This window comes from Malania oleifera, chromosome 6 (assembly GCF_029873635.1).
Source record: "Malania oleifera isolate guangnan ecotype guangnan chromosome 6, ASM2987363v1, whole genome shotgun sequence".
Taxonomy (NCBI): Eukaryota; Viridiplantae; Streptophyta; class Magnoliopsida; order Santalales; family Ximeniaceae; genus Malania; species Malania oleifera.
Window position 1 is genome coordinate 57,666,746 of NC_080422.1, and position 72,089 is coordinate 57,738,834.

Sequence of the window (72,089 nt, forward strand, 5' to 3'; positions counted from 1 at the left end):
GGATAGCTTCCCAAGAGAGGGGGGTGAATTGGAATTTTAAAATTATTTCAAGTTTAATTCTTTGTTTTATATCAACAATCACAACAAGTAAATACAAAAACAATTCAACCACAACCAATCAACAAGATAATCAAACACTCGATCTTTGTATCAATAGCTCTATAATAAATTGTAAAGCATGCTGAATTTATGTAAGCCCTATGTTTATTCCAAACTCACAATTCTTCTTTGTATTTAGCTTTTAAACAAACTTTCAGATTAATAAGTTTAGGACGATCAACCAACGTAGTCCCTTTCGATTTCCGCAATCAATGCGATCAAGCAAAAACAAATTATCCTCCGGTCTATTTAACAACCACACACTCAAAATTACCAATTTAAAGTGTACACGCATGTTGTAAATATTGCTGAAAAATAAAGAGTAAGGAAAAAGAGAGACACAATTAGCAAACATATTCACAAAACCACTCTCTGAAGAGCGGTTCATATTCATTAGAAGAGAATTAGGAATGATGCATATATGAGAAGAAAACTAAACAAGCTCTCTGCTTGGCAGGTGACTGCCACCTAGGTGCTAGGCGACTACCATGCTACTGACTTTATATTTTTCTTGTTTGACAGGCGCCTGCCTTCTCCTAGCAGGCGACTGCCTCGCGATGAGTAGGGTTTAAAGCACTGTTATATGTCTTTTTAACTTCCCTCAGGCGCCTACCATTTCTCCTCTCTCTCCGAAAATCCTCATTCCTGCTCTTTTCAAACAAATTCCTTTTCCAAATCAACCCGAAACCGTGAATCAAACCTAACCTCCACACCAATTCGTATAAAAACCTAAGGTCTGTCAACTTCCCTCTTCAAAACAAACATGCCATAGATAAAATCGGTTGGTAACAAGGGTTCCTCCTCCTCCACAAGGATCAACAATGATGAAGTAGAGAAGTGGTTAGTAACTCCTCATGCTAAGAATCTCTATAGGAATCACATCGCTTCAGCTGAACCAATCCCAGGTAAAATACTTGATGTTACATTCTTCAATTCTGATTTTCCTGAAATCATGGAACTGATTAAGGAAATTGGGTGGGAATGGTTTATTACATATCAAGCAAAAGGGTACTATCCAAACGTGGTTCGGATTTTCTATGCTAACATGGAGAAGTTTGAAAATGGGATCAAAACAAATCTTCTAGGGCCAAATATTCATCTTACTCCTATATCTTTGCAAAAAATTCTTCGAGTCAAGCCAAGAGATTTTGAGGTTCACATTGCTGAGAAACAATGGATAATGACCCAAGGATTTACTCTAGAGGAATTTTTACCCCTAGTCATAACTGATACACCTATCTCCTTTGGGCATCCACCTCTTTACAAATAGCTCAATCTCCAAGCTTTAATCCTGCACAAACTTATTACAAATAATATCCTACCACGTTCCGGTTCTCATGATCATATTTCCTTCTTAGATTGTTTTCTTATGTGGTGTATTTTCAATGGAAAAAAGCTGGATCTTCCAAGTTTACTTCTCAAATGGATCAATATGAAAGTTGATGCCCCTCTTGTCATTCTACCATATGTTAGGATGTTAAATATGGTATTTGCTCATTTCAATGTTCTCACATCATCATTTAACTTCACTAGAAAAACCCATTATGATATCTTTTCTAATACTATTCTTAAGCATATGGGATATAAGCAAACTCCTCAAGGGTGGTTTCACAAGGGATATTGTCACATCTCATCTACATCACCTCTTCAGCCTTCCATGCCAAACCCTTCAGTACAACTTGACCTAGAAACTCCCTCTTGGTTCGTTCCATTTTACAATCACTATATGACCTTCAGTGATGGAATGCAATCTGGACTTGGTACACTTTGGGAGAAGGTTTCCACTGTGGAAACTCATTGTTCAAGCCTTGTTCATCATGTTGACAAGATTTAGAAACATTTGGCTAGCTCTTCCAAAGGCAAATCTCATATGGATATCAGCTCTGCTCCATCTAGTGATGATGAATCTGCTAAACAATCTGAACAAGAGGAAGAGAAAGATGAAAGTGGGTCTATGGAAGCCTCTGATTAATGTATTTCATCTATATGATATTTAACACTATTTGCCTATGTATTAGTATTTCTGAGTACTTCACCGGATAGCATTTTCTTTGTGTTTGTAAGATCTACAAGTCCTATGTATTACAGCTCTTCACTATGTTTTTTTTGTTTTTTTTATCATTCTTGTTTCCTTTTTGATTGATGTTCAAAAGGGGGAGAGTGTTTGAGAGAAAGCAGTGCAAAAAGAAATATGCTATGGGCTTGTAAGAATGTGAATGCATATGTAAAGGAATGCTTGTTGTAAGAATGCATATGTAATGGAATGCTTGTTGTATGAAAGTATTACTTCTTATTGACATGAGGTATATGCAATATATTTGGTATATGCTTGTTGAAAGGGGGAGCCATGAGCATTATTTCTTATTTTTTGCTCTAGATTTGTTATCATCAAAAAGGGGGAGATTTTTGGCCTAACAAGGCTTACAATTCTCATTTTGATGATAACAAATCATGATGTGTTTAATATGGTTTGTTTGAAGTGAGAGTTTTTGAGAAGGAAGGCAAAGCTTAAAGATAGTGGCAAAGTTTAGAGAGAGTTCAAAGCTCAAAAGGATGATAAAGTTTATGATGAAAGTACTATTCAAAAAGATCAAGAAAGGAGGATGATCAGAAGCTCAAAGATGATAGAAGAACAAGGACTTACTTAAAGATCAAAAGAATATGTTTTTAAGGATGTTTGTATGTATGTACTTCAAGTAAACTTCAAATATAAACTGAATTGAAGCTCTCATAAAATCAAAAGAAACTTAGAAATAATTTTTTTAGTAAAACCCTAAAGTATGTTTTTCAAATCAAAGAAAAGAAGGGTTTAAAGAAGAAAAGTTTTTTTTAAAATAAAAGGGCCAAGCGACTGCCCAAATTAAATAAGGAATTTTCAAAGAGGTAGTAGGGTGCCAGGCGACTACTTGAGCACAACCAGGCACCTGGGTGGTCAAGCCAGGTGACTGCCTAGGTTCTGGCAGGTGACTGCCAGTGTTCTATGTTTTGAAATTCTTCTATGGTAGGCGACTGCTAGGTCATGGCAGGCGACTGCCACTTGAACGTTTGTTTAAAATACTCCAACGGGAAGATATTTTAAACGGATTTCTTAGGTACTACTTTTTGAAAAAGTCAGGGATTAATCCAAGTAAACTTTGGGGGCAAGGAATTACTTATAACCATCTATAAATAGCCTTAAACTTCAAAAATTTTGACACCAAGAAATTTTCCAGAAATCAAAATTCCCAAAAAGCTCTCAAACTCTCTTGTGTTCATTCTACTTCAATTACTGAGTTACTGCTGATACAAATTCCGAAATAAAGCCTTCAAAGTCTGAATCTTTCAATACTTGGAAGATATTTGGTGTTCTAAATTCAGTATTGAGTTTCAATCCTTTTATATTTGATTTACTTTGAAGTATACTTGTGTTGAATCTTGTACTAATCTACTCTGCTGTGAGAGTGTCTTTTGTACACAAACTTTTCTCTATCTTGGTTCTTGTTTATAGATGGTTCAAGGTTGTAGAATCATTGGACTAAACGAGGGAATATCGTTTGGAGAGGTGAGCTCTAGCCTAAAGGAAGGAGTGGTTGTAATCAGTATTGTTTCACCCGTCAACGGAACTGAACTAGTGAATCCTTTGGTGGTTTGCCAAAGGCGAGGATGTAGGCTGGGTATAAGCCGAACCTCATAAAAACTTGTGTCTCTCTTCTTCCTTACTCTTTACTTTTCATCAAAACTTACAACTTGCGTGTATGCTTTAAATTGTTAAATTCTGAGTGTATGGTTGTTAAATAGACGAGAGGATAATTCTTTTTGGCTTGATCAGCATTGATTGCGGAAACCAAAAGGGACTACGTTGGTTGATCATCCTAAACTTATTAATCTAAAAGTTTGTTTAATAATTAAACACAAAGAAGAAGTGTATTTGTGAAATAACACTGGGCTCATATAAATTTTGCATGTTTTACATTTTGATACAGGGCTATTGACATAAAGATCAAAGTTTTGATTATCTTATTGATTGGTTGTGGTTGAATTGATTTTGTGATTGCTTCTTGTGATTGTTGATATAAAACAAAGTATTAAAAAGGAAAGAATTTTTAAATTCCCAATTCACTCCCCTCTATGGAAGCTATCCTAATTTCATGATGGTTTGAGTCGGGATTGAAGTTTTGCTCAAAGCTTTAGTCATTTTTGTTGTCAATTTGGCTAGGATAGAAGAAGATGAAGATTCATTAATATGAGAGTCTGTATCAACTTTTAAGGGAGCTAGGGTGTGCATTGTTGAAAAAATGTGGGTAAGGGAGTAGGAAAAAAAAACATAAAGCAAAAGGGGTATAAATCTAGCACTGTGGATGGTGTGCTTTTCCTTTCTTTTATTTTTATTTTAATTTTTTAAAATTGAATTATTGAGGTTATAGATGGCAACAATCTCCATTTATTAATTCCTCATTCCCACTTCTCAAAAATCCTTCAAAAAATAATTATACTACCCAATTCATACATGCCGGTGAACGATGCGTCCTCCGGCCTTTTGAAGATAGCCTACTCCCCTAAGGTGCAATTGTAGCGGGAATGATTTTGAAAACTATCTTTGCCTTCAAGTCTGCGATTTTTGATTTTCGAAGAGAACGTAGTTCAAGAGAGATTTTAGTTGCATATTGGTTCGGTGCGAGTATGATTGCAACTAACCGACATGAAGTTGATTGTGGATGATCGCACCTGGTTGGGCAAGGATGATCGCAGCTAGGGAAAGCATCGTTGTTGTCGTCTGGAGAGTACTCCTTGCTATTGCTACTATTAAAAATTGATTATGGTACATCTTTGCAATGAGGTAAGCCTTGACCTTGTTGTCGAGCAGGTCAGTAATGAATGGGTGTGTCCGGGCTTGTAAAAAATTTTAATCAGCAAAGATTTTACGACCTTACTATGATATCATGACAAAATATAGGAAAAAAATCAGTATATTTTTTCAATCTTCTTTATACAAGGGTGAATGGGTATATATAATAGATAATCTTTCCTACAATTAATCCATAAATCAAACCTTAATTAGCAATTGTCCCTATAATTCAGGCTTGACTTTCCCTCCTATAATCATGCCATAATTGAGACTCGATTTTCCTCCTACAATCACACCAACAAGTAAGAAATTTATAAAATATTAAAAGATATTTTTTCAACTTTTGTGTATACATTTGGAAAAGTAAAAAGTACGGTTGTATTTGGTAATTATTTAAAATAAAATTATTTTCACATGAAAATAGTATTAAAATATTTATTCTATTTATTTTTTTTATACAGATATTATAAAAATTAAAATTTTAATTAAATATTTAACAATTTTTTAAAAATAAAATAAAAAATAAAAAATCTTATCCATAACTAACTAAGGACCCATAATTTTCCTTGCTTAGGTCAAAGGACGAGGTCGACACCATGCCATAGTGCACGATATAATAAATCTAATAAAGAAATTTGATTGGCTCACATGTAACTTCTTGGGAAAGATTCATGTGGAAAAGGTAAATCTTTTGACTTCTCGCAGCCATTCAGCAAACTTTAAAGCATAGAATTGTGTGCATTCTGAAAAATATATATATATATTTATTTTTTTTTCAACTTGTTGGATTCTTGCATAAATGGAAAAGTGAGAGTTACAGCGACTGGGATAAATGGTCTAGAAAAAATTAGAACAATCAATGACACAGATGCTACGAAAAATTTTTACGATCTCTGTGTAAGGGAATGACTTGGAGCGCGGCATACTATTCTTATGCAGAATGAGAAGAGAGAAAGCTTTATATGATTGCTTAATACCCCCTACTATCAAACCCACTATGACTATCAATAACATTTCTACGTACAACATAAGTAAAACATAAGAGTGAGGATGCAATGTTAAGGAGCAAACTCAAACAAGACCATTGCAACATCCAATGCAAGAAGGGAAAACTATTTTTATTTTTCATTTTCAGTTTTATAAAATAATAAAAACTCTAGCTTGCTTTTTTTTTTTTCAAGATTTTTTATTAGAAATTTTAAAGGTTTGTTTATTTATGTAAAATAATATTTCTGTTGATTTTAAAAAAAAAATTACGATGAGGAAAACTTGTTTGTCAATTTTTTTAAAAGAATATATAAAATAGTATCTAGGAACTTAAGGCTTGGGATTGGATTAGGGTTGGTATGGTTTTGAAAGAAATTGAATAAAACTTTTAAATATATTTTATTTAAATATATACAAATCCAAATCAAATATTCAAGTTGCTTGATACATAGGATAAAAAGTGAAAATATAGAGAATATTAAAAGAAAAGTTTCCAACTTTCATATATAAACTTACAAAATTAATATATATATATATATATATATATATATATATATATATATATATATGGTTGACATTTTTTTAATCATTTAAAAATTTGAAAGGATAAACTATTCTTATAAGAAAACAGTCCCAAAGTATTTTATTGTTTTTCATTTTCTTTTCTACGAATGTTCTATAACTGAAAAATTAAATATTTTTTTTCGTATTTCTTTGAAAAATATATAAGAAATATTAAAATGCGTTTTTTACTAAACAGTTCTTACCCTAGTTTTGGAGAAACTTTGGATTTACAGTTGTATTAGATTTGGATAAGATTATGTATAAAGTTGTATTGAAATTTGTCAAAATTTCAATTTTAAATCCAAGACTCAAAATTCATGCTAGCAAACACTGCCTGAATGTATTCTCATATAGCAAATAACAACACTTTTTCATCAAGCGAATCCAATCGCAATGAGAATTTCAAATTGAAAAACTAATCTTGACTCTCACACCATATGTAACCTAATGATATATATGTAGTACATCTTAGTTTGAATACACAAATATTAGAATATTATCTCCTCACATATTGTAGGAGTTTACATTGTTATATATATAATGTAAATAGAGTTTGTTACAAGAGATTGTAACTAGATACATTAGATTACAGCAGAATATTTAAATACAAAAGATTGTTAAGATATCTTTATTATTTGAATTTAAAAAGTTGTTGAGATATCTTCATTATTTGAATTTAAGTTTTTATTGTGATTAGTTCCGAGATCCTTGAAGATAGTTTTTATGAATCCTTAACACCCCCCTTCAAGTGCAATGGAGAGGCACGTACGTTGAGCTTGGAGCAGAGTATTTGAAATCGCGAAAATACTATTGGTTTGGTTAGAACATTGGTCAACTAGTCCTGGGTGGAGACAAACGAAACTGTCAAATCCTTAGCAGCAACTTTATCATGAACAAAGTGAAAATCTATCTCAACATGTTTAGTGCGAGCATGAAATACCTAATTGGCTGACATGTAAGTTGCGCCTATGTTGTCACACCAAAGAGTTGGAGCACGTGGAAATGTAACTCGCAGATCATGAAGAAGGTATTGGATCCATTGTAATTCGGCAGCAATGTTGGCGAGAGCCTTGTATTATGCCTCGATGCTCGAGCGAGACACTGTTGGATGTTTGGGAGAACTCCAGGAAATTAAGTTCTTGCCAAAAAAAAAAAGAATACGCACTTGTGGAACGATGACCATCGGGGCAACCTACCCAATGCGCATCATAAAATGCTTCAAGTTGTTGAGTGGATGACTTAGTGATAAGAAGTCCATGAGGTAATGTATGCTTGAGATATCAGAGTATGCACTTCATGGCCTGTGCGTGTAGCTTAGTTGGACGATGCATAAATTGGCACACACGGTTAACAGCAAATGCCAAGTCGCGACGAGTGAGCAATAAATATTGTAGTGACCCAACAGTGCTTCGAAAAGGAGTTGTATCAGGAAAAGGATCATTGTCATGTGCCAATAGGGAGTGAGTTGATGCCATAGGGGATGAGATCGGCTTAGCTTCAAGCATTTTCGTGGCCTTTAGTAAATCAAGGATATACCGTTGTTGAGATAAAAAAAGGCCCTCTAGTAGCCATTGCACCTCAACACCGAGAAAGAAGTTGAGATCACCTAGATCTAGATCTTTAACAGCAAAATCTTTCTTCAACAGTGCAAGAAGCTCATCAATGGCAGATGGAACTGAAGAGGTGATGATGATATCATCAACATAAATGAGAATAAAAATGTTTGTGGATCCAACATGAAAAATAAATAAGGAGGAGTCAGCTTTGGATGCATGAAAACCAACTTGAATCAAACAAGAGCTCAATTGTGAAAACCAAGCCCTCGAGGCTTGTTTGAGGCCATAAATCGCTTTGTTGAGGCGACAAACATGAGATGGATATAATGGATGTGAGAAACCAGGTGGCTGAGTCATATATACCTCCTCAGAGAGTGTCCAATGGAGAAATGCATTTTGAATATCAATTTGGCACATAGCCCAACCCACATAGTTAGCCAATGAGAGAATAGTCCGTATAGTGGTTGGCTTAACCACAGGACTGTATGTTTCTCCCTAATCAAAGCTAGCTAATTAATGAAATCCTTTAGCCACTAACTACACTTTGTAGCACTCAAGAGATCCATCAGATTTCCTTTTTGGTTTGAACACCCATTTGCATCCTACTACATTCTTAGCGTCATGAGATGGAACAAGGGACTAGGTATTGTTACGAAGCAGAGCATTAAATTCTTCCCACATTGCAACTCGCCACTTTGGTATTTTGACTACATTAGTGAAGTAGGTTGGTTCAATTGTCGCAGCCCTTTCAGCAAGTAACGCTCAAGGAATGGGGTACCAAATTGTGCCATCTGTGTGTTGCCGAGGTCTGAACATGTTGGCTTGAGACTGAGTGACCATTGAGTGCGTTCATGTAGGCGCTGGTGCTGGAGGTATCTTAGTGATAGGAATCAGGGGACAAAGTTGTAGGTGATTGAGGTGATGCGATTGTAGGTGATGAAGCAGCTTGTGAATTAATCACATCTAAGCCTTTTGGTGAAGCAATTAATGGTAATGGCAAAATGGCATGAGTTAGTGATGAAGGTTGAGATGTGGACCTGCAAATGGGAGAAGAAAATGAAAAAGAGGATTCATCAAATATAACATCATGAGAGATGTAAATTCGATTGGTGTTAGGATTTAAACATTTGTAACCCTTATGATGCATGCTACATCCGATAAATACACATGGAGAGGAACGAGGCTGCAATTTATTGCTGTTGTAAGGGCAAAGATGTGGATAGCATGCACACCCAAAAATTTTGAGAAGATTATAATCTAGACTGCACTTGTATAATTTTTCATAAGGTGATATATTATTGAGCACAGCAGTAGGCATGCGATTGATAAGAAAACATGCGGTTTGACAAGCTTCATCCCAAAATTGTCATGGTAAGGAGCTATTAGTGAGAAAAACAAGTGATGTTTCGATTACATGTCTATGTTTTCACTCAGCACATCCATTTTGGGCATGAGTATGTGGGCATGACAAACGGTGATGAATGCCTTGAGTTTGGAGATGAGTATGGAAAGACCGAAACTCACCACTCAGTCGGACTAGAGGCACTTTATTTTAGTATCAAATTTTATTTCAACAAGTGCTTGAAATTTTAGAAATGTGGGATAAACATCATATTTGCATTGAATCGGATATAGCCAAGTAAATCGAGAAAATGCATCAATAAAAGAAACATAATATTTATTTCCAAGATGTTAGACTAAATATTAACTCTAAAGGAGATGAAGAGACATGCGTAGAAGAAGAAAATGGTAACTGGTGGCTTTTATCTTGCAAACACACAGAGCATGGAGCACTAGTTTTATTGGAAAAGATCGGAAGTTGAAATTTGGAGATGGCACGCCAAACAGTTTGAAAAGCTAGATGCCCCAAGCAATGATACCAGTTGACATTTGTTGTGCGTTCACCGACAAGTACTTGTTTTATTGGACTGGAAGGAAGCTGAGAGAGATCATTCTTAAGATGCCCTTGAAGGATTATTTTATTTGTGCTACAATCCTTAATGACAAAGTGAGGTGCATGAAATTAAAAAAATACGGAATTATCACGAGAAAATTTGTTGACTAAAAGAATATTTTTTGTAATGTGAGGTATATGAAGGAGATGTTTTAAAACAAATGAGCGAGTGATATTGCAAAGAAGAGAGGAGCCGATGTGATCAATAGACAAACTTGAGCCATCACCAACATTCATCTGATCAGGGTCATTGTAAGGTTCTGCAGACAAGTTGAGATTGGAGAGATCACTGGTCAGATGATGGGTTGCGTCAGTATTAGGGTACCAATTCTCATCAGGTACATTTGGTTGAGAAGTATAATATGCTTCATGGGACTGAGATGGAACTTGTTGAACAACATGATCAAATCTATAGTGACACTTAAGAGCAATGTGACCTATCTTGATGCAGACTTGGCATGTAGGGCGATGGCTATTGGAAAAGGTACCCGGTGATGGGGAATGACGACCCCTACCTCAACCACATTGACCACGTCCACCATAGTTATGTCAGCCACCAGAGTTGTTATGGATGGGCCGCTGATTCTTGCCTTGATTTGGATGATTGCGAGAGGCCATATATGCAGAGGACATGGCAAGATCGGTGGGAGTCTGATATTGCTCAATGCGCTGTTCATGCGCTAGAAGATGTCCATATAATTCATCATAAGGTAGAGGATCCACACGAGTTGTCATGGACGTTACAAATGGATCATATTCAGTCCCTAAACCTGCAAGCAAATAGGAGACAATTTCATAATTATTTAAAGGCTATTCGGCAGCAGCAAGAGTATCAATGAGAACTTTCATTTTTTGAAAGTACGTGGATATGGTAGAGAATCCTTTCTTCATGGTGGCAAGTTGATAATGAATGGGAGTGATATGGGCTTGAGATTGAGAGAAAAACATTTTTTCAAAAGAAAGCCAAAGATCACGGGAAGTGGTGCAGCCCATGACATGCGAGAGAATATTTTCGGATAGGGAAGATATAAGGGTACTAAGAATGGTCTAGTATTGCTGGCTCCATAACTAGAATGCTGGATTTGGAATGGTGACAACGGAAGTTGAGGTAAATGTTGGATTGGGTATGGTGGAAGGGGGAGGAGGATTGGTGCCATCAACAAAGCCATAGACATGTTGGCTACGTAGAGAGGGAGTGACTTGAGCACGCCAAAGGAGGAAATTTTCATGGGTTAATTTGATGGTGAGTAGATGATGAATATTGGTGAGACTAGCGATAGGAACAGAGGTGGAATTTGGTGATGGTTGTGGGTGGGTTTCAGTAGAAGATGGTGGTGAGCATACAGGGCTGTCCATTTGAACAGAAGAGGGATGTCCATTGGTGAGGCTAACGATAGGAACAGAGATGGAATTTGGGGATGGTTGTGGGTGGGTTTTAGTAGAAGATGGTGGTGAGGATACAGGGCTGTCAATTGGAACAGAAGAGAGACATAAGTCTTGGTGGCTCTGATACCAAGTTTAAATACACAAATATTGGTATATTATCTTCTCACATATTCCAAGAGTTTACATTGCTATATATAGAATGTAAATAGAGGAGTATGTTACAAGAGATTGTGACTAGATACACTAGATTACAGCAAAATATTTAAATACAAAAGATTGTTAAGATATCTTCATTATTTGAATTTAAAAGGTTGTTGAGATATCTTTATTATTTGAATTTTAGTTGCTGTTGTGATCAATTCTGAGATCCATGGAGATAGTTTAAATAGATTCCTTAACAATCTTAATTAATTATACAAAACCACTGACTGCACGCTAGGATGGAATTTGCATGTGGATGGAATTTGCATGTGGACACATGTTATTTATTTGTTACCGCTGAATAGGATCATAAGTTAAAATATACAGAACATATCTTAAAGTCTTCTCCTTATGGGGATTCTACAACAACATGATTAACTTTTAAATTGTAAAAGCTAGGTAGAGGAGGCAGGCATTTGCTTGAAGCTTCAACTCGAAAATAAAATAAAGCAAACTTCGGCTATAATCATGCCACCAAATTCAAGATAAGGCAAGACATTAATAAGAGAAAGAGAATAACATTATTCTTCACACAGAAACAAAACAAGCACCACATTCTTCTTCTGCACGTCTGCTCCCCTTCTTAATTACGAGCACAATATTAATTTCACACTTTTTTTTTTTGTCATAGCAGATTGTAATCCAACACATCTTGAAACATCTCCTCTGATGTCTGAAGAGCAGAAGTTGAATCCCAACAGTTTGACCACCAATTCAGGCCGTCTTTAGAGCCATTCATTTCCTTGAAAGGATCAAAATCAGCGGTTGCATCATGTTCCAAATTGTCTACTTTACTATTAAGGAAGTCATCAAGCTCAAATTGAAATTTTGAAACCAACTGAACTCCCCCGCCAGTTTGCTCTGTATCTAATTTTGGCACCATAGTTGAATCCATCGAACTGCACCGGTCAACAGAAGAATCGTAGGTCTCGGAGCGCAGTAACCCATTTAAAGGATTATCTTGTTCATTTGCCTCTTTGCAGTTTATTTTCTCTTGTTCTTGTCGAAGTGCGGTTGAACCCATATTTCGAACATGTCCGGGTTGAAGAGGAAGGTTTGGGGTTTGATCCATAGACTGCATGATCTGGATCATCTTTTCATGAAGGGGATGCAGCTTGGGCCAGAGTGCAGGGTAGTTGTAGAAAGAGAACGTGTTGTGAAGGCTTTGAAGCTTCATGTGAAGTTGCAGTCTTTCGAGGGCGGAGGAGCTTAAGGCCTGTGACTGTGAGCTTTCTTCTTCGCCGTTCGCATATTTTAGGTCCTCACTGGAGGCAGATGACTGGGTGCTGTGAGACTGTTTTCGCCTTCCTAGCAGCTTCTTCTTCAATCTGGTGTTCCAGTAGTTCTTGATGTCATTATCTGTTCTCCCAGGCAATTGGGCAGCAATTATGGACCACCTATAGTTGCAAAACTTTGAACAAAGTTGGTTTCTAATTATTTGCCAAGGAAAAAATAAAGGTGAAAACTAAGAAGAATTAAGGAGAGAGAAAGAAAGCAGGGTTCGGGATTTTTTTTTTTTTTTTGCGAAATGAAATTAAGTAGATATAGAAAGGTATAGGGATGGTTTACAAAAGAAATCATGTTATTTTAGAATGCAAATTACTGAGTAAAATATGGCTTTATTATAACTAATTAACATAATTGAAATACTGTAGAAATAGGCATTTTTATAATGAAATTTCATGATAATCATTCTTTTGGTTTATTTGAAGTGCAAGAATTTGTGTGATTGAATGGAATGGGTATTATTTATAATTTTACAAATTAATCATATAATTTTTCATTTTCATTTGCTCAATTCATTTTATTTCAATGTACCAAACATTGAAAAAAAAATTATTAGATATACTAGGTCCACCATATAGACTAGTCTAACTAAATGTTAACAACTCTTAAATAGACACATTAGTAAATCCTAGTCAGCTGTTCCTTCACAAAATAAGCTCTAATTTCCGATCTTATTTACGTATTTATGCATCTTTTACCTTTTTTAATGTAAATAAATTTATACTATTTTTGAAAGAAAAACATACACTAAAAAGTAAAATAATAATAATAATAATAATAATAATAATAATGAATTTTCAGTTTAAGATGTAACATAGTCTTATTTAGTTGAAGAAAAGAAAATAAAAATAAATTACTTTTTTGTAGTATTATGGATCTAAATTAGAAAATATATATAATTGCTTGGAAAAAAAAAAAAGGATATAGAGTTGTCATGAATATAAATGGATTACAAAAGTTTATTTTTTAATTATTTAACATGTGCTACATCACAATAATATTAGAATATAAATTATACAAATATATATTTTTCCTAATAATTGTGCAAAGCAGATGATATATATGAATACATACATATATATATATATATATATATATATATATATATTAAAAATCACTTTTCGAATGTTTCCTCATTAGGAAATATGTAAAACTATACTATTATTATTATTATTATTATTATTATTATTATTATTATTATTATTATCATATTGTTATGTTATTTTATTTAATTATTTTATGACCTATAATAACTTCTGCTTGGGCAAATCCTGTTGACCCACCCAAATGACACAAAACTAAGGGATAAAAACATTGCAGCCTGCTCATTGACGCATCCTTAATAATTTATATATATATTAAAAATCACTTTTCTAATGTTTCCTCATTAGGAAATATGTAAAACAATACTACTACTACTACTACTACTACTGCTACTATTATTATTATTATTATTATTATTATTATTATTATTATTATATTGTTATGTTATTTTATTTAATTATTTTATGACCTATAATAACTCCTACCAGGGCAAATCATGTTGACCCACCCAAATGACACAAAACTGAGGGATAAAAACATTGCAGCCTGCTCATTGACGCATCCTTAATAATTTATTAGACAAACCACAAGATAAATTATAAAGAGTTAAGAAAAATATTTATAATCTACTTATATATCGACTTTATATATATATATATATATATATATATATATTTGTAAACACTCTCAATTTTATATCTATAATACTAGTTAAATCAATTTATTTTTTCCTTTCTCCAAGTAAATAAGATCATGTTATGTGTTGAACTTAATTTTTTTTTAGTATTATTCTTCTTTTAAAAAATATTTAAATTTAAATATATTAGAGGCAAAAAGATGCATTTATTTTTCTAAATAAACAATTAAGAATACAATAATTTATTATGGGAAGGAATAATAATTAGGATTTTATTTATTCCATTTATTTAGAAATTGTCATGATTTAATTGGATTAGTTTATGGATGGGGTGTGTGTGTGTGTGTGTGTGTGTGTGTGTGTGAGAGAGAGAGAGAGAGAGAGAGAGAGAGACCTGCTGCCAATACTGATATAGAGGCTGCAGATTATGCTGTCCTCCTCCTCAGAGAATCCCCCATGTTTGATGTTGGGTCTCAAATAATTCAACCATCTAAGTCTGCAACTCTTTCCGCATCTCCTTAGTCCTGTGAATGATTCCATCAAGTTAAATGACAAACCGATCAAACAAAGAATAGCCATGTGCCACTGAATTAGTTTGAAGCATATTCACAAGACAATCACATGAAAACAAATCTAGGTGGTAGTGTAACCAGAGAGAGAGAGTACCAATTTTCTGTGGAAGAGCAATCCAGTTTCCTCCAGTCCCATACTTCTCAATATAAGCCTTGAGTTTTGCATCTTCTTCAGGTGACCATGGACCCTTCTTTACATTGGCCTTGTCGCAGCATGGAGCTCGACCCATCTTGATCTGCGTGATCTTACTCTTGCTTTATCTCTCTCTCTCCCTCTCTCTCTTACCAGCAGTTTTAATTGCAGACGTTGAAATTACGAAGAGGTAGCTGTCTCTGCTTGTTGCGAAAAGAGGAGAACGCAGACCTGGCTTTATAGCTGGGAAGAGTTGGAGCAGTGATGCTTACGACGACAAAAGGTCTCCCTCCATTCAACGCCATTTCTCTCTTTAGGGTTTGTGCAAGGTCCTACTCTCTCTCTCTCTCTCTCTCTCTCTCTCTCTCTAGCACATTTGGATTAGCTATACTCATCCATTTTTATATTTATATTATAACATATATAATTAATAAACGCATCCACACAAAGTAAAACATTTGTATTCTTTCTTTAGTTTATTTTATGAGCGCAGTGCGACCTGCCATCAACAAAAACCCTCATCCTCTTAAATAAATTGCCACCAGTCTCCTGGAAATGTTCAAATATTTAAAAGATAAAGAAAAAATAAAAGAAAAAACAAGAAAGATAGGTCCAATTATTGAGTCAATCCCAAGTGCTCTTGTTATATGTGGACATATTTTTAAATATATATTACAAAGTTCCTAAAATTAATGGTGAAATTTGCTTAAATACTGAGGGCATTGAAATGTTACATTTAAAAATGGAGCAAATACTAGTTTCCGTTGATTAAAATCCTAAATGATAATGGAAATGTGTCCTTGATGGGTGGAGAGGAATGCTCAGTCATTAGTTGTGACTGAAACTCAGTGAGAAACAGTTGGAGGATAAACACTATCAATTTATTTCAAAACTGAATTACAAAATAGTCAAAACACTCGCTCACTGGCTATTACTCTCTTTACACACCATACTACATTGCGCGCACACACACACCTATTTATAATAGATACAAAAACACAATAATCAACAAATGCAACTGGTAGATGAAGTTGGTGACCGAAGAAGCAGCTGGTCAGCAGCCGTCGTCAACCATTACTGCCATCGTCCACCGTCAAATTTACTATTTCAACATCCCTCCTTAAACTTGACTCTCCTAACTTTGTCATTCAGAGCATTGTCTTCAGTCTTGCAAAAATATCATGCCTGAGTGGTTTTGTGAAAATGTGAGCAATCTGATCATACGTTCTGCAAGATATCAATTCCACTTCTTTATTCTTGACATGCTCCCTAATAAAATGATACCGAGTATCAATATGTTTACTTCTTTCATGGTGAACTGGATTTTTTGCAAGTGCAATCGTGGATCAGTTGTCGATGTAAGCTTCTATGGGGTTATCTTGAAGAAATCTCAAATACTTTAGTACATTCCTAATCCATATACCATGACAAACAGTTGAGCTGGCAGCAACATACTCAGCTTCACATGATGATAGCGTTACGATGGATTGCTTATTCAAAGACCATGTAAACGATGTATCTCCCATGAAAAATGTGAATCCCATCGTGCTTTTTCTTTCATCAAGATCTCTTCCCCAATCGCTATCTGAATAGCCGATAAGTTTGCAATCACCTCTTGATGAATAGAACATACCATCGGTGATGGTACCCTTGACATATCGGAGTATCCTTTTTGTAGCATTCAGGTGGAACTAGTCAGAAGTCTTCATGTACCTACTGACAAGTCCAACTTCATTGAGTATGTCTGGTCCGGTGCACGTCAAATACCTCAAGCTTCCAACCAAACTCTTGAAGTATGTGAGGTCAACATCTCCTTCCTCATTCTTTCTCAATTCCAATCCTATTTCCACTGGAATTGTTACAGGGTTGCATATGTCCATCCCAAACTTTTTCAGTACTTCTTTTGCATAGTGGCTCTAGGAGAAGAAGATTCTCTTCTCACTTTGCATGACTTCTATGTCATGGAAGTGAGCCATCTAGCAAATATCCGTCATTTCGAATTCTTTGACCATGCTCCTCTTGAAAGTGGCAAACATCTCTGGATTGTTGCCGGTGAAGATCAGATCATCAACATATAGGCAGGCAATTAGCATGCTTCCATCTGTCTCCATCTTCATGTATAGCGCATGCTCATAGGGACACACTACAAAAAAACTGGTTTTTAGTGATGAAACTATTAGTGACGGATTCAATTTCGTCACTAAAAGTGGATATTAGTGACAATTTTAGCAATTGTCACTAATATGACACTATTAGTAACAGATTTGAAATCCTCACTAATAGTTTTTTCATTAAAACCCGAAAAAATATCGTGGGAAAACATTTTTTGCACAAAAATTATCTCAGGAAAATATTAGCGGCGCTTTTTGCGGTATTAGTGACGAATTTAATCCGTCACTAAAATACACTTATTAGTGAGGATTGAATAATCGTCACTACTATTATTTTTAAAAAATAAAAATAAAATTATTTCAGAGTATTAGTGACGAATTTGAAGATTCGTCACTATTAGCCTCTTATTAGTGATGGATTTGTGAACCGTTACTAATATTTCTTTTTAAAATAAAAAAATAAAAAAATTACTTTAGAGTATTAGTGACGAATTTTAGGAATCGTCACTATTAGTCTGTTATTAGTAACGGATTTAGAAAATGTCACTAATACGTCTTTTATTTTAAAAAAAAATGGCAAAAATTTATTTTAGAGTATTAGTGACGAATTTTAAGATTCGTCACTAATATCCCCGTATTAGTGACAGATTTCAGAACCGTTACTAATACTTCTTTTATTTAAAAAAAAATTTTAAAAATTATTTCAAAGTATTAGTGACGAATTTGAAGATTCGTCACTATTAACCCTTTATTAGTGATAAATTTGAGAACCGTTACTAATATTTCTTTTTAAAAAAAAATTAAAAAAATTACTTCAGAGTATTAGTGATGAATTTCAGGATTCATTTCTATTAGCCCATTATTAGTGACAGATTTGGAAAACGTCACTAATACGTCTTTTATTTTTAAAAAATTATTTCAGAGTATTAGTGACGAATTTCAAGATTCATCACTATTATCCTCTTATTAGTAACGGATTTCGGAATCGTCACTAATACTTATTTTATTTATATAAAAAATAAAAAAATATATTTCAAAGTATTAGTGACGAATTTTAAGATTCGTCACTAGTAGCTCCTTATTAGTGAGGGATTTGGGAACCGTCACTAATACTTCTTTTATTTAAAAAAAATTAAAAAAATTATTTCATAGTATTAGTGATGAATTTTAAGATTCATCACTATTAGCTCCTTATTAGTGACAGATTTGGGAACCATCACTAATACTTCTTTTATTTAAAAAAATATAAAAAAATTATTTTAGAGTATTAGTGACGAATTTCAAATTCGTCACTATTAGTCCCTTTTTAGTGACGGATTTGGGAACCGTCACTAATACTTCTTCTATTTAAAAAAATTTTTAAAAAAATTATTTTAGAGTATTAGTGACGAATCTTGAAATTCGTCACTATTAACCCCTTATTAGTGACGGATTTGGGAACCGTCACTGATACTTATTTTATTTAAAAAAATTTTAAAAAAAATTAATTTAGAATATTAGTGACGAATTTGAATTTTCGTCACTATTAATTCCTTATTAGTGACGGTTTGAAGAACCGTCACTAATAGTCATACATTGAAATTAAAACCCGCACTTTCTCCTAGTCTCCCTCGCTCCTTTCCCTCTCATCCTCCTCATTTCCCTTCTTTCCCCAATCTCGGTTGCGGCCGCATTGCATCACAGCCATGCTCTTCATCCTTCTGCCCATCCTCGCCATCTCCATCCTCACCGACCTCCCCCCCACCAACCAGATCGCGCATGCTAAGTCCCCATTCAGACCGGGTCAATCCTCGCAGCACACCGTCACCTTTACCATCTTCCCGCCTTCGCCGCAAGAACTCATCGTAACATCGTCCGCATCACTAGGGAAGCACCAAGAGGTCTCAGATCCCTCGTCGTCGCCGCCGCTGCCACCAACGTCTCCGTTGTGCTCCGCTGCAACCGGCGCTACGTCCGGTACCTGCTTCTTCAATTCCCTTACCTAACGCACCACCTCCACCAATAACGAGGCTTTGTCCTTCTACATTAGGAATTAAGAACATCCTCACGAGCTCTCCCTTTCCCCTGTCCAGTAGTACTGATTTCATCATCTTCGTCAAGCTTGAATATTGATTATTTACTTCGATGTTGTCATTCTGTTTTGAGGAACAACTCTCGATCAATCCATGGTTTTGAACATTTTGAGTAGGTTTTGAGCATTTTAAGCAAGAGGGTAACCGAGTGACCTCATTCGAGGAATTGGCAGGGGTATTACATCTATATTCTTGATATTTTTTTATTTGTTTTTCTTTTTCATTTCCATTTTATTTTTATTTTTGTTTCTCTGGCTTATGCATCAGCCTGTGTTTGCGTGACCATCTCAATTCCACTTTCCGTTATCCAGGAATTGAAAGTCCCACCCTTCAGCTCATTCACTCCTTAAAGACTGGATTAGGAATTCTAAAAGAGCTAGGGAGTTCAAAATTGTATGTTCCTAGCAATCATTGTTCTTTGCCTTGTTTTGTTTTGTTTTGTTTTGTATTTTTTCTTTATATATATATATATATATATATTTTCAATTCAATAGTCGTTGACATGTACATTGGTTATAAATTGTCAAGATAATAGGCCAAGATAATAGGAAAATGAAGAATTTTTTCTAAAGTTATTACAGCTACTTCTGTAGCAACTTACTAAAGCTTGCCAAAGAATTGTGCTTGACATGGTAGCTAGTCAACCGTGTTTTTTGGGGACATTGAACTAATTTCTTTAGCCTAACTATGCCCTTTCATTTTTTAAAGAGCATCAGTCAATAATGCATTAATAATCTAAACCCTCGAATCATAATGATCTCTTTGACTTCTTCTTTACAGAGTTGCTTAATCTTTACCACTATTAATTTATTAAAGGTTGGATCCTGGTTGTTAATATAACCTCAGATTAGAAGCTGATCTTGAAATTTTTGTAATTTGTTGCAGTTGGTCTCATCTTTGCTATCAAGAAAACCTTTGCAAAAGCTTAGGAAAATTCGAGTTAATGTAACCTCAGGCTCTCTCAAAAGCTTTAACAGAAGATGAGCTGTTGTATCTTAGAGCTCAGTTCAGGCTGTTGGAATCAAGTGGGGATGGGCGCGTCTCTCTAGATAATTTTAGAATGGTTATTCCGTTCTTTATCAATTATTTGGAATTTTCAATTTTATGAATCAGTTTAAGCATCTAAGCACATAATCATTTAATGTGAAAGCATAATGAAAAGTAATATATATATATATATATATATATATATATATATAAATACATAGATTTAATTTGTTTCTTTTCATTTCTATTTCCTGCATTATTGAAAGGTGAAAAAAAATACTTTGCAGGCTTTTGTTCGAAATGCAACAAATGCCATGAAGGAGTCAAGGGTTCTTGATATTCTAATCATGGTAAGGCATCTAATTTATGGGGGATAGAATTGTATCTAAAATTTTCATAAAAAGTATGATTCCACTGTTCTTTGTTCGTCATCACTGGACAATGTAGTTTTTGCATGCATTAGATTAAAATACTACCCTTTTACTTGTTACACTAGGGTAAATTATTGTTATTATTATTTATTATTATTATTATTAGTTTAAGTTAGCACATATGGGAAACCAGGGTATTTGGTTGGTTTAGAGACAGACTTGAGAAATGTATGTAATCACTACCAAAATACATATCACTTATATAATTTCTGATCAGTTTTTATTTCCCCCATGATTCAAATATTTGTCCGTAATAATTTAATGAATAAATATTGATCAGTTGACGCTGCAATCAGCACGCGTCAACTGGAGGCCCGTGAAGGGTGGGAGCAAATAGCATCTACAGGTTTTGAGCATTTTGAGCAGGAGGGTAACCGAGTGATCTCAGTCGAGGAATTGACAAGGGTATTACATCTATTTTCTTGATATTTTTTTTATTTGTTTTTCTTTTTCATTACCATTTTATTTTTATTTTTGTTTCTCTAGCTTATGCATCTGCCTGTGTTTGTGTTGCCCTGTATACAATTACTTGCCTGTCGAAGAAATGGATCAACATGTTCATTAGAAGCATCTGGTTGATCCACATATAGTTATGGCTCAAGGAGTCATACGTTCCATGATTGTCTTATTTTACAGATTTTCTAAATGGAAGGATTGCCAGTATGGTTGAACATCATATATGTATAACATTTCCTGGTGCACAAAGCATTCATTTTTGGTTTTCATAATACGTTCGCATATGATTGTGCAAGAGTCTAAATGGAGGGATTGTTGGTTAGTTTTTTTTTTTTTTTTTTTAATTGTGATTTTTTCAACTACATTCATATTCGTATTTTGTATAAATACAAATGAGCACATATATGAAATCATAGTTTCAGCTTGTATTGCCTCAAGGTTTGCATTGAGTGTTTGATGGGTAATTGTATTGCCATTTTTTATCAGGTATTTCCGGAACAATGGTGACTGGAAACACTAACTGATACAGCAATAAAACAATTGATCCTTTATGTCAACAATGAATGCATTGGTCTCATGCCATTGTTTGACAGTGGCGAAATTATTGATACAAGTATGTTTTTATTCATGCACATTCAATTCTATGGATATATATTCCACAAATAGGTGTTTCAGTGCAAAAAGAAAGGGTTGGTCTGAAGCAAGTTCGTGCATGGTTTTTCTTCCAACAACTAATGTCTTGAGTTAGTGACTACCAGTCTATGGTATTGTTTTTCATCTATCTTGGTTATAAAATGACTTAATTCTCTATGTTTCAAGTTCTCAATATAACTTTAGCTTAACGTGAAAAGTCCCTTCAGAATTTGCAGAAAACTAGTCACTGATGGAAGCACTACTCGGTCTCAAACTTTGAGACTTTGGCTGTTCCCATTTAACCAGCTCACTAGTATGGTTTATGAGTCAATCACTATTCAACCTATAAAGGGTAATATATTCTTGACAATCAAAGTGTAGAAGGGAAAAAAATATATGCTTACTCGTTAATAAATGATGAGTGCCACTTAATGGTCATAATAGCCTAATTTCAGGTGCCCAAGTTTGTTTCATATAGTGAATCCTACATGTGATGTGTTTGGGATTCCCACTACTTCTGTAAGCCACCTATTGGATATTGTTAATTTTTGACTCTTATTGGATAGGTGTCCTATTCCCAAGTTTAGGATTCTTAGGCTTGGATTCCTATAACCAAGCACTTGGTTAAGTGTCTATTATCAATTAATTTGTTCAAGTGTTCCATCAGAACTTGTCTCTTAGTATAGTTGTAAGCATTATGGCAATATCCTTAATTTCATATTTTTTAAGTTTAGATTGTGGAGTTGAGTAGCAGAATGGAACATCTAGAGGTTATATGAATTGTATTATGTTATATGAATTGTATATTTAACTATTGGAATATATGCTTGTGTTGAACGCCAACTACATGACTGATGCAATATATTGTGAATTGCATGTTGGTAGTGAATTTAGGTTGCTGCATGCTTGAAATGTTTTATTTTGTGAAAACAACCATATTTCAGGTACAAATTTTATAGGAAAATGTCCAATTTATAGACGGCATGCTGCCGAAATTTTGTAAATAATTTTTCAAAAAAAAAACCATGTACAAAGATAATTATGATAAAATGAATGTTAAAATATTTTTGAAAGGATAAGTGAAAGTTAAATGAAAATTCATTTCATTAAGTCCCAAAGTTGCATCTATTAACATACATTACATTTCATTTGCTTTTAACTATGGATAAGCATTATCATTTGTCCATCACCAGGGATATTCTGTTTTGAGAATGAGTTAAAGTGTTTACGTGCATGGTTTGATGCATGCAACTGTATATATTCATACGTAGGCCATTCATATTCATTTCAGTTATTCATTTAGGGTTGAAAATTATTGTATGACACACTCTTTATATTTTTCTTCCTGATTATACTGAGCGCCAACTCTCCATTATGCTCTCCATTTGTATACTAATTTTTTTTTTTTTATGATTCTTAATTTGTAGGGTTCGCGGCTGTCATAACATCAGCATGATGCCATGTATGCACTACTGTCGTTGGATGCAACATTTGATTATTTCTTTGAAATTTTTATTATTATTTGAAGAAATGAAATTTTTGTATTTTAATTTGAATTTGTATAATATATTTCTATTTGAATTTTGAAATTTTTGAATTTTTTTTTTCTTATCTAAACAGATGTTATTTCTTTATTTTAATTGAATTTGTATTTGAATTCGAAATTTTGAATAAATTATGAATTTTGTAGTAATTATGGTTTCAGGTTATGTATGCAAAAATGTAATTATGAATTGAAGATTAAAAAAATTAGTATTAAATTTTTTTTTAAATTTTGTTTATTATTAGTCAAGGATTAAGATTCGTCACTCATAGTAGGGTATTAGTAACGAATTACAAATTCGTCACTAATAGTTCAGTATTAGTGAAGGATTAAAATTTGTCACTAATAGTTGGGTATTAGTGACGGTTTTCAAATTCATCACTAATACCCTACTATTAGTGATGAATTTTAGTCCTTCACTAATACTGGACTATTAGTGACGAATTTGTAATTTGTCACTAATACCCTACTATTAGTGATGAATCTTAATCCTTCATTAATACTGCACTATAAGTGACGAATTTTTAATTCGTCACTAATATCCTACTATTAGTGACGAATTTGAGCAGAGCCAATGTAGAATTTATAGTGACAGTATTAGGGTTTTAGACACGATTATAATTCGTCACTACTAGTTAGTAGTAACAACAGATATAACAACTAATTTAAAATTGTCACTAATACTTATAAATTCGTCACTAATACTATTAGTGACGAATTTATAAGTATTAGTGACGGATTTGATCCATCACTAATACGTTAATTTTTTGTAGTGACACTTTTTAAATCCATTCTTCTGGAAGTAGTTGTCAATCCTCATGTTGCACGCATGAGGTGCCTGCTTCAAGCCATAGAGTGCTTTCTTCAACTTGTACACTTCATCTTCTTTGCCCTTCTTTACATATCCAGGTGGTTGATCGATATAAATCTCTTCTTCCAAAAAACCATTCAAAAATGATGATTTCACGTCCAGCTGGTAAATCTTCCATCCATTTTGTGTTGATAGTGAAATTAGTAATCTGATGGTTTCAAGTCTGGAAACCGGGGCAAAAATTTCTCCATAATCAATCCCTTTTTTCTGCTTGTAGCCTTTGGCGACAAGTCTTGCTTTGTATCTCTTAACTTCTCCTTGAGCATTCTTCTTGGTCTTATAGACCCATTTCACACCAATAGTTTTACGGCCCGTTGAGAGATTTGTCCATTCCCAAGTCTTGTTCTTCCCGATGGATTGAATCTCCCCATCCATCGCTTTTCTCCATTTGTATTCTTCATTAGCTTCCTCAAAACTAACCGGGTCATTGGTCAATAACAGACAGTACAGAGTAACATACTCTTCTATTGGTTCTGTAGTTTCATATAGGTCAACTAGATTTCGAGCTCCTCTAGGTCTCATGTCTGAGATTTCATGCTCTATTGGTGATGGAGCTTCATTCCTTCATGGTGAACCATGTGGAGGTGTCTGCAACTCTTGTGACTCGATATCCACTTCTCTTGTCTATATAGGTTCTTCTCCTTTAAGTGTCAATTTCGCAAATTTGGAACATTCAGTTTGGTCCTATTTCCAAGATTCATTTTCTTCAAAAATGACCTCCCGACTGTGAAATACATTTTTTTATGGGTTTGTAGAGTCAATATCCCATGGTGCTATCACCATATCCAACAATGATACACTTCTCTCCTTTATCATCTAGTTTTGTCCTTCTTGCTTTTGGGATCTTGCCGTAGGCTATGGAGCCAAACACCATAAGATAACTTACACTAGGCTTGTGAGTACTCTAGGCTTCATATGGTGTCTTTGTATCAAGACTCTTCGTAGGACACCGATTGAGCAAATAGACTGCACATGACATTGCTTCTGTCCAAAAACTCTTAGGCATATTCTTATCCTTTAACATGCTCCTTGCCATGTTAAGGATTGTGCGGTTCTTCCTTTCAGCTCACCATTCAAATGGGGAGTGTAGGTCGGTGTGAATAGTGATTGAATCCCTTGTTGCCTAAGGAATTCCAGGAAAGCTTCGTCTTTGTACTCTCCTCCTTGGTCTAACCGGAGTGATTTGATGTAGTGGCCACTTTGTTTCTCCACAAGAGCTCTGAACTCTTTGAACTTGTCGAACACCTTTGACTACCTTTGTAGGAAGTAGAACCAAGTCTTCCTGCTATAGTCATCGATGAAGGTGAGGAAGTATCGATTCCATTTGAAAATGGTCTCAATGGACCACACACGTCTGTGTGTACTGGAGCAGCATGGTAGATCTCTAGTCGGCTTGCTTTCCAAATCTATTTCTATGTTGCTTGCTCAGAACACAGCTTTCACATATCACATTGGGGTGGTGGATGTTAGTTAAGTCTTTCACCATCTTCTTGCTTCCCAATTGTTTCAAACTTTCAAAATTTAGATGTCCATGCCTTAGATGTCATAGCTAGTCTTTGTCTTTGATGATAGCGCTCAAACACCTTAGTGTATCATGTTGTATGGTGAGCGGAAACATTCGATTCTTTGCCATTTGTACTCGAGTAACAAACTTTCCTCGAGCGTCTATTATCATCATCGGCTTATCACCAAGGCTAATTTGGTAGCCTCTCTCCACGAGCTGTCTGAAACTAAGTATATTAATCTTCATAGCTGGAAAATAGTAGACGTTGGAGATGTAAGTATGATCTCCAGACTTCTGTTTGATCAAAACATCTCCTCTCCCTTGAACTGGGATTTTAGAATTATCGCCAAACGAGATCTCCCCCTGAACTTTGTCATCAAGTTCAAAAAATAGGTTCGTTTCGTCAGTTATATAGTTGTTGCCTCTAGAATCAAGGTACCAAACACTTTGGTCCTGAGGAGTTGCATTGTGTGCCATCAGCATCAATGACTCTCCATCTGCATGTTCAATTTCGGCACGGTTAGCCTCCTCGCTAACCTTTACTTGTTGTCGCTCCCAACACTCATTGCTATAGTGTCTGTACTTATGAAAGTTGTAGCATTGAACACTTCTTTTGTCTATGTTCGGCTTATTATTGTATCCCCATTTTCTTCCTTGTCCTCTACCTCGTGGGACATAGTTTTGTTGATTGCATCCTTCTCTAGTGGGACTTCTTCTGCCTCTGCTACCTCCTCTGGAGTCAAAATATCCATAATTTCTTCCACGGGATCCTCGGTCTCATCCTCTTCCTTGCTGTTATGTCCCCCCTTTGTCGTATCTATCTGCAGTAAGTGACAACTTCGTTTGTAGGGCTTGCTCCAGTGCTTTATCATCACTCATTTTGTTGACTTTCTGCTCATGGGCTTGGAGTGAGCCCACAAGTTCTTCAATGGACATGGTTTCCAAATCTTTTGTTTCTTCCATGGTCATAGCTATATAATCATATTTTGGATCTAAAGATCGCAAAATTTTCTCACAAATTCTCTCGTCATTGAGAGTCTTTCCATTTCTTCTCAATTGTTTTGATACTACGATAACTCATGTATAGTAGTCAACAATAGATTCAGTAGATTTCATTTTTAGAGATTCAAAATTACCTCGCAAAGTTTGAAGACGAATCTTCTTTACTTTGTTTGCACCTTTGTGTGTTCACTGAAGAGAGTCCCAAACTTCTTTGGATGTCTTGGCGGAGGTGATGATTTCAAATGTGACCTCATCAAGGCCTTGGTAGATTATGGACTTTGCCTTGCAATCATTCTTTCGATTGGTTCACAAGGTCGTTCTTTCAGCATCAGACATAGCTACTTCAGCTTCTTTTGATGGGCTTTCTCTGTACCCATCTTCAACAATGTCCATGACATCCTGAGCACCTAGAAGGGCTTTCATTTGAATAGACCAGTTGTCATAATTCTCCCGGGTCAATTTTGGAATGACTGCTTGGGTAGCACCGTTTGCTATTGAGTTTAATATATAAAAACAGAGAGATGGGGGTTGATTTTGGAAAATCTGATGCCACCAATGTGTTCATAAGGTCAAAAAACTTTAGGAACTGGTTTTGGCTTGCAAAGAAATGGTCCAAAAATCATTGAACCGGATATAGGAATTTTTTATGGTTTAAAACTAGGCCGGTTTAACTTAACGGCCGTTTAAACGGCGTTAGCACTTACTGTTGGTCAATGTGATAGCTTCTGTGCATGCCATGTGTCGGCGGCTGGACCCGGGTTAGGTCTTGGGGACAAATTCAGGTTGCAAGTCATGAGTCACTAATTGGCGTGGCCAGGTCGGATCACGTGGCCGGGTTGGATTTCACCAACCATGTGAGGAAGACGCATGCGAGGTGCATGCAGTGCATGTCGTTGGCATCCGGTGTCTTCGTTGGCATGTGCGGCGTGTGAGCAAGGCGCTGAATACGCTGGAGGTGCGTGTGAGTGCGTTTGGTGTCTCTCGGAATCCGTTTGAGATGTGGTTTTCACCGTTGGAATTGTCTCAATGTGAATTTTAGAATTGTAGGCTCAATTTTGGATTTTGAGCAACTTCAAATCTAGGAGAAAATTAAATTTTTTTCTCTGTTTGGCGAATTTCAGCGTACCTGGACACTTTGATACAACTGATGGATGGAGAGGAACACTCAGTCACTGGTTGTGATTGAAACTCAGTAAGAAACAGTTGGAGGATAAACATTATCAATTTATTTCAAAACTGAATTATAGAGGAATCAAAACACTTGCTTACTGGCTATTACTCTCTCTACACACCATACTACATTGTGCACACACACACACACACACACCCCTATTTATAGCAGATACAAAAACACAATAATCAACAAATGCTGCTAGTAGATGAGGTTGGTGACCGAAGAAGCGGCTGGTTGGCAGTCATCGTCAACCATTGCTGCCACCGTCCACCATCAAGTTTACTATTTCAACAGTCCCCGGGGTTCAATTGGCCAAGCATCCAACTGATGCACGGAAACCGTGTCCCCATCTGAACTTTGGCCTGATGAGGGAGACTCTGAACGCTGATCTGTAGGTTTGGTGCCGCATTAGGGAGTCCGAAAGGCTCGTTGGTGGCTAGAGAGATTTCATTTAATGGGTTATGAAGGAAAACATTACTAAATTTGAATTTTATACTAAATTATTGGATTTTTTTTTTAATTTCTATTTGAGCAAATTTTATTTTTTAATAGTATTTGATGTAGTGATAAACTATAAGGAAAACTAATTTATTTCTTATTTTATTGTACATGTTGTCTCTTTTCTTTCACACAATCATTGATCCAAATAAGGCCAAATAAAAAGAAAACAAAAAAAAACTTTAATACTTTTAATTTATATCAATAAGCACAATGAGTCTTTAATAGACATTTCACAAAATTAAGCATTAAGCTCTAAATATAAAATATAGTTCCAAATTAGTGAACCGAGTTCTAAGTATAGTATTAAGCCAAAAAAAAAAAAAAAGAAATAAAAATAATTTATTTTTATTATTGCATAATTTTGTCTCTTAAATATAAAACAAAGTTGGAATCTTCTAAAAAAAACAAAACTACTATTTAATAATAAATAGTATTCATGAAAATAACAAGAGCCATTAATTAATAATAAACACATTCTCAATTTTGCCTTTCAAGTGAGATAATAAATTTTCTTTTCTTTTCTTTTCATAACTATAGCAATATCTTTCCTTGTTAGGAGGACTAAGAAAGGAGTTAACAACTTGCTCGCATAAACCACATACACAACCAATCCTTTAGGCGTATAGGCCCATAGTTATTGGGTTTTCATCACCTTCCCTAAACCCCCAAAGAACCTCAACAACCATAGTTCTTGGGCCATCTTCATCAGAACTCCAAAAAAAAAAAGTTTCATCTCACTGGAAAAAAAAAAAAAAAAAACTTCATCTTTCAACTCATCGAAGAAGGTATCAACTTCGTTGAAACTCTAACAAACTCACAGCGACTACACATAGAGAGGCAACACAACTATGGAGACTCTTGAACAAAGAGAAGGGAAGAGAAGAGAATAGAAGAGAAGGTTCTATTAAGGATTTTGATGTATTTGGTGTAATCTCAAGAGGGGGTTGAATTAGATATTCTAAAAATTTTTAGGTTAAATTAAAATCCACAACTAGTATATCACAACCTAGGGACTTTCTGTTGACTCTATGAGTAATATTTCATTTTGATAATGACGAATCACTTTGTATCTTACCTGTGTAATGAGCATTTGAACAAGATCATTCTTAGCTCGAACGGATAGTAAGATTATGATGGAAGCCATGATGGACATTGAAGCTCATATACTTGGCATTTGAAGAGCAAAAGGGAATGAAGACCGACATTTTCAATTGTAGACTGCATTATATTCCTTGGGTCTGTAATAATCTTATGGTTTGTAATAAATGCATCACATGCATGGTAAGGATTGAATGCTTAAACCCAAAAGAACATTGACTGACCATTAGGTTCCAAAACCCTTAAATCAAAATGCTATATCTTATACACAAAGGGTTGATAAGTTTTTGGAACAAAAACAGGACCAAAATCATGTTTTTATTTAGCCTCGGTCGACCAAACCTTTAGTGTTCAAATACCCTCAGTTGACTGAACTTTTAAATATTTAAGTTTTTATTGATCAGCCGATCGATCCTCCTGTACACATAAATGCTCAGCTGCCCGACTTCATCCCTGGCCTTGCTCTTAAGCCTCAGCTGACCGACCTCTGAGCTTTAAAATTGGCTCGGTAAACTCGCCTTGCATCTCGGCTAACTGACCATTTCCCTCAAGTGATCGAACCTACGAAGGTTCGACAAATCTTCTCGGTCAGCTGACCAATACTATCCTTGGTTGATCGAATCTCACTTTAAAATTCAAATTTCATGTGAGAGGATAGCAAACTAGCCCAAGCAATGGGTGACCAAACCTCTCGGGTTCTCAATTTTTTACCGTGATAATCAAGGTCGGTCGACCATGGTCATTTTGAACTAAAAGTGCCAGTCAGTTGACCTTTTAAAATTGGCCAAAAAAAGTGGCCGATCAGCTGAGGCACTCACTGCATAAAGAACTCGGTTAGCTGAGGTCGGTCGACCGAGGCATTTAGAGCTTGTAATGGTCCGTCGATCGGGTATGGTTGAAATTACCGTTTAAGCCTTGTTTTGTTTTCGAAAACATGTCTTCACCTTTGTATGAATTTAATTTTGACTATGAAAGGTTTTTCATGAAGGTATAGGGTCCCTAAGGTCACTCTATGGTCGATCTTGAATTTATCAATCATATCATGCATTATTATAAACCAAATAAGAAACTAAATATAATACAATATAAAAAAAAATGTCTTCCTCTTCTTATTTTGCTCTTCTGATTCACCATGGAATACCCGGAGTTATGTGAGGTTTATGTTCTATCTTGACTTCCATTTCCCTTATATCTTATGTCTGTGCCGACGTGTAAACCTATTCATACACTAAATGCACACATAAGATAATTGTACTTTGTCAGCATCAAAACAGAGATCAAACTCAAAAAGTCAACAATCTCCCCCTTTTTGATGATGAAAAACACATAGGAGCAAAATGGGTTCAGCCTGAAAAGACCCCTCCTAAGAATATGCATATCATAAAAATAAACAATATAGTTTAGGTATATTTAGGAACGAAGACATAAGAAAAAAAACTTAACATGCATTTAGTCTTGGCATTTAAGGCATAGATACATGATAATTGTTGCTTATATATTTTCCCATTTTAAAAAAATTTACCCTCTTACAACAATATTCTAAATATATTTAAAAAGTGTCTTTTTAAATGGTTTTATAAATAAAGAGGTATATGTAGCACAACCTTCGGGCTTTGAGGATATTCAAAATCCGGATTATGTGTTTAAGTTAACTAAGGCTTTGTATGGATTAAGACAAGCCCCTAGGACTTGGTATGAAAGATTAAGTGGATTCTTACTAAAAGAAGGGGTTTTTTAGAGGAAAAGTTGACAGTACCTTATTTATCAAAACTAAGAAGGAAGACTTGCTTATAATCCAAATTTATGTAGATGATATCATATTTAGTGCAACTAATAATAATCTATGTAAGGAATTTTCAAAATGTATGTAAGATGAATTTGAAATGAGCATAATGGGAGGATTAAACTACTTCCTAGGATTACAAATTAAACAAACCAAGAATGGAACTTTTATAAAATCAATCCAAATATATAAAAGACATGCTTAAGAGATTTGACATGGAAAGTAGCAAGTCCATAGGAACTCCCATGAGTACTTCCATAAGCCTTGACAAAGATGAAAAAGGAAAAGCAGTAGATATGAAATATTATCAAGGTATGATAGGAAGCTTGTTATACTTAACAGCTAGTAGGCCAGACATAATGTTTAGTGTATGCATGTGTGCATGGTTTCAATTAGCACCCAAAGAATCTCATCAAATAGTTGTGAAAAGAATCCTAAGGTACTTGATAGGTACAATTGATTTAGGACTTTGGTATCCTAAGAACACCAAATTCGAAATGATTAGTTATTCGGATGCCAATTACACAGGATGTAAAATTGATAGAAAAAATACAAGTGGTACATGTCACTTTCTAGGATGATCCCTAGTATCTTGGTTTTCCAAGACACAAAACTCTATAACCTTATCAACCACTAAAGTTGAATATGTAGCAGTAGAGAGTTTTTGTGCACAAACATTGTACATGAAACAACAATTAAAAGACTTTAACTTAGAATACTCAGCTATTCCAATTAAGTGTGATAATACAAGTGCAATAAACATCTCCAAAAATCTAATATCACACTCCAGAACTAAACACATTGACATAAGACATAATTTTTTAAGAGATCATGTACAAAAAGAAGATATACTACTTGAGTTCATAAATACAAATGACCAATGGACTGACATCTTCACAAAACCCCTTCTAGAAGAAAGATTTATATCAATTAGAAGATATTGACTTTGGTGTGATCCCAAGAGGGGGGTGAATTGGATTTTTAAAACTCTTTGGCTAATTTAAATGTTACACCGATTCACCACATATCATATCTAATTCATGATACAAACGAGTATGTAAAATAGTGAAACTGTGAGTGCGGGCATACATACATGTGTGTTGCATATTTCATTTAAATTAATTCTATGTGCATGCAATATGATTGCAACAAAACATGAACAAACATATAAATACTGAACTTAAAGTGCGTAAAGTAAATGAGATAAGGAGAGAGTGACACACAAATTTGTTATCGAGGTTCAGCCAAATGAGCTTACGTCCCTGCCTTAGGCATACCCCCCAAGGATTCCACTAAACTTGCTCACATAACTGGGAGCAGCTGTAGCCATTTACATCCTCTCCGGTGAGGAAAATATCAGTTCAATTACTAGGCTGTGCCGAACTAGTCTCACTTACGGGTTGAGACTCCCCAGTTCAATTCTGGGCTAAACCCAGCCGATCTCATTTATGAGGCTGAGGCTCCCCAGTTCATTAATGGGCTGAACCCAACCAGTACAATGAAAACAATTTTTGTACAAGATAGTGCTTCTAAAATATAAGCAAGGATGTACACGATAAAGCTCATTGTTGACCCTATGGGTCATACCCTGTTTTGATTATGACAAACACTCATGTATTTAATGTCTATCAAGTTTGTGTGCATGTTCATATTAGCAAAAATCATTTGATGGCACATGTTAACTTGAAGAAAAAAGAAGACCCAGAAGATTCATTATCGTAATTTCATATTAAGTTTAATATTGGGTCTGTAAATAGTAAAATAGGAATGGTCTGTAATAATTGGTGTGCATCATGCATATAAGAACTTATAAGCTCAATGACCATAGCTGGATCTTAGGGATTCGGTCAACCGATGCCGAATTTTTGGGCAGAGTTGAAAAGCCTTGGTCATTGACCTTAGATTGACCCTAGGTCCCTAATCATCACATGTAAAGTCCCCCAAAACAAAAAACTTATACCTATATGAATAGGGGTGACTTCTAATAAAGAATAGGACTGAAACTGTGCATTGAATAGTGCTTTGGTCGATTGAACCGTAAGGAGGTCAATAGATTGACTATTTGGTTGACTGAACGAGAATGTATAAAAACATTCGATTGACTGAACTCGTCAGAGGTGAACATTTTGACCATAGCATGGTCAGCCGTACCATTCGAAGTTCATACAACTTGGTCGACCGACTAGATTTATACAGGCAACGCTTTTGTCGACCATAGCCCCACATGGGAGATTCCAACCGCCCAGTCGACCGAACTACTTAGTTGAAAATCACCTGATCGAGAAAATCAAGTGGAACTGGGAAAATCTTCTTTAAGACCCTTAGTCCGGTCGACCAAACTCTCAGTTCATTTTTTGCACAGTCGACCAAACTCGGTCACTTGGTTAACCGAATCTTAAGTTTGGTCAACCGGTGCTCTCAGGTTGGACATTTTTTTTATCAAGGTTAAATTTTTTAAGCAGGGTTAACTTTGTTAAAACGTTTTAAAACAATCCTAATAGTACCCTACAAGTCACAAACAATTATATTTTTTCCTTTTTCTTTAAATACAAGTTCATTATTGAGGATTAGTAATTGATTAGCAAAAATCATTAGCCAAAATCCTCTCTATTTCAGAATCCTATTTTTCTTAAATACTCTCATATTCTCATTCCCTTGATACATTTTAGTAGTGTGAGAGCATATTGATTGTGCTAGTGCTTGTTAAATATTACTAATACTCTCATTGCCTTGATTGTTTATTGATATTGATTTTGGGGGAGTTTAGTTAAAGTTTATTCCACAGATTTGAACATTATAAATCTTGTGATGGGACAGACTAACAAACTTAAGGATCTTTGCATAGTCATTCCAAGATTCCTATAGCTTTGATTTTGTTGTGCAAAATATTTTTCTACAAGCTACAATATTTTCAAAACTATTCGTGTGTTCATTTCTATTGGCCTTACAAGGCTTAAAATCTTGTTATCTTGTTTTGATGCTAACAAACAAGTGAAATTTAATGTATTTGTGTGAGTAATGATATTTCAGGGCTTATATATGAGAAAACAAAGGTCAAAGTGCTCAAGAGGATCAAATGAAGCTTAAAAGAGTTCAAGCATGGATTTAAAGATGATATATTAAATTCTGAAGAATATGAAGACATGAATGAGTTGTTGAAAGCCAAGGAATACTAAAAGATCCAAAGAAAGGCACAGTGATAAAGCTCAAAGAAGATGGAAGCTTGAAAAAACAAAACATGAAGACTTAAGAATGAGAAAAGTTTTAAGAGTTTTTATGTAAGTACTTTAAATGTTTAAAATATCATTTGAAATATTTTGAAGCTCTTAGGTTAACTTCTTAGACCTAAATACCTTTTAAAATATCTGTAAAATAATTTTATAAAGTCAAAAATTATTTTAAAAGGGTTAGAATCATTTTTGGAATAAAAAGCACCAAAAAGGGTTTTTCTGTTTGTTGTCAATTTTGATACAGCCGTATTCAGGTGTATTTTTCACTATCAAAACTTCATTATTTTAGCAAGTAATGAACATAAAAGTTTTATAATTTTCTCTTAGAATTCTTTTGACACCAAGAACACCTAATTTGGAGTTATGCATAAAAGGTTATGGCTAAAACACTTAAGGGGGGTCACTGCTGTCAGTCAGCTGAACACTGTTCACGTGCGACTTCAGATGACTGAACAGATGACTTTAGACGACTGAAGATTAAGTTCAGTTGACTGAATATTTTTTGGATAGAATATACAGCAGGTAGTAGCGGTTCAGATGACTGAACTTGTGACTTCAGTCGACTAAACTTGCAATATCAGATGACTGAACCCTGATGTCAGTCAACTGACCCTGTATCTAGTTCTATATTTTTAAGGAGTTAAGAAACTTCAGTTGACTGACCACGACACTTCAGTCAACTGAATACTGTTCAACGGGAAAATTTTTTAAACTTCTAATATTTTATACTATAGCCGTTTGAGCTCCAAACGTTCTAAAATTTTGGGAAACACTTAAAGGAAACTTTTGCAACATGGAAACAAGTTTGAAAGCTTATAAATACATGGTTTTGCAAATCAAAACACATCCAAGAATTGAAAAATCTGCTTGTAAAGCTGAAAGTATTCTTGTTCTTCCAAAGCTCTCTTGTTCACTCATTGAAAAATTATTTTGTTGAGAATTCTAAAGTGTTGATCCTTCTTTCTCTAAGTTCCTATTTCTAATCCTTATCTAATAAGGATATTGGTGAATTCTACACTTGAACTTCATTGTATTTCATATTGGTATTTTACATTCAAAGTATATAGTGCTGAAATCGTACTAACTTGCTCTTTGAGAGAGTATACTTGTATGCAAATCTTATCTTGTGTTTCTTATAGTTCTTTGACATTCCAAGGGTCGTTTGGATCGTTGGCTAAGCAAGGGGACATTGCTTAGAGAGGCGGACTCTAGCCTATGTAAGGAGTGACCAAATGAGGGAATATCGTTTGGAGAAGGCGGGCTCTAGCCTTAACCAAGGAGTGTTGTAATCGGTATTGTTCCAACCGTCAACGGAACTGAACTAGTGAATCCTTTGGTGGTTTGCCAAAGGCGAGGACGTAGGCTGGGTATAAGCCGAATCTCGTAAAAATCTCCGTCTCATTCTCTCCTTCCCTTACTCTTTATTTTCAGCATATTTAAATTGTGTGGATGGTTTAAAATTTGGGAATCATATAAACTTCATATATTTGGAAAATTAAACAAACTTAAGGTTTAATTTTGATTTGGGTTGCGGAAACCGAAAGGGAGTACGTTGGTGACACCATATCTTGCGGAAACCTTACGGGAGTACGTTACTTGGTTAACATCCCAAAGATAAATTTACCAAGAGTTTATTTGAGTTCTAAATATTTGGAAAGAGTGATTTGATTCATCTATACAGGGCTTTACATCAGCAAGCATAAATTCTCATTCATTACAGGGCTTGGTTCAAATTTGGCAAATATAAACAAACAACCATCTTGAGTTGTTATATTACCAAAGTGCTGAATACTTTATATCTTGGTTTGGTTGTTTGTTGTTTGACTTATACTTGGAAAATAAATTGATTGAAGATTGGGTTTAATTGATTGGTTGTTTAATTAAGTTGTTGTGTGATTGGTGAAATTAAACAAATAAGTTAAAGAATTGGTTAAGTGTTTAAAGAAGTTAAGGATTCTTAAAAGAAGTTAAAAGAAAGTTTTAAAAGCCAATTCATCCCCCCCCCCTCTTGGGAAGCTATTTCTAATTTCAATTTCGTTGAAGGAAATCTTTTGAGCTAGTTTGAATATCTGCTTAGCATCTTGGAAACCCTGATTTGTCATTGAGATTTGATATAACTTGTTTCAAAGATATAGTTTGTTTAGAACACTCGTGAACATTCTAGTGATCATAAATTGTTGAGTGTTGTTTGCACAAATATTCACATCACTAGGCTTATAAATCCTATATTATTGATGAATTGATTGATTTGTATTGGTACATGTCTGCTTAACGGAGAGGCATAATATTGTACAGGATTTGTATTGTAATTCAGTTGTATTCCAAGCGTGGCCTGAGGGGGTGGTGATCTAGCCTATAAGGACTAGTAGGGCCTTCTCCGCCCTGCAAGGAGAATTTGTAAAGGTTGAGTTCAGCCGTATGCTAATTGACCTGGTTGTATTTGGTGTCACTCCACCCGTTAAGTGAGCCTTAGTAGAATCCTTGTGCTTGTTAGCCAAGATGGGAACGGAGGTAGTATTGGCCGAACCCCGATAGCATTTCTTGTATCATATTTAATTTCTGCACTTAAATTTACGCACTTGAATGTTGTCATTTTAATTATGGTGAATGGTTCAGAAATACTGAGATTGCTTCAATTGCTTTACATTTTTGCTCAGTTTGATTTCTACTGAATTGGTCAATGCTTAGAAGGACCCTAGGTTGGGAAATACTGATTGTGATTTGAATTTGACCTAAGAAAGTTTTAAATTTCCAATTCACCCCCCTCTTGGGAATACAACAAAGCCAACTATTGGAATCAAAGCCTCGTAGCATTGACTTAAATGTTTTTACTAAAAGATCGAGATGACTCATATTGGTGTATCCCCATTCGGTGAGGGACGATCACCTTCCAGTCCTCCATTATTTTGTTGTGCTGGTTACACCACCTGAAAAATTAGAATGAGTGTATTTATAAAATCAATGAATTGGATGACCTAGTAGGTGATTGTTAATAGAATTCATATGCCCTTGGATGAAAATGATATTAGGTTAATGCATGCGAATTCATATGCCACAGACATGTTATATCTTGCATTAGATTCTAATATTTTTGGCGAGTTTATGCCATGTCATAGTGCATAGGAAATCTGGAATAAACTTGAAAAGATATATGGAGAATCCTAGGAAAAGGAGACCATCACTCCAGAGGTGTAATGTTCAGACGATCAGGGAGTGGTAAGTGATAGGGAAATGGCATTAACAGAAGTAGAGGTGTATGATTCTAACTCAAACTCAATTGATGATTCTTACATTAACTATTGTGATATGTCAAATGTTGAATCATCTGTTGAATACCATGACAATTCTGTTGATGATGCATGTGATGATTCTTATGCTAAATGCCATGTTGTGTAATATGATGAATCATCTAATAGTATCTGCGACAATACTGTTGAAATTGCATGCAATGATTCATATAATAACTATGATATATCTTATGATTAATCATGTGCTGAATTGATAAATGAAAACATGCCTTTGTATGAAAAGCTAGATAAAACTTTATTGAAAATGAATAAATTTCTAGCGAAGTTGTTTAAGTAGAAATTCATTTTGAAAAAGGAAAATGAAAGCATGGCAAAGAAATTATGAAAAATAAAAGATTATTATGCCATCTTAGAAAAGAGAAAGATTAAGAAGATCTTAAAAGTATCTTGCATAGAAGAAGAAATGGATGATTATTCTAGAGCTACACTCAAAGTTAAAAATGGAAAGAATAATCATAATAAACCCTTAAGAATTTCTATTTTTCAAGAAAAACATTTTCGAGAAGGGTTCAACCTTTAAATCCAATAGCTATTTTTATGCTTCATCGAGCAAAAATATGATTTTTAAGCATAATCTTTCATGTATTTACAAAAACTGCTTACATTGTAAAAGAAAATGGGACATTCAATCTTCGTGTCCATCTAGTAGTGCCAGAGGCTTGGATAAGAAAATGAATTGGATTATCATAATGGTGAATCTCTTAGGATCTAAGGAAGATCAAATTCCAATAGAAATTGTATAAATATTTTAATCTCCCCTTAGTTCGTAGGTTTAGGGGTTGCGATGACTGTAGGCTTAGGAAGTGGTTTGTGCTTAAAATGAAAATTCTTAGTACATGTATTCACTATACACTTTTGCCATACCAAAAAGTGAATAAAATCCACTTCCAAATGGACTAGGCATCATTGCTAGGTAAATATTTCCAAATGCTTAACCCATGATTAAATATAATACTTTAAGTTCAGCCACTATTGTCCATTGTACAAAATTGAGTGTTAGGATTCCATCGTATATCATATATCACTATACCCTAAACTCACTTTTGAATATGAAAAGCCTAAATCAAAATCAAGTCATCACTCTAGGCTTAAAGCACTATTGACCATAAATGACCAACATATATTGAGTGCTTTTCACAAGACATCCTTGAAATCAAAACTAGAGGCATCCACAAGGGGATTGTTCCTTTTGAGTTCAAAATACAAATCCTATATTTCTAGTTCATCTCCTTCATAAGAAAAGCTTTGCCACATCATGATCACATCTTGTAAAGATCAATTCTCTCATTGGTTTGTATCCTTACTCCAAAATAGTGATCATATTTAAAGGATACTTTCCATCGTTCAAAGGGCATTGTTCATGAAATTTGTATAATTCTAAATGCTCTTTGGTAAGATGTGTGGGACATATTTACTAGCACGAAAACATTTTTTAAATTATGCCCTTCTTCTTTATGAATGCTTTTCTAAACTTAAAGGAGATTTAATCTTTAAAAGTATTCATTCAAATTCACTCCACTAGCTCAAACTTTAAGTCAAATACTTTAGAGGTTCAAATGTTGTTAAATGGCTAAGTTGGTTGCACTAGTTCTTAATCAAGGAAACCTATGCATATGCAGTTTAAATCGAAAGCCATTCTAAACTCGTGCCTCTCACGTATTGAGATTCAAAAAAATAAAAATAAAAATGGAGGCAATGTAGGCTTAGTTCATTTAAAGAAATTTTCATTGTGACTTTCTGATCCTCTAAGCCTAAGCATGATAAGCCAAGATTAAATCACGAAAAATATAAAACACTTGGCTAAGTAATTAGAAAATGAAAAAGCCATTAAATGAGTTGAGTGTATAACTTAGGGGGAGCATTTATCATTCATGGTTATAAATTTGAATGCTCTCATATTCTTACATCGTTCATGCTTTTATGCCCATATGTGTATAACATTGCAGCACACTATCCATGATTGAACTAAAATTTTTTTGGATAGTTTATATCTTTTCCTAGCATGAACTACTATTGAGTTATACTATATATCTTGAGTTTATTATACTACTGGATTGCATGCTTGTATTGGAAGCCTCCTGCATGGCACATGCAAAGATGTGTATTGCATGCTAGTAGTGGATATAGGTTCTCATGTGTCTTGAACTGAATTATAAACTGCTTGATTGAACCTATTAGGTACAGGTTTTATGAGAAAATGTCCTATTTACAAATGACATTGTTGGCCTAGCTAAGCTTATTACTCTTGATTTTGATGATAACAAAGTAAGACTATCTAATATGCTTTAAAGTTGTGATATTTCAGCTAATGGAGGCAAAGTGGATTACAGATGATTAAATGACAATCCTGAAAGCTCATGTCAAAAATCAAGGATCCAATGAAGCTCAGACCTTAAGATGACATATCTTGAAAGCTCACAAGGATCAAGGAACATTGAAGCTCAGCAATAAAAGAGAACTCAAAGGAAAGAAGAGTCAAATAAATCATTAGGACAAGTAATGTAAGTACTTCAAGTACATTTCAAGTATGAATCTTCCTTTTGAAGCTCTTAGGAAAAAAAAAAATACTTAGAGACCTTATTTTTAAATATTAGGACACATTTTTAAAAGAAAACAAATTGATATTCCAAGAAAAAAGTAGGCAAAGAGAGAAAGAACAAAACTAAGTTTGAAACTAGATTTTTTACTTGCTAGGCAACTAACTTTAGATGGATAGTCTACTGTCATATTAACAATTTTAAAATGTATAGACAAAAACATGTCAATCAGTTGTCTAAGACTTAACAGGTGACTAATAGTGTATTTTAAGACGACTGACTGAGTTTTGTTAGTAAACTGTCACCCTACTGTTTTTCTTTAAAAACTGAGTTCTTCAGTGACATGCGCCTGACCCTATGTTGACAAGCGACTACCACCCTATAGCTTGTGTATTTTATATGAGTAATTGTTGACTCTGTGAGTCCAGTCCAATTTTGATAATAACAAATCACTTGGTATTTAGTTTGTGCATTGAAATTGTGAATAAGAACTATATTAAGCATGCATGGAAGGTTAATAAGTCATGGAGGCCATAAAGAACAAAGCATACATATTTTGGCAAGATCCATTGAACTCAAAGAGCACAAGAATGAAGGTGCAAGCACCAAGTTCAAGAGTGTTATGGGAATTGGTACTTAGAACTCATATATTTACATTTTCATATGATTTAATTTGAGGCTCAAATCATAATCTAGAATGACCTTAGGACTCATGCATTTCATGAACATCATTAGGGGACATTCATCGACTCAGAATGATTTTTAAAATCCCTGAAAATATTTTTATAAAAGAGCCAAGAAAGAAAGGAAAACAGTTTTTCAAAGTATAAAGAAAAAATTTAGGAAAGAGGAATTTCAGAAGACCGAACTCAATAGTCAGTTGCCACTCCAGAAGACCGAAATTAACCTCATTCATCTAAAGAATTTATTCAGAAGACCAAAGATTAAGTTCAGTCGCCTAAAAAATTTATGGTGAAACACAGAACCCGTAGAAGCACATCGGAAGACTAAACTCATACTTCAGTCGTCTGAACCCGACACTTCAATCGTTTGAACCCCAAACTTCAGCTGTCTGACCCTATGTCTAGGTTTTTTTTTTTTAAGCCTGTCTGACCCTATGTCTAGGTTTTTTTTTTTTTTAAGCTTTAAAGAACTTCAGTTATCTGGGCCTTTGACCTCAGTCATATGAGCTTGCGGGAAAACTTAAAATTTTAATTTTTAATAGGAGAACTCGCGAGATATTTTTTGATCCAATGGTTGAGATTGATTCTAAAGGTAAGACACGTATATGTTGAACATCTAAACCCTAGTACGTAAGCTAAGATCAACGAAAAGAGAAGAGAACATCTTTTTGAAAGAGAATTAAGAACTTTGAACACATTGCTATACAATTGTCTGCACTCTAGCATATAACCATCAAGCTTGGGCAAATCAACTCAAAAAATCAAAGGGGATTCTTTTACACATCTTGATTTCAACTTGGTATTGAGGTTTGATTAATCCATTCAGTGTTTGCAAGAGATTATCACATCATCATCTGTTATCGAATATCATTAGAGTGATTGATCTTGAGTGTATTTATTTATAGATTATTTAACTAAGATCACTACTCAAGAAAGTTTTTTTTTTTTTATAAGTAAATCGGTTTTGATTCAAGTGTGGTTTCAGTTAACGAATCTATATTTTAGATATATTAAAACACTAGATTGAATATCCTTAGTGTTGAAAATTATTTATTTTATGGAGGGATATTTTCTAGAAAACAATATATTCAGTTTGTGATCTTTGGAAATCATATTATATATATATATATATAGATATATGTATATATATATATATATGTATGTATTGGCTTATTACAAAGATCATTGTGTGATTGAATACGCAAAGTGAACTAGAGCCCTAATATTCTCCAAAGCATTGATTTGTATAAATATTTTTAGGAGTTTTGATAAAAAGAGAAATTGTGTGTTGAAGCATATTCATTCATTAACGATTGTATCGTTACATACATTCAGAGCTTCAAGTTTCATCATATGATTATGTATTTGGAATTTGAATTGTACTCACTAGCTTTGTTGGAAGTAACTTTGAGTGTTTTACAAATTTCATTGTATTCACGGTTTGGGTTGTGAACCGGATTTGAGGAGAGAGCTGTATATCTTGTAAGTAGCAAAGTAGAAGGAAGTTGTACCTTTTGTAAGCAGCAGATTGTAAGGGAAGCTCCATCCCAATTTAAGGAGTAGGGATTATAGTGGAATCCTTGAGTGGGTTGCTCGCGGCAAGGACATAGGCCGGGTTGGCCGAGCCTCATAAAAACTACGTTTGCATTCTCTTTTCTCTTATCTCTTTATTTTCCGCATTGCATTTTAATATCTAGCTTGCTTGTGTATGTTGAATAACTTCACACACACTTAATTGGGTAAAAACTTAAATCAGCTTCAAATCCCTACCATTATTTAGTTAAATATACTAATAGGGATTAATTGGTAAATAAGTTTCAAAGAATTTTTAAAAAACCCAATTCATCCCCTTTTTGGGTTTACACCTAAATCAACATTTGGTTTCAAAGAGGGTTTACATACACTTAATAATTTATTTGTAAAAAGATCACATGACATATATCAGTGTAACTCCATTCGGTGAGGGACACTCATCCACTAGACCACCAACTTTCTGTGGTGTAAATTACACCTATTGGAAACGTAGGATGAGCATATATCTGCTAAACGTAGATTGGAGGTATGGAAAATAGTGACTAAGGGAAATCATGTTCCCATGAAAGTAATTAATAAGATTAATGTACCTAAAATTGAAGATGAGTATGCAGAGGAAGACTAGTAATTAGTACAAATCAATGTCACTGCCATGAACTTGCTTTTCTGTGCATTAGTGTAAATGAACTTAATAGGATGATGACATGTAACTCTACTAAAGAAATTTGGGAAAAACTAGAAGTTACATATAAAGGCACTAAGGAAGTAAAAGATAGTAGGATGGATATGCTCACTAGTGAATATGAAGCATTTAAGATGACTGCAGATGAATCTATTCAATCCATGTACACTAGATTCACAACACTATAAAAAATAAGGTTATTAGTGACGGTTTTCAATTAGTCGCTATATCTGCTGTTACTAATACTTATTAGTGATGAATTTTTCAAACCGTCACTAATAATAGAGTATTAGTGACGGATTAAAACCGTCACTAAAAACCTAAGCCCATCTCTATAGATTCTATACCGGTTCGACCAAAAATTGTCACTAAAGCCATAGTATTAGTGATGGTTTTAAATTGGTCACTAATGCTCTATTATTAGTGATGGTTTTAAAACCGTCACTAATGCTCTATTATTAGTGACGATTTTAAAACCATCACTATTGCTCTATTATTAGTGACGGTTTTAAAATCGTCACTAATGCTAAATATGACATTTTCCATAGAGATATGCTCCAAACCTAGGTGTTAACTATAAATAGTTCACAATAATCCAACTAGTAATGAATTTTTCGAGTGCACAATAGCTTTACATAAATAAGCATTAAATAATGTAACGTGTTCATACATTCCATAAACAACATATATCAGAATATATTGGATTATCCCATAAACAACATATTTCACAGAGTAGACCCAATTGATATGAGATTCACTATAAAATGAAAATCCCAAAAAAGAGAACTCCTCTCCAAAGAAAAGAAAGAGATGATACGTGCATTGTGAAGAGTGGAAATCTTAAGAAGATGAAACATCATCTACTCCAACAACTGTAACCAGGCCAAGCATCCTCCCAAAATCAAACCCTATTGCCATTAGCTACTCTAAAATGAGTGGGAGGAAGGAACAAACAAGCAAAATGGGAAACAAATTTCTACAAACTTGCATGGGAAACAATGCCACTTCCTCTAGTGTTCCATCCATTCTTCTGGATCCTATATTACTTTTAATCTCCTTTTTTGGCAATTAACAATTAATTTTTGGTTGCACATAAATAAATACTCAAAAAACACTTGAATCCAAAAAGGGATCATGTAATGTAAAAATTGGAGAAAAATCCTATATGACTATGTGGTTTGTGTAAATGATGTCAGAGTAGAATTGATAAATACCACAGGATCATAAATATTATCCATATCAGGGTTATCCTTCATTTGAAAAATTTTATTTAAACTAAAAATTTACAAATTAAATGAGAATATAACTCCTCTAAAAAATCACTAATGACCTCAAATGCTAAACAAGAAAAGTAAGATATCATCCACATAAAGCACGGACAAAATAATCCAACTTTACCTTACCCCATCCCCAACCATAAAACCAGCAAACAAATTCCCTTCTAAAGCTCGCCCTTAATGATTTTTTTAATGCTTCCATCATAGCCATAATGGAACAAGGAAGGGAGAAACCCCTTGTTAGAGTCCTTTGAACTCCTAAAAGAACCTTGTAGAGTCCCGTTTACCATCATCAAGAGAATTTATCAAAATATTGACTTGAAAACATAGGAATTTTCCAACTCCAACAAAAAAGCTAAACTAATAACCACAGTTCCAATCCAATTTGTTTAACTGTGAGATATGCCATGTAATGATTTTTACGAATCAAGGACCTTTCCCTTTTACACTGAGAAATGCCATGTAATGATTTTAACGCAAAAGATAATAATAATAACAACAACAACAACTCCTCGACAACTTGCCAAGCAAATGCAGTCTCCATCAACCAAATCTTGATGAGACAATCATTCAAACTAGTAAATACATATCTACGTCAACAATCAAATATGGTAGCAAGATACACGCAAAATTATTCATTAGGAATCCATGACCTTTCACTTTTTTACTGAAATATGCCATGTAATGATTTTTTCGCAAAAGATAACAACTACAACAAATAACAACACATATTAGCATAAATTGAAGAGCATAATTGAGCAGGCAGCTGTAGAAATAGAGAAAATAAGAACCAATAACTAAATAAAATTAAAAAGTTCAGGAACAATTCCAGATAACACAGGGATAATATTTAAAACTACCAAATTGATATAGGACTATTTTAAGGGCTTGTCAAAAACATTCTTAGGTTAGAATGGGAACACAAGTAATAGCTAGCATTGTTCTCAAAGAGGTAAGGACCAAAATTTTAAAATGGTAAAAAAGAAAATCAAAAATATAATTTTTAATCTACTTATTGCGCATTAAAAAAAACTAACTTGGAATCTCCTCTACGCTGACCTCAGTTCCGGCCAAAGAAGCCGTCGGAATGATGGACCCTGCTCTTCCCACGTGCTGATACGAACTCCATCTCCTGCTCTCCTCCCCAATTTCATTTTTTCCTACAGTCAAATTCAAATGATCATCATTGAAAGAAGGCCATAAGAAAAGAGAAAAAGATCACATAATTGAAAATCACATGCATGTGTATGAAAATTAAAATTGGAAGTCTGACCCTAATTAAAACGAGCTTCAACAAAAAGACTAGATTTATGGGTGAGTTGAGGACACGACACATATTTTGTAACAAACCTTTTCCCAAACTCAACTGGACTTAAGCAAATAGTGAAATACTAAATTAATATTAAAGCTACCACTAAAACTGCTTGAGAAACTAAATAGAAATAAATATAAAACACCTTGAATAATTTTTAGAACTTAAACTTTCAATAGAACCCAAAACAAGGCAATAACAATATTCAACTAAAATAAAAACAAGAACAAAATAACAAGGCGGTAACAATGTTCAATTAAAATAAAAATAAGAACAAAATAAGAAGGCAGTAACAATGTTCAATTAAAATAAAAAGAAGCAAAAAATAAGAAGCCAGTAACAATATTCAATAAAAACACAGCAAATTTATGCCACAGCAAATTTAAGACCCGGAACCACAGCAAGTAAAGTTTTTATGCCAAATAAGAGATTTGAAACCCTTCAATACTTAAATAGAAAAGAAGAAATAATTAAACAACATAAGAGAAGCAAGAAGAAAACGAAGTAGAAATGAACCTTGAACAACACCCATCTCCTTCTCAACTTTGGCCTGCATTTCGCAGAGAGCAGCAGCTTCCTCCTCCATCTCCTTCAAATGCTTCTTCATCTGGTCAAGCTCCTGATCGGACCACAGAATGCATGTACAAACAAATTGAACCAATTAGAGTTTCGATTTCACAACAACGCCCTACCATCCCCAAACCGTAAGGTTACAGATGTCGAACTTTGAATGAAACATGATAAAACTTAGCAATCTAGAAGAAGATAACGACAAGGAGAGCGAGGGCGTAGGAGAACCTTTACGACATCATCATCGGCAGCAGACATGTCAACATCAGCATTGTAAAAGAGAGAGAGAGAGAGAGAGAGAGAGAGAGAGAGAGAGAGAGAGAGAGGGAGAGGAGATAGAGAGTGACAGAGATGGATAGCAGGAGAGATGAGCGGGGAAACAAATTTAAGCAGGTTGTGGCGCATTTAAGGGATTTTAGATTTTAAGCATCAGTGACGGTTTCAAAATCGTCACTAATACCCCATTATTAGTGACCGTTCTCCCAAACCGTCACTAATACATTAAACTGATTTCTTTTTTATATTTTTTAAATAAAAACACTAGTAGTGACGGTTTCAAAACCGTCACTAATACATTAAACTGATTTATTTTTTATATTTTTTAAATAAAAACACTAGTAGTGATGGTTTCAAAACCGTCACTAATACCCCATTATTAGTGATGGTTTGGCAGAACTGTCACTAATACACTAAACTAATTTTTTATATATATATTTTAAATAAAAACACTATTAGTGATGGTTTCAAAACCGTCACTAATACCCTAAACTATTTTTTTATATTTTTTTTAAATAAAATGCTAGTAGTGATGGTTTCAAAACTGTCACTAATACCCCATTATTAGTGACGGTTGTCTAAAACCATCACTAATACCCTTAACTAATTTTTTTTTATTCATAAATATTAGTAGTGATGGTTAGTTAATCGTCACTAATAAGTTACTTTTAGTGACGAATTTAATCCATCACTAATACCCTAGAATCATCGCTAATATTTTTCCGGAAAAATTTTCGCATGAAAATTATTTACCACATTGTTTTTTTGTAGTGACATCACAAATTCATTAAATGCTCTTGGAAAGACTTACCCTACTTATGAGTTGATCAGGAAAATACTCAGGGGACTACCTCCAGTGTGAGCAGAAAAAGCTACGGCAATAGTAGAAGGGAGAAATCTCAAGGAGATGTCGGTTGACGAACTCGTTGGATTGCTCATCACCAATGAGCTAGCAATAAATGAGAGAAAGAGTGGCCAAAGCAAAGCAAAGAAAGCCATAGTACTTAAGGCATCGTCAAACAACTCTAGTGAAGAAAATGATACAGATACGGAAGATGACATGACCTTACTAACAAAGAAGTTCGGGAAGCTCTTGAAAAAGAATAAGAAGTTTAACAGAAAATTTCGAAACTCAAAATCAAAAAGAGAAGAGTCAAGCATGAAGAAAAAGAAAGAAGATCCTCCAACATGCTACAACTGCATAGAGGTTGGACACATCAAGCCCGAGTGTCCCAAACTAGTGAAAGCCTCCAAGAAAAAGAAGAAGACGTTGAAAGTTATTTGGGATACGCACAACACAAGCTGTAACACCCCGACCCCGAGGGGCCTGAGATAATAACTTTTTACTACTAATTTACAGCGGAAGCAAATAAACTCAATTTTTATTAAACCAGAGCACTAATTATCCATATTACAATCATTTATTTCAAAAAAAAGAAAAATTACACAAACATAAATATCTGAAACCATACTAATATTTCTAATCAATCTTTATTTTTCTAATCCCCACCCGCATGCTTGCTAAGCCCGATTTCCGACATGTCCTTCAGAGTTATCTGAAATAAAATATGATTGGGGTGAGACGACGCTCAATAAGTAAATAAGATTATTATTAGTGTGTGGCCAAAATGAGTTTTTAAAGAATTTCGTAAAACAATATTTAATACTATAACTTCAAGACTGCTTTTAGAATAAACATAAATTTAAAAATTTCTGCATAAAATTTTTGTCATAAATTTCAATAGTAAATTTTTACAATCATATACTATAACTGTTAAATTAAACTTTTAACTTTAAAACTGTAAAAATATTTAATGATAAACATACATATACTTTTCCTTATACGTTTTCCTTAGATCATCATTTAAGTACCAAAATGATCATTTTCACATAAACTTACACTTTTCCTTCAAATCATCAGTAACTTTGTACACGTAATTAAATATGTATAAACATATATTATAAAAACCACCCTTAGGCCTGTTTGCCGTAAGTCATGTTTACCCCCATGACTGGGTTGTGCGGTCCGAAGACTGGACTTAGCTGGCTGGCCGACCAAACTAAATCAATGTACGTAAACTTTAAGTGAGATTTTCCTTATTAAGTCCTGGTCCGGAACCAGGTGTGCACTCAGGAGAAATCCACTAACATAAATAACCACTCTGTAAACAGTGTGGGTGCACTCTGATCCGTATAAACTTTAAGCTGTGGTACCGAGCATCTGTAACTTTGAACTTTCGTTGCCATAAGGGGTTTTAAAATCATCTTATTATAATTTATGCAATTTAAAATAATATCGTGAAAATCTCATCTTTACTCATATTTTCATAAAAATGTAACGTAAAAATAAACTCATGCCACACAATTTTTGTGTTAAAAATATATATAATTTTATTTTTGAATAGAAATAAATGCTGAAAATTTACCCGAGGGGATTAGAACATTTCTTAACCCAAATATAGATGCAAGTATATTAAAGATAGAACTGGTATAATTAAATATGCGTAAAAATAAACTCATAGAAATTTTGTGGAACTAAGTAACATAATTAAAATTTACGTACATAATAAACTCGGATATGAATTTAAAATAAAAAGAAACTAACATAATCAAAATTTACTTACCTTCTTCTTTTACCGTGTGCTACGAATACAATAATTATCTTTAAGAAATGAGATCGGAAAAAGTGGGTGATTGAGAATTTATTCAAAAATTCTCTCTCCACCACAAATTCTTTCACTCACTAATCCTTCTCTTCCTTGGAAAATTGTTGTGAAAAATGAAGATTGAGAGCTCCCTATTTATAGGAAAATTTTGGGGAAGAAATAGAATTTATAAAGGTGCGGGGAGATGGGTGAAATTATAATTTTTTTAAAATTAAAGAATGGGCAAGGGATGGGCAAGGTATGGGTTGAGTATGGGATGGGGATGGAGGCCATGTGGGAGTGCTTGCCACCATTCCCATTAAATAAATTTTTAATTAACTACTTACTTAATTAATTAATCAATTAGTTAATTAATTATTTTATTATTTTTCTTAATCATTATTGTCATTATTATTATCATTGTTATTACTTATAAACTATTTTTAATATTTATTTATTTTATTATTTATTTTTGAACAAGAATTAAATTTAAATTTTGAAAACTCATGTGGGCCCCACATGATCTTGTGGGCCCCACACAACTTCGAGACCAAAATGGATCGTACATAACTCCAATAACTCTTATACGATTTTATGTATCCTACATAACTTTGAGACTCGTGTAAACCTCCATACGGCTTAGGGACTCATGTGGGCCCCACATAGTCTTGTGGGCCCCGCATAGGATACCTATATTATTATTATTATCATATATTTTTACAAATTATATCAGTCAAAACATTATTTATGTACTTATTTACGTTTATAAATAGTGTCTTGTGGCTCTGAGACTCAAGTAGACCCCACATAGTCTTGTGGGCCCCACATATGATACCTATATTATTATTATTGTATCATATATTCCTGCAAATTATGTTAGTCAAAACATTATTTTATGTATATATATACTTATTTAAGTGTACAAACAGTGTCTATCCTGTTTATCCTATGAAATTCCATTTTGACCAGGCCGACCTCCAGGGAGCGACTGAGCCACAATGGTCTCTGAGCACTCGCTAAGACAAGGTCTTTCTTAGGCATCAAACATGGAATCAAGGACCCTACAGAAAAACACTTCTATATTGATATTAACTTAATGACCATTTTTATTTTATTATAATTATGCTTTAATCGTATATATATTTTTGGGTCATCACACAAGCTGTTCAGAATCTGAATCCAGCAGTGATGAGATTGCCAATCTGTGTCTAATGGCTCATGATGACCTTGAGGTACAATCATCTTTCTCATCTTCTTCGTATTTTTCTAGTCATTTTGAAAATGAAAATGATGTGATTTCATATGATAAACTAACACAGAAATATTTGTACTCTATTAAAATGCTTGAGAAGAAAAAAAAGAAAATTTCTAAGTTGAAAAGTAAAGTCAAAGAACTTTCAAGTTTAGTTGAACGCTAAAATGAATCTCATGCATCTTTCATAAAAGACAAAGATTTGAAAATTGAGGAGTTAGAAAAGGATTTGAAAGATAAATTTGAAATTATTTGTAAATTTACTGAAGGACAAACTAATTTTAAAAAACTCATAGGAGCTCAAAGAAATTCCCTAGGAAAGGAAGGTCTTGGTTTTAATAGGAAAGAAAATTTAAAACAAAGACATCTTCACATGGGATATTTTGTAGGAGAGTCAAAATCATATGTTCCAACTAAATACTATCATAGAAATACTACATGTTTTAAATGTAAAAGGTTGGGTCACATAAAATTTGACTGTCCTTTCAAAAACAAAGATGTCAAAATTAATAAAGTGTGGAAGGTCAAAGAGAATCTAGCACTAACCCCCCCAGACCTAAGAAAATCTGGGTACCAAAGCTAGTTGTCTGATTGTGTCTTGCAGATATGCTTAAGATCATCATCCTCAAAAGAGAGATGGTATATGGATAGTAGTTGTTCACGTCACATGGACGAGGATAAAGTGAAGTTCACATCCATCACACCCAAGGATGAAGGATTTGTCACTTTTGGAGATAATGCTAAAAGAAGGACCATGGGTGTAGGTAAAGTTGGTAATGATTCGTCATTAATTATAGATGATGTTTTACTAGTTGAGGGTTTAAAGCACAACTTACTAGGTATAAGCCAACTATGTGATAAAGGTTATAAAGTGTCGTTTGAACATGACAAGTGCATTGTTGAACACAAAACTAATAATAAGATATTGTTCACGGAGGCCAATCTGGTCTTCATGGAGGCCATAAAGAACAAAGCATACATATCTTGGCAAGATCCATGGAACTCAAAGAGTACAAGAATGAAGATGCAAGCACCAAGTTCAAGAGCATCATGGGAATGGGTACTTAGAATTCATGTATTTATATTTTCACATGATTTAATTTAAGGCTCAAATCATAATCTAGAATGACCTTAAGACTCATGCATTTTATGAACATCATTAGGGGACATTCATGGACTTAGAAAGATTTTTAAAACCCTGAAAAATATTTTTATTAAAAAGCCAAGGAAGAGAGGAAAGCAGTTTTTCAATGTATAAAGAAAAAATTTAGGAAAGAGGAACTTCAGACGACCGAACTCAACGGTTAGTCGCTTGAAGTTGCCACTTCAAAAGACCTAAGTTAACCTCATTCATCTAAAGAATTTCTTCAAAAGACCGAAGATTAAGTTCCGTTGCCTGAACAATTTATAGTGAAACACAGAACCTAGTTGAAGCACCTCAGAAGACTAAACTCAGACTTTAGTCGTCTGAATCCGACACTTCAGTCGTCTGAACCCCAAACTTCAGTCATCTGACTCTGTGTCTAGGTTATTTTTTTCAAAGCTTTAAGGAACTTCAGTCATCTAGGCCTTTGACCTCAGTCATCTAAACTTGCAGGAAATATTAAAATTTTAATTTTTAATAAGAGAACTCACGAGATATTTTTTGATCCAGCGGTTGAGATTGATTCTAAGGGTAAGACACATATATATTGAACATCTAAACCCTAGTACATAAGCTAAGACCAATGAGAAGAGAAGAGAACATATTTTTGAAAGGCAATTGAGAACTTTGAACACATTACTATACGATTGCTTGCACTCTAGCACATACTCATCAAGCTTGGGCAAATCAACTTAGAAAATCAAAGGGGATTCATTCACACATCTTGATTTCAACTTGGTATTGAGGTTTGGTTAATCCATTTAGTATTTTCAAGAGTTTCTCACATCATCATCTGTTATTGAATGTTATTAGAGTGATTGATCTTGAGTGTATTTATTTATAGATTATTTAACTACGATCACTACTCAAGAAAGTTTATATATATATATATATATTTTTATAGGTAAATCATTTTTGATTCAAGTGTGGTTTCAGTTAACGGATCTATATTTTAGATATATTAAAACACTAGATTGAATATCCTTAGTGTTCAAAATTATTTAGTTTATGGAGGGATATTTTCTAGAAAACAATATATTCAGCTTGTCTTCTTTGGAAATCATATTATATATATATATATATATATATATATATATGTATGTATTGGCTTACTACAAAGATCATTGTATGATGGAATATTTGAAAGAAAGTTGTTGATTTTGATTGGTTTAATATTTAAAACAAAGTTTTTGAATAAGTTCACATTGGAAGCAACTTTGAGTGTTTTATAGATTTCATTGTATTCATGGTTGAGGTTGTGAACCGGGTTTGAGGAGAGAGTTATATCTCTTGGAAGCAGTGGAGTATGAGGCAGTTGTACCTCTTGTAAGTAGCAGATTGTAAGGGAAGCTTCGTCCTAATTTAAGGAGCAGGGATTATAGTGGAATCCTTGAGTGGGTTGCTCAAGGCAAGGACGTAGGCCGGGTTTGCTGAACCTCATAAAAACTACGTTTGCATTCTCTCTTCTCTTCTCTTTTTATTTTTCGAATTGCATTTCAATATCTAGCTTGCTTGTGTATGTTGAATAACTTCACACACACTTAATTGGGTAAAAAGGAAGCCATTGACATAGTAATTTAAATCAGCTTCAAATCCCTACCATTTATTAGCTAAATATACTAATAGGGATTAATTGCTAAATAAGTTACAAAGAATTTTTAAAATGCCCAATTCACCCCCTTCTTTGGATTACACCTAAATCAACAGTAATGCATTGATAGGCGGCTGACAGAAACCTCATAATCAACTGCCATGCAACAAAATAAAAAATACATAATGGACATATTTTGAAAAATTCAATTACTTGGGGCTCAAACTTATTTAAAACTTGGACCCTACTCCAACTTATTTTCCACTTCTATAAATACACCCAAGTCCAATTGATTTAACTACCAAGAATTAAACTCAGCATTCAAATCTCTCTCAATTGTTCTCAAACTCTCAAGGCTCTCTCTTGCTCTCCTCTTGCATGAAGCTTACTGAGTTTTTGCTGATTCTCACTCACTGATATTGTGCTACACATACTAATTCTTAAATGTATTGAAAAAATCATATGGTGAAATACTTTTAGAGCTTCAATTTGAATTTCATATTTTGAATTACATTGAAGTATATAGTTTTGAACTGTACTAATAAGCTCTCTTAGGAGCAATTCTTGTACATCTTGTTTCAAATCTCTTTAGTAGATTAATTGATGGTTGGAGTGCTGAATCGTTGGATCGAACGAGGGTATATCATTTGGAGTGGTGGGCTCTAGCCTAATCGAAGGAGTGTTTTGTAAATGGTGTTGTTTCACCCGGTAAAGGAATTGACATAGTAAATCCTTTGGTGGTTTGCCAAAGGCAAGGACGTAGGCTGGGGATAAGCCGAACCTTGTAAAATCTTTGTGTCTTCTCTCTACCCTACACTTTTATTTTCTGCACTATATATTGCGAATGAAAATTGCCGATTGTAGGGCTTAAGTAAAAATTTAGAGAAGACTCTTAACTCTAGAAAGTACATGTTAATCAATCTTTTGCAGAAACCCACAAGGGAGTATGTTGATTAATTTTTGGAAATATTAGTTAAGAGAGTGCATTACAAACAATCAAAATAGGGCTTGTACAAACCACAATGCTATTACCAAAACCATCAAGTGTTTGATCGATTGATTTCAATTCTGTTAATTGATTGGATTGTTTATATTTTCAAGTACTTTGTTGAGTGTTTGGGTTGTGATTGTTATTTGGTTAACTTAATTAAGTTTGCTGTTGTAATTAAAATACAAAAATTTTTAAAAATAACATAAATTTTTAATTAACGCAATTCACCCCCCCCCCTTTTGGGAACACTATTCTATTTTCAATTGGTATTAGGGCCAGGTTTTAACACATCTTAAAAAGTAGTTATGTAAAGATCTTAAATGGTTCATATAGGTGTAGCTCTCTTCGGAGAGGGCTAATCCTCAACCCGACCACCAATCTTCTGCAGACATAGCCATATCTTTTGGAAAAAAATGTATGCAAATCTACCTACCAACTATGGATTGGAAAGCTTGGGAGGTTGTCACGGATGGTGATCTAATTCCTCTCAAAATAGTAGATGGAAAACATATCCCAAAGGAGAAAAAGTACATGACTGATATATATTACAAAATGCTACAAATAAACTCAAGTGCTATCAATACTTTGTATTGTGCTCTAGACGCTAATGAATTCAATAGAGTCATTGCCTACAAAATAGCCAAAGAGATATGGGATAAGTTAGAAGTAACCTATGAAGGAACGGTCGATGTTAGAGACAATAGGATTGATATGCTAACTAGTGAATATAAAGCTTTCAAAATGAACTCAGATGAATCTATTACTAGTATGTATACAAGGTTCACTCGCATAATCAATTCTCTCAATGCCTTAGGAAAAACATACACTGCCTATGAGATGATTCAAAAAATACTTAGATGTCTTCCACCCATATGGGAACCAAAGGCCATAGCAATTACGGAAGGTAGGAACCTTAAAACCACATCACTAGATGAACTTATAGGTTCACTACTTACTTATGAAATGACCTTAAAGGAAAGAAATCCTGAACCTAAGCATGAGAAATCTATTGCTTTAAAAACAACTAACGAAAGCTCAAGTGATGACGATAGTGAATCAAGTGATCTAGACCAAGATGAATTAGCATTCATTACCAAAAGACTTGGCAACTTCTATAGAAGAAACAAAAAGTTCCCTATAAAATTTAATAAAACAAAAAATTGAAAAAGGGGAAACAAGTAGGAAATAAAACAAAAATAAAAATGACCTACGTACGTGTCATCATTGCAAAAAACGAGGTCATATCAAGTCGAACTGCCCTTAACTCAAGCAGGAGAAGAAGAAAAAGATAATAGCCTTGAAGGCAACATGGGATGACACAAGTTTAAGAGAAATGGAAACTGAGTCAAGCGGGCAAGAGATGGCTAACATATGCTTCATGGCACATGATGAAGTGGTAAATTCTTACTACTCCTCATCAGAAGAATCTAGTAGTGAATCATGTGATGAATCTTGTGACAGCATGCCCTCCTACAAAGAACTTCAAGTTGATTTGTTTGCTCTACATAAACAATTTATCAAAGTTTCTAAAAGAAATACAACTTTGAAAGAACGAAATGAAAATCTAATGAAACAACTAGAATCCTCTAAAGCTATTGAAAAAGGGAAAGAATCCGAAATTGAAAATCTAAAAGACAAAATAAATGCTATGTCATAAGAAATAGTAAAAATACAAGTAGATGATCAAAGTAAGAAGAATTTAGAAGTGATTGATCATAAGAAGACGCTTGAAGATAAAGAGAAAATTATCTACAACTTCACAAAAGGAAAATAAAACTTTGAGAAAATGATTGGACAACAAAGAATGCATGGAAATAAAGAAGGAATTAGTTATAATGGAATAACAAATAAAAGAAAGAAGAAGTTGTTCATGGGGTACTTTGTGAAAGAAGTTAAACACTATGCTAGTACTTCTTCAACTAATGTACATGAACATACCACTTGCTACATGCAAGAACAAAGGACATATCATGTTTAACTGCCCTCTTAAAAAGAAGTATGTTAAAGTTAGAAATAAATGGAAAGAAAACAATGGAACTAGATATAATTTAAAGGAAATTAAGAAAGTTTGGATTCCAAAAGTAACATCTTAAATCTTTCATTGTAGGTATGCTTTAGGATGACACCATCAAAGGAAAAGTGGTACTTGGACAGTGGGTGTTCAAGACATATGACCGGAAATAGAACCAAGTTCACCACATTAACTCAAAAAAATGGGGGATACATAACCTTCGATGACAATGCCAAAGGTAAAATTATTGGAAGTGGTAAAATAGGTAAAGAACCCTCTTTAACTATTGATGATGTGTTGTTAATAGATGATCTAAAACATAATCTCTTGAGTATTAGTCAACTTAGTGAAAAAGGGTTTGAAATTATCTTTAAGAAAGACAAGTGTATAATACAAAACCCTAAGAATAATGAAATTATATTCACAACACATAGAATAAATAATGTGTATTGCATAAAACTTGATAATTTAATATCTCAAGATGTAACTTGCTTAGCTGCCCTAAATGAAAATAAATGGCTTTGACATAGAAGATTAGGTCATACTAGCATGGACATTCTATCTAAACTATCAATGAAAAACTTAGTGAAAGACTTACCAAATACTAAGTTTATCAAAGATAAAATTTGTGATGCTTGCCAACTAGGAAAACAAGTCAAGACAAGTTTTAAAAAGAATAAACATATATCAACTAGTAGACCCTTAGAACTCATGCACTTAGACTTGTTTGGACCTACTAGAACTCAAAGCTTAGGTGGAAAACAATATGATTTTGTAATTGTTGATGATTATTCTAGATATACATGGGTATTGTTTTTAACCAACAAAAATGAAGCTTGTGATATGTTGATAACCCTTTGCAAGAAACTTCAAAATGAGAAAGGTATAAAGTCACTAACTTTAGGAGTGATCAAGGTAGAGAATTTAAAAATAATGATGCCAAAAAATTTTGTAATGATCATAGCATAAACCATAATTTCTCAGTGCCTAGAACTCCACAACAAAATGGAGTTGTGCAAAGGAAAAATAGATCCCTTCAAGAAATGGCTAGAATTATGTTAAATGAAAACAATTTACCTAAGTATTTTTGGGTTGAAACTATGAATACAACTTGTTATGTAATAAATAGGGCATCTATTAGATCAAATCTAAATAAGACACCTTATGAATTATGGAAAGGAAGAAGGCCAAACATAGCTTACTTCCATGTATTTGGATGTAAATGCTTTGTTCTAAATAACAAAGATGACTTGCAGAAATTTGATGCCAAATTAGATGAAGAAAATTTCTTAGGATATTCTACAAATAGTAAAACATATAGGATCTATAATAAAAGAACACTTACTATTGTTGAATCAATGCATGTAACTTTTGATGAATCAAATCCCTTTGCAAATGAAATCAAGAATGATGAAAATGAGGATATCCCTCAAAAGGTGGAAAATCTTGAAATTAAAGAAGAAATAGAAGAAAACAATGAAGAAACTTAAAAAGAAATACCCACAATAAATCAAGAATTTCCAAAATAATGGAAATACATAAGAAACCATCCTCTAGATCAAATTATTGGAGAACCTTCAAGAGGAATAACCACTAGATCATCATTAAAGAATTGATGCAACCATTATGCTTTCCTATGTCAAGATGAACCAAAAAATGTAGGAGAAATATTAAATAATGATTCATGGATTATGGCTATGCAAGAAGAGCTTAATCAATTTGAAAGAAGTCAAGTATTGAAATTAGTTCCCAAACCTAAAGATCATTCAATCATAGGAACTAAATGGGTCTTTAGAAATAAGAAAGATGAAAATGGGATAGTGGTTAGAAACAAGGCTAGGCTAGTAGCTCAAGGATACAATCTAGAAGAAGGTATTGACTACGATGAAACCTTTGCCCCCGTAGCAAGAATGGAAGCAATTAGAATGCTCCTAGCCTATGCGGCCCATAAGGAATTCAAGCTATATCAAATGGATGTAAAAAATGATTTTTAAGTGGGTATATAAATGAAGAGGTTTATGTAAAACAACAACTACATTTTGAAGATCTGAAATATCTCGATCACGTATTTAGATTAACTAAAGCCTTGTATGGTTTAAAACAAGCTCCTAGGGCTTGGTATGAGAGAATAAGTAAATTTTTACTCAAAAATCATTTTTCAAGAGGAATGGTAGACAACACTCTATTCATTAAGACTAAAAACAAAGACATGCTAATAATTCAAATATGTGTGGATGATATCATATTTGGTGCTACAAATGAAGAACTATGCAAATATTTTGCCACATGTATGCAAAAAGAGTTTGAAATAAGCATGATGGGGGAACTAAACTATTTCCTAGGACTAAAAATTAAATAAGCAAAGAATGGGACTTTTATAAGTCAATCAAAATACATAAAGGACATGCTTAAAAAGTTTGACATGGAAAGTAGTAAACCCATAGGAACCCCCACAAGTACTACCATCAACCTTGATAGAGATGGAAAAGGTAAACTAGTAGATGTGAAGCATTATAGAGGAATGATAGGTAGTTTTCTATATCTTACAGTAAGTAGACCTGACATAATGTTTAGTGTGTGTATGTGTACGTGATTCCAATCAGAACTTAAAGAATCTCATCAAATCGCTGTTAAAAAGATACTAAGATACTTGATAGGAACTATACACCTTGGATTATGGTATCCTAAGGACACAAATTTTGAAATGATCAGCTATTCCGATGCGGACTAAGCAGGGTGTAAAATTGATAGAAAAAGTACAAGTGGAACTTGTCACTTCATAGAACGGTCATTAGTATCTTGGTTTTCAAAAAAACAAAATTATGTAGCCTTGTCAACTACTGAGCCTGAATATGTAGTAGTCGAGAGTTGTTGTGCTCAAGCATTATATATGAAGCAACAATTGAAAGATTTCAAACTTGAATATCAAACAATTCCAATTAAGTGTGACAACAGAAGTGCTATAAATATTTCAAAAAATCCAATATCACACTCAAGAACAAAACATATTGACATACGACATCACTTCTTGAGGGATAATGTTCATAAGGAAGAAATAATTCTTGAATTTGTCAATACAAATGATCAATTAGCTTATATATTTACAAAACCACTCGCAGAAGATCAATTTGTATTCATTAGACAAGATTTGAGAATGTTACATATACGTGAAGTCAACTAAAAGAGAAAAGAAAAGAAAATTCAAGTTCCCTACATGGCAAGCGACTGCCAAATACTAGGTAGGCGCCTGACAGGTTACTGTCTATTTGGAATTTCATTCAACAGCTGCCTATCACCCTTGAGACAGGCAACTATCTCACAATGGTTCAGCTAACTTATACGTGAAAAACACATCCTTTTATATCCTAGATGCCTATCCACTCGTCAATACCTCACTAAAATATTTTCTCTCCATCTCTAGACTCAATCTTTCTTCTCTGAACTCTTTCCTACTCCATTCCATCAAACCCTAATCCTCCTCACCTAGGGTTTTTCAGTTTCGAATTCATCAACATGCCAAGAACTAAGACAATTGGGCCCAAGGAGAAGGCATCTTCTTCACGACAAGCTAGCAATGACGAAGTATAAAAATGGTTAGTCTCCACTCAAGCCAAATCTTTGTTATGAAATCACATCTCCACCATCGATCCAATATTCGGTAAGGAACTAGATGTCTCCTTCTTTGAATCCGATTTCCCTAAAATTCTTGTGTTATTCAAAGACATAGGATGGGAAAAATTTATGCAAAACCTAGCCAAGGGATATTATCCCGACTTGGTAAAAAAATTTTATTCCAACTTGGTGAAGAAGGATATTGGTTTTTCCATTGAACTCTTAGGCCAAAAAATCACCCTTACTCCATAATTGCTATGAAAAATCCTCCACATAAAAAGTGGTGATTTTGAGTGTATTCCCATTGAAAAACAATGGACAATAGAGTAGGGATTTACTCCACAAGAATTTTTGCCTCTTGTGATGAATGATCCACCTATTTATTTTGGGAATCCTCCACAGTATGACTAGCTCACCTTACAAGCTCAAATCCTTCACAAAATTGTTGCTTACAATATTCTTCCTATAGTAGGATCCTATGATCACATTTCATTCTTAGATTGTTTTATCATGTGGTGCATACTCAACCACAAGAAACTAGATTTAGCAAACCTCAAGTGGATGGTCATGAAGATAGAATCTCCTAGAATTGGACTTCCCTATGGTGGCATACTCTCTTTAGTCTTTGCTTATTTCTAAGTCCTCACTCCATCTTCCAAGCTAGTGAAACGAACCCATTATCATCTATTTTCCTCCTCCACTCTAAAAAGGATGGGTTACAAGAAATACGCTCAAGGATGGTTTTATAGAGGAAGTAGGCGTGTACAACCGAAGCCAGAAGAACCTAATCCAGCTCCTAAATAAGTTGATATGCCTGCATGGTTACTGCTCTTTTATCAGCATTATTCCAGTTTTAGTTTTGACATTAGGGCTGGCCTCACTTCACTTCAAGACAAAATCTCAAATATGGATGCTAAGTACTCTTCACTGGATCAGCGTCTTGAAAAACTAGAACAAAATGTCACTAGTGCAGCACCCATGGATATTAGTTCAACACCTGCTAGTGGTACTGATTTAGATAAAGAGAGTGAAGAAAATGATGAAGTCTCACAAGAAAGGCAAGGAGTCCAGCTCCTGAAGAAGCTGATATGCCACCTTGGTTTGTTCCATTTTATCAGAACTATACTAGATTCAGTTCTGAATTGAGAGAAAAATTTTCTTCTCTTCAATATAAACTCTCCACCATTGACGACAAGTATACCTCATTAGATACTCATATTGCTAAGATAGAACATCATGTCACTAAACATGGCACTGATTCAGATAATGAGGATAGCAAAAATTCTGATAAGGAATAAGAAGAAAACTCTAAAGGAAAAGCAGTTGTTGAAGATAATGATACAACATCTGATGCTTGATTGAGCTTTTCTAGGGTGTTTGTTTTTGTATCATTTTTATGTTTATATGATACACTTGTTCTGCCTATGATTGTATTACTCCTTTCTTTGTTGATGTCAAAAGGGGGAGTATGTGTGTATGAGCAAAGTATTATATGATGATATGATGTGTATGAGCAACGTATTATATTATGATATAATGTAAAGTTTTTAAATTGTGCTTGTGTGATTATGACATGATGTTTATATGAGTATGATGTGGTGTTATATTATAAAGTATCTAAAATTGTGCTTTAATGCGATACTAACTTTACATTAACTTTGAAGATTTATGCTTATTGAAAGGGGGAGCTTTTTTGTTTTTTTTTTTATTGTTTTATAAAAGGTTTATTTATCTTTTCTCCTTATTTGTCATCATCAAAAAGGGGGAGATTGTTGGCCTAGCTATGCTTATGAATCTTGATTTTGATGATAGCGAAGTAAGGCTATCTAATATGCTTCAAAGTTGTGATATTTCAATTAATGGAGGCAAAGTGGATTATAGATGATTAAATGAAAATCCTAAAAGCTAATGTAAAAAATCAAGGATCAAATGAAGTTCAGACCTTAAAATGACATATCTTGAAAGCTCACAAGGATCAAGGAACATTGAAGCTCAGCAATAAAGAGAACTCAAAGGAAAGAAAAGTCAAATAAATCATTAGGACAAGCCTTGTAAGTACTTCAAGTACATTTCAACTATGAATCTTATTTTTGAAGCTCTTAGGAAAAACAAGACTTAGAGTCCTTATTTTTAAATCTTGGGGCATATTTTCAAAAGAAAAAAAATCGACATTCCAAGAAATAAGTAGGCAAAGAGAGAGAGAACAAAAAAAATCAACATTCTTAAATGCCTTATGCTTATTCACACTGGGTTGATTAAGCATAGAGACCAAAAATTAATGCACATTTTAAGTGGTCTCGGTTGACCAAACCCTTGGCAGTATAAATGCCTCGGTCAATCGAACCGGTCAGAAGTCAACTTGTTGACTTCATTTGGTCGACCATTCTTATTTGAATGTATCATCCCTAGTCGACCGAAGCGTAAAAAGTCTGACACCCCAACAACCTGGTTGACCATTTGTGTAGTTTAAATGTGCAACGGTCGACCGAACCATTTGAGCGGTCAACTGAACCTTAGCTATGGTCAACCGAACCTACAAAGGGTTCAAAATTGCCTTGAGACAATCGACCATTTCCATAGTTCAAAATTGTCACGGCCAACCAAACTTAGCAATATGGTCGACTGAACCTTGAATATGGTCGATTCAACCTCTCAGGTTGGCAAGATTTTTACTGCAATAAAATAGGGTTAATTTTTGTTAAACATGATTAAACAATTTGAAAAATACCTGCAAGAAATATATACCTCCTCATTTGTCCTAATTAGTAGAAGATTAGCATCGATTAGCCAACTTTTCTCCAAAAATTTTATTGAGCTAAATCTTTCATACTCCCACCTCATTCAATTACATATTTTTGAGAGACATCATTTTTGTTCTTCACATACTTTTTGCGAGCTAAACTCTCTCCCATACTTGCATTCGTTGATTGTTGATTTTCAAGAGTAGCTTAAAATTTTTCCCATTGTATTTTATTATAAATATTGGATTGGGAAAAACTCTTAATTTGCTTAAGAGCTCGCATCCTTGTTGCAAGTTTCACAAATTTGTTTTGTGTTTTGATAAAAATATTTTCAGCAAGGTTAAACCCTAATATCCATTATGCTTGATATTTGAAAAATACAACTGAGATATTTGCTTAGGGATGTAGAGGCTCTATGACTATTCATATTATGGATATATTAGCTTGGATAAAAGGTCTCACTTGCTCACACATATACATATAGATACGCATATTGTTGTGAGTTGATATACTAATTAAACTAGACTTACTTAAGCTCAATATCCCATCATACGTGAGTGTGTTGAGCATACTTCTGTACATCATTTGCGTAGTTTAGAATCACATCTGTTTGTACATAAAAATTATAAATTATTTTTTGTATTCCTGATGAGTTGTCGGAAGAGGGAGACTAGCCCTATGAATAGTCCAGTATTGCTCTGACTCGACTAGAAGTGTACTGGATTGGTTCCGACCCGATTTGGAGAATTAGGTGCACCAGCCTATAAGGTGTTGTAAACGATGTTGCTCCACCTGTGAAGTGAGCAACTAGGAGAATCCTCTTACTTGTGAGCTTGAAGTAGGGACGTGGGTAGTATTGGCTGAACCCCAATAACATTTCTTGTACCTAATTTTAATTTCTGCAATTTAGACTTCTACACTTGAATGTTTATGTTTTATTGTTGTGTTTGATTGTGAATTACTAAGCCTGCTTACTTGCTTAGATTATTTGCTCAGTTAAATTCTTGTTGGTATTATTATCCATTTAGAAAGACTCTAGGTTGCGAAATACTACTAATATTTTATTTAACCCAGGAAGAAGTTTTAAAATTCCAATTCACGCCACTCTTGGGAATACACCAATTCAAAAAATTTGTATCAGAGCCTCATTGTACTAAATGTTTTGCAAAAGATCACAATGGCTCGCTTTGGTGTATCCCTATTCGGTGAGGGACAGTCACCAACTAGTCCTCCATTATTTTGTGGTGTAAACTACACGGATTTGAAAATTAAAATGAGCGTTTTCATAAAATCTATGAATTGGATGGCCTGGTAGGTGATTTATAACGGATTTCGTATGCCCTTGGATGAAAATGATATTAATTTAATGCATACGAATTCATATGCCATGGACATGTTATACTGTGATTTAAGTACTAATATTTTTCATGAAATCATGGCATGTGAAAGTGTAAAAGATATATGGGAAGAACTTGAAAAGAAATATGGAGAGTCCTAGGAGAAGGAGACCACCACTTTGATAGTATCAAACTCAAATGATTCGGAAGCGGTAAATCACGAGGTAATAACATTAACAGATCAAAATGATTATATGAATCTTACTGTATCTCATTTACTGATTCGTGCAATGTTGCATGTGATAATTCTTATGTTGAATGTTGTGTTGTGTCATATGATGAATCATCTGATATTCCTTATGATAATCCTATTGACAAAGCATGAAATGATTTATGTAATAGTTATGATATATCTTATGATGAATTATGTATTGAATTTGTTTTTGAATGCATGCTTTCCTCCGTATAACTAGAAAACACCTTATTTAAAATACACAAATTTCTAGTTAGGGTGTCTAACAGGAAATGATCTTGAAAAAGAAAAATAAGAGGTTGGAAGTACAATTAGAAAATCTAAAAGAATACCATACCACTATAGAACAGAAAAAGATGGTGAAGATATTGAAAATCGTCTACTTAGAGAGAAAAACAAAAGATCATTCTAGAGGGTCACTTAAGGCTAGAAGTAAGAAGATTAATCATTATGAATCCTTAGAAATTAAAAGGAAAAGTATTTTCAAAAAGTATTTAGGATTGTCATATGATTCCCTCAGTTATGCCTCAATGAGCAATCATAAGAATTGTAAGCATAATCTTTCACGTATTTACAAAATCTGCTTACACTGTAAAAGAAAAGGGCACCTCCAATTTACTTGCTCATCCAAAAGTTTCTGTGGCTTAGAAATGGAAGTGATATGGTTAATATTAAAGGCAAACTCCTTAGGACCTAAGGAAGACCGGAGTCAAATAGGTATAATATAATTATTTAATTGTTCTTCCTTAGAGCATAGGATTAACTATAAGGGGTAGTAATAATCGAAGGCTTTGGAAGTGATTTAGCTTAAGATATCAAACCTTAGTACTTAAATTCATTATATACTATTTTGTTATACTAAGAATCTAAATCCATTCCATAGTTCCCACCTCATTTGAAAATTCATTGGTTATTCTTGTAAAATAAGGGATATGTCAAAATTGCATTGTTGACTGAGTTCGGTCGACCAAATCTGCATGCCTTGATGACTTTGGTCGACTATACCATTAACTTTGACCTAGTTTGGTCGACCATCGAGTTTATACTTAAGGTCGTTGATTAAACGAACCCACTTTGGTCTACTCCTAGCAGGCCAAACTCAAAACCGAATATCATCTGGTTGACCATTCCCTTCAAGAACAAAATCAATTGGTCGACCAAACCGTGGGAATTGCAAAGTCAACTTAAGTGTTAATCGACTAGACCCTTCCACGGTCGACTGTCTAGACATAGTCTATGCAACATTTATTACACCTCGGTCAGCCAAACTCTTACTAGGTCGACTAAACCACGGGGCTATATATATATTCCACGCACAGACAACCTATTTTCACTTGCAAACTGAGAGCTTTCCTCCATTTTTCATCTGTTTCTGGATTCCCTCATAAACTAACATTCCTACCTACCAAAAGCCATTTGCACAATCCATCATCTTCCATGGAGGGCCAGATGAACACATTGATGCTCAGGAGGTTGGCTTTGCGCATGACAGTTGGTTCATCTCAGTGGGAACAAGGACAAGATATGTGAGGGATTTCTGTCCCAAGGAAGTTATTCTTGGAAGAGTCCTTGATCTTAGTTTTATGGAATATCACTTTGGAAATGTTTTGGATATGTTTAGGCATCAGGGATTGGACTGATTCATGTCTTACCAGCCCAAAGGGCATTACCCCACCTTCATTAAACTATTTTATGCAAATTTGGGTAACGATGATGATGGGTATTACTCTAGAATTCTACAAATTGACCTTAACTTGATGTTGATTATCTGGATGAAACCCTTAACATTGGGGGGGAGGGGGGGGGAGTTTGAATGTCCTATCACAGTGTCTACATGGATAAATGAACAAGAGTTTTTAGTTGAAAGATTTCAAATCTTGTAATTATTGTTCCATATGCAAACCCAATCACACTCTAGACTATAGGACCTTTAGTTTGGAGGCAAAAGTAGTTCATCATTTGATTACGTATAATATTATGCCGAAGGCTAGGTCTAGGGTACATGTGTCCTATCTGGATTGCTGCGTCATGTGGTGTCTTTTCACTAGAAAGAAATTAGATCTGTCAAGTTTAATGATAAAATGGATGTTCTCAAAGACTGTTGGCTGAAGAATTATAATGCCTTATGAGGGAATATTGAACAAAGTGTTTAGGAGAATGGAAGTAACTAGATCTAATTATGCTCATCTTAAGAGAAGGAGGAACGAAGATATGTTCTCCTCACTCACCTTAAGGCTTATGGGGTATGAGCTTGTTGGTAATATGTGGATGCCCACGACCAGCAATAAGTTCCACAGGAACAACCATTGCAGCCTCTGAAGCCATCCAATGTTGAATTAATGGCTGCCATCACATGTTTTACTGGTTCCTTCACTAAGTTCAGGGAATCCCAATTCCAAATCACACAATCCATACAGACAGATATGAGGGAGCTAGCTTCGTCATCTAATACTCAATATACAGCTCTTCAAAATGAGGTAAGAGATTTTGCTATCAGCTCAGAGCATAGGTACAAAGAGCTGAAGAGGCTCATGGCCATAGTAAACTTCAATGAACTTAACGATCATATTCATGAATTGAACAATGAAGGAGATGAGGAGCAGATGGAAATTGTTAAAGATGTGGTAGAATATTCTAATGAAGGAGATGGAGCATTGGCCTAGGGAAAATATCTTGAATAAACTAGCTTTATTTTTATTTGCTAACATACATTTCATCTAGGTCCATAACTCTAAACATCATAGATCTTTTCATTGACTACATCACTCCACTGCACCTTCACCCACTATCCATTTTGCACACTACTAATAGTTGGGTTATTATCGATAGCTACTGCCTAGTGGGAGCAATCTTGAATGTAGGACTTTATATGATTAACTATCACATTATCTTTACTATTTTGTGTTGTTTACTAATTATATTGGACTGATGATAGTTATGCTTATATTGCTCGATCATGTATCTATTGTCACTATAGTCTTTATTTTGCTGATTATATTTGGAATGCCATCTGCATGGCTGGTGTAGTGTTGTATAATACTAGTGTATATATTCTATGATTTGCATGATTTTGAGGTATGGGAAATGTCCACTTTACAAACGGCATGCTACCAAAATTTCGACAGAGATTTTCCCAAAACAAAATCTTGTACAACAAAGATGATTGTGATGAAATGAATGCTAAAAAATTTTGAAATGATGATTGAAAATCAATTGAACATTAAAATTTTGTCCTTACATAGTCACAAATATTTAGAGGAGCTGAGTTCCATCCCTATAGAAAGAACAAAATGGACTCATATGCATCATGCTTTGCTTTCTGAGTATTGAGGCTCTTCTGAGATCCCTAAACATTATATTCTGCGCTTTATGCTTTATGATTTGATATGAAATGTTCTTGGGTCATGAATACTATAGCATACCTTAATATACATTTTCTGAAGCGTCAATAGTCTATGTGGAGACTGTACTAGGCAGATGATAAAGATAGTATTAATTCTGTTGGAATTGGTGTGATTCCAAGAGGGGGGTGAATTGGGTTTTAAAATTTTTTAGCTAATTTAAATATTTACTGATTCACAACAGTTCATATCTCATTTAATATTAAAAGCGTGTATGTACAACGATAAAGCTATCAACGCAGACATATACGTGTATCTCATTTAAAATAAATGTGTGTGCAAATGATTATAACTGTAAATAAACAAATATACACATATGGAAATTAAAGTGTCGAAATTAAATGAGATAAAGAAAGAAAGACACCCGATATTTATTATCGAGATTCAGCTAAACTAGCCTATGTCCTCGCCTTGGGCTTACCCCTCAAGGATTACACTATCTCTGCTCACTCAAGCGGGTGAAGCAGAAGTCATTACAACCTTTCCTTACGGGGCAAGGCAAACTCCAACTCAATTGCAAGGCTAAACCCAACTTGTCTCCCTTATGGGGCGGAGACTCCCCAGTTCAATTTCTCGGTCTAAACCCAACCGGTTTCACTTACAGAGTTGAGATTCCCCAGTTCAATTTTGACTAAACCCAACCAATACATTAAAAATTATTTTGTACATAATACAATGCTTCTAAATACAAGTATGGATGTACACTTTAAAAGTTCAATACAAGCACTCTAATATGATATGCAATAATGCTCAATAGAGAAAGAGTGTTTTCTTAAAACAATATTTTCAGTATTTGAGAAATGATGAGTATGATAAAATACTCAAAGATGTGACCAATTAAATTTTTTTCATATTTCAATACAAGTATTGAAGAACCTACGGTTTGGTTTTTAAATAGTTTTTGAACAAATAATATATATGAATATATGTAAATAATAAATATGTTCCCCAACAAAGATTTTTGCAAATAAAAATATTCGCATAATCTAGGATTTAAGCTCAAAAAACATCTGTGCAATGAATGATTTTTTCCAAAAATATTTATCAAAAGAAATAATTAGGAGAAATGAAAGCTATACTCTTAAAAAGGATTTTCAAAAATAAATAATAAGTGAGAGTAAGCATGTAAAAAATAAATGCCCAAAATAAATATACTCTTCCAAAAATGATTTTGGAGTAAATTAATGGAAGGAGAGTTTGACAGTTTTGTTTTAAAATATTTTCCCCAAAGGAATGGATTTTTGCAATTAAAATAATTTGTGGGAACTTTGATTAATAGAGGATTTGATAGAAAATTTAGGCTAATCAAAGTTGCTAATGTTGGTTTATGATGGCTTATTTATAGATTTTCCAAAAATTATGACCGTTAGGGACACGCTAGGTATTTTTCAAATTATTTAATTAAAAGTTAATTACATTTAAGCCCTTAAAAAATTTGACACCCGAGAGGTTCGGTCAACCATAGACAAGGTTTGGTCGACCGTTACAATTTTGAACTAAGGATTTGGTCGACCGTCTCAGGGTGATTTTGAACCCCTTCGTGGGTTCAGTCGACCAAGACTAGGTCGGTCAGCTACACAACTAGGTTTGATCGACCCAGACAAAAGATTGGTTGACCATTTATAAGGTTCGGTCAACCAAGGCTATTTTGAATTATGTATTTGGTTGACCAAGTTGTTAGGGGTGTGAAAGGCTTTATGGTTTGGTTGACCGAGGAAGGTGCTTTCAAGACAAAATGCTCGACTGAGTAAAATCAACATGTTGAATTTTGGCCAAATCGGTTGACTAAGGCATTTATATTGCCAAGTGTTCGGTCGACCGTGGCTAGTCAACATTCTGGCTTTTCAGCCAACAGAGTGTTTGGTTGGCTGTCATGACTTAAACCATACTAGGTTGGTTGACTGGGGCTATTTAGTTAACCCCAAAACTCGAACGTTTGTTTTTGCACTAAATTTGACCCTAATTTATTTTTAAACCTTTGGTATGATTTTAGTCTTTTAGGAAAATGTTCTTTGTGAAGTGTGTTGTTCCCTAGGGCTTGTCTATGGTCATTCTAAATTTTCATCCATATCATGCGGATGCATGCATTATTATACACCAAGTATAAAAAATTAAATGCATTTCTTCTTCTTCTTCTTCTTCCTCTTCTTCCTCTTATTCATTGCTCTTCTCTCTATGGAATGCACTAGTTGAAGTAAGCTTTAAGTCTTCTGGCTTCAATTTCCCTTTTGCCTTATGTGTGTGTTGCATAGTAAGCCTGTTCAAGCACTTAAAAACACACATAAGACACTGGTGCTTTGTAAGTATTAAAATAGGGATTGAATTCAAAAAGTCAACAAATTCACATCTAATTTAGTTGTTTGTTTGGTAAAGGTTTATACTACTAGGCTTAATGAAATAATTCTCCAACCAGTATAAGCAGTTTATTGCATCTAAGCTAGGATTCAAATCGAAAGGGGGAGCATTTAGAATTAAATTCCTCTTCTGTTATGCTCACTGTACACTATCTAGCTTAGATATGTTTTAAATCAAGTATGACATATTCTTAAATGTGATGTTCTTATTGAAAATCATAACTTAAAAAATTTTGGCATGCCACAGTTATTTGCTTTGCCAAATGATCCTTGTTTTAAATTGTTTGATATATTTAGGATTTGTGCAGTTGATTTTTCTGGTCATATTTTAAGTGCACCTAAATGATAAACTAGGAAAATGTTGCTTACATGATTTATCCTTTTGCAAGCACACCCACAGTATTTCATTTTTTTTTTTTTTGGATTACGCACCGGGTATCCACGCGTCCGTTTTACGGTCCACGTGACTAATCTTGCGCCCCTTGAAGTTGACCCCACAACTCCAAAGGGAGGGTAAATTCAGGAGTCCAGGGGGGGAAAAGAGCCCAATAGGGTTTGAACACCTGACTTCGTGAAAGGCACTTTTGCAACCCGCACTACCACCTGAACCACACCCTAGGGGTCACCCACAGTATTTCTTGACAATATCTACAGGGGATATATATATATATATATATATATATATATATATATATACATATTTATAACTTTATTTTGCAAGAAATGGTTTTATGTTTAATATATTTTGTTTCATGCTTGTGTGCTAAATTGCTATGCCCAAATTTTTTTAGGGAAAATAAAAAAAAGCAACAAGACGAGTTATATATTCAAAATACTACATGATAAAAAGGGGAAAAAAAAATTTTCATGTGCTTAAACGTTAAAAAGGAAGTAAATATTTTTTAAGAGGGGAGTTCTCTTTTGTTATGTCTATTTCAAATGTCCAATTTTTTTTATACTTAGCCATGCCCCTTTGCTGATGCCAAAAGGGGAGAACTTTTATGAGCAAAATGTTTGACCAAAAAGGGGGAATTTTTTTAAGGACAATGTTCGAATGGGGTAAAAACCTAAACTGCATGCATGTCTATGCCTCAATGCCTAAACTAAATGCATTTTTGAAATGTCTTCGTTTGTGAATATGCTTGATCGATATTGCTTATTCCTCACTTATGCATATTCTTAGGGGGGAGCCTTTTTAGGCTAAACCCCATTTTGCCCTAATGCGTTTGTCATCATCAAAAAGGGGAGATTGTTGATTTTGAGTCCGATTCCTGGTTTTAATAATGACAAACTGCAAGTTACTTATGTGTGTATTCAATTCTTGAACAGGCTTAATATGTTACCGCACACATAAGGAAGAGATGGAAGCCAAGAGGAATATAAAGATCATATCATTGGGCGTATTCTATGACGAATCAGAGGAGCAAATGTAGTAGAAGAAGAAGAAGTTATTTGTTCTTATTGTATTGTATTTAGTTTATAATTTTTTGATCTATAATAATGGTGTGTAATATTTGCATATCATGCATGATAGGGTGCGTATGCTCAGGAGGCCTTAAAATGACGATAGGAACCATCACCCATATATCTTAAATGCCTTATGCTTATTTACACTAGGTTGATGAAGCATAGAGACCAAAACAGGACTTAAATGCACATTTTAAGCAGTCTCGGTCGACCGAACCCTTGGTAGTATAAATGTCTCGGTCAATTGAACTGGTCAGAAGTCAACTTGTTGACTTCACTCAGCTAACCGTTCTTATTTGAACGTATTGTCCCTGGTCGACCGAAGCATAAAAGGTCTGACACCCCAACAATCTAGTCGATCGTTTGTGCAATTCAAGTTGGCCATGGTTGACTGAACCTACAAAGGGTTCAAAATCGCCTTGAGATGATTGACCATTTTCGTATTTCAAAATTATCACCATCGACTAAATT

At 34.2% G+C, this 72,089-nt stretch overlaps 2 protein-coding genes across 2 annotated transcripts; both read right to left on the reverse strand.

The window, feature by feature from the left end:
• Nucleotides 1-12,197: 12,197 nt before the first annotated feature.
• Nucleotides 12,198-15,342, reverse strand: LOC131158610 (transcription factor MYB36). Its single transcript, XM_058113474.1, has 3 exons — nt 15,207-15,342; nt 14,935-15,064; nt 12,198-12,969 (listed from the first exon to the last, which is right to left on the reverse strand). The coding sequence occupies exons 1-3, from the start codon at nt 15,340-15,342 to the stop codon at nt 12,198-12,200; spliced, it is 1,038 nt and encodes a 345-aa protein (XP_057969457.1).
• Nucleotides 15,343-19,139: 3,797 nt separating this feature from the next.
• LOC131158611 (uncharacterized) lies at nt 19,140-46,801 on the reverse strand. The gene is made up of 4 exons (XM_058113475.1): nt 46,772-46,801; nt 46,490-46,592; nt 45,721-45,821; nt 19,140-19,337 (listed from the first exon to the last, which is right to left on the reverse strand). The coding sequence occupies exons 1-4, from the start codon at nt 46,799-46,801 to the stop codon at nt 19,140-19,142; spliced, it is 432 nt and encodes a 143-aa protein (XP_057969458.1).
• Between the last annotated feature and the right edge of the window lie 25,288 nt (nt 46,802-72,089).

Coding starts and splice junctions, on each gene's coding strand:
- LOC131158610 (XM_058113474.1), bottom strand. CDS start 15,342: ATGGGTCGAGCTCCATGCTGCGACAAGGCCAATGTAAAGAAGGGTCCA. Junction 15,065..15,206: donor TGCTCTTCCACAGAAAATTG/GTACTCTCTCTC, acceptor AATCATTCACAG/GACTAAGGAGATGCGGAAAG. Junction 12,970..14,934: donor TATATCAGTATTGGCAGCAG/GTCTCTCTCTCT, acceptor TTGCAACTATAG/GTGGTCCATAATTGCTGCCC.
- LOC131158611 (XM_058113475.1), bottom strand. CDS start 46,801: ATGTCTGCTGCCGATGATGATGTCGTAAAG. Junction 46,593..46,771: donor CCGATGATGATGTCGTAAAG/GTTCTCCTACGC, acceptor TGGTCCGATCAG/GAGCTTGACCAGATGAAGAA. Junction 45,822..46,489: donor GGAGATGGGTGTTGTTCAAG/GTTCATTTCTAC, acceptor ATTTGACTGTAG/GAAAAAATGAAATTGGGGAG.